Here is a 51,101-nt window from a genome sequence, read left to right as displayed (position 1 = left end):
ATGTATGTGACGTTTAATTATTATTGATAAAATATTGTTTTATAATAAAAAAAGTATTTGAGCATGTAATATAATATAAATATTTCTGTAATTTTTATTTAAAAATTCTGTAAACTAAAAAAATATTTTGAAAAAATTAATAATAGACATTTTGTTTAAATTTAATTTTAACAAAAAAATAAAGAAAATAAAATAAAATAATATATAAACAATAAAATTAAAATATTAATATATTTTTAAAAAATTTATAATAAAAAATATATAAAAATATATATAAATGAAATTAGCATAATTTAAATAATATATTTCTTTTATTTTTACATTATAAAATATATCATTAAAAAAGATTTCGATTGGATCGAACTTTAAAATAGTAAAAAAAACTAAAGATAATCTAAAACATATGCGCCATAGAAATTTTCAATAGAAATATTTTAAAAAAATGTTTATATTTATTAAATATAAACCATGTTTTTCAATATAAAAATAAATAAAATTACAATACAAATAAATATCTGATAAGGATATTTTATATGATAGAGAAATTATAATAATTCCAAAAGGATTAAGATATAAATTAATTAAAATAATATTGAAATTATTTTTAATAAATGATTAAATATAAAAAAAAAAATTGAAATAATAGAATTAATATTAAATTAAAATTTTTAAATATATAAATAAAAAAAAATATATAAATTGTTAAATTTAATATTAATAAAAAACTATTTGTATGTAAAATAGAAAAAATATATATTTATTAATATTAAAAAAAAAAATATTAATAGGATAAAAATTCTTTTACTTAATTTATAAGGATAATTAAAAAAAAAAAAATTAATATGATGAAAAATAAAAGAATCGTGGAATCGTGTAGAAAAAAAAAATTAATATAAATAAATGTATAAAATAAAAAAATATGGAAAAATATATAAAAATATATAATTTTTGTTTAAAAAAATAAAAATATTTAAAAAAAAATGTATAAAAAATTGAAAAAAAGTATTAAAGAATATATATTAATTAAAATATATTTATAATTCGAATGAAAATAAATATATAAATAATTAATATAAATTGATATAAAAATAAAAATTAATTTATAAAAAAATATTTATAAAAATAATTAAAATTATATATATATATAAATAATATATATATTATATTTATTTATTTATATAGATATATATTTATATATTTATAAATAAATTTATATATAAATTTATTAAAAATATACAATTATTTTGTACAAATATATTTAATTTTATATAATTAATTTTTTTTTTTTTATTATTTAAATACATTTATATAAAATTTATTTATTTTTATTCTTAAAATATGTATAAACATCTAATTTAAGTTTTTTTTATATATTTAATTTAATTTTTTTTTTATATTATTATTTTATTTTTTAAAAAACAAAGATATTCTTAAAATATTTTTTCTAAAATTAATATTAATTTGATTTCAGGTAATTTTTTAATTTAAAATTAATATTTTTAATAAAAATTAAATTCATATAAAATTAAATTTATTTTTCAAAAATATTTTATCAATTTTTTGTTTAAAATTAATTATTTTTAAACAACTAAGTTAAATATTCTATTAAGTTAAAAATACTATATTTTATTAACAATATACTTATTTTATATTTAATTTTAAATATAATAAATTAATAAATCTAATATTATTTTTTTAACAGCTTTTTTCTTAGCCTAAAATATATATAAACATACCTCATCTTTCATTTATTGAAGAACAAAGAACCATATTTATATTTACTTTACCTGATATATAAATATATTAGGATTACATAGTCAATTCTATAAGATTTTTCATTTTTTTTATGTATTTTTATAATAAAATTAATATTAAAATTATAACTAAAAGAAAAATACTACTTCATATATTTATTAGTATGACGTATATTATTATAAGGAGAAATTATTATGATACCATAAATATAAAAATACAAAATTCTTTCATTAAAATTAAAAATTCTTTTTAAATTAAAATTTTAATCATTAAAATATATAGGTTTTTAGTTAGTAAGATTTAATGAATTTTTAATTAAACGTTAAGATTTGACTCAAATACATTATTATATAGAAATGGCTATATTTTTAATCGAAGAAATTAACATTTTGAATAAAAATTTAAACTTAAAAACCCGAAAATTCTTAAATTTAATAAAGTGTAAGAATATCGTGAGCTCAATTGTTATTGAAATTGCTTTAAAATACTAAAATAAAGAATATTATTAATGAAAAATATATATTTAAATTGAATTTAATGATATATTATTAGAAAATGATTTGGATTAAGATTGATATATATAAAAATTAATAATATATTTGTACAGAGTCCTCCCAATTTTCAATTTTTACGTGCTTTTAATATTTATTAACTTTAATATAAAGGCGGGCTTTTATTTTATTTTATTTTTTCAAAAAAAAAAAAAAAAAAAAAAAAAATCAATAAATGTATAATCTACTTATAGTTTAAAATAAATTATTTGTATTTTTAAATATTATTCATTTATTAATTTTTTAAATATAAAAATAGAATTTAATAATAAAGCTAGATAATATATTATAATTAAAAAGAAAAAAAAGTAAGAATAAATAATATATAATTAAATTTTTTTTTTTAAAAAGAAAAATATTTAGATTTAAATTAAACTCAAAGTAAATATTTGTCATGTTTATTTACTAAATTAATAAATTAATATATATATATATATATATATATATATATATATATATATATATATATTTATATATAAAAAAAAAATTAAAAACTAGAACAAATACAATAAATATTATAATAAAAAAAAAACAAGCTTAAAATGAAAAATAAAAATACTAAAAATATTTCTGTTTGATAAATAATAAAATGTAAATAAAAAAGTCAATAATTTTCTTCATTTTCGATATAAAATTATATTTGTTTTTCGAAACTTAAAGGATTAAAAATATACCCATCAGCTTTATAAAACTTGTTTTAAAATTCAACCCAATGTAATCTAAGTGCATGTAAAAAGCATTCCATGACATCCATAGCCATTAATACACCTAAAGTAATAATAGCAAATACAAAATAAGCTGGAACAAGCTTTTTTTACAGAAAAGTAATATATATATATATATATATATATATATATATATATATATATATATATATATATAAATATTTTTTTTTTTATAAATTTTTTTATTTTTTTTTATATTTTTTATTTTTTTTTATAAATTTTATTTATTTATTTTCATATGTTTTTTTTATATATTTTTTTATATATTTTTTATAAATTTTTTTATAAATTTTTTTTATATTTTTTTTTTATAATTTTTTTTTATGTATTTTTTTATATATAAATTTTTTATATATTTTTTTTATATTTTTTTTTATATTTTTTTTTATATTTTTTTTATATTTTTTTTTGTATTTTTTTATGTATTTTTTTATGTATTTTTTATATTTTTTTTTTATATTTTTTTTATATATTTTTATATAATTTTTTATATATATATGTTTTTTTTTATTTAAATGTTTTTTATATATATATTTGTTTTTTTATAAATTACAGCATAAATATTTCCTGATTCAAGGAAGCCTTATATACTTTTTTAGAAAAAAACATTTGCTAATTAAGAATGTGCGAGTGAAAGTGCCCAAAGACGTAAATATGAGGCTGTATTTGAAATAGAACCGAGTACAAATTCAATAGTTTCTATAATTTAATGTACGAATATTTCAGAAAATTCTTCATTATGATGTTATTTATTATCCATTTTTTCCTTTTGTGTATTTTCAAGATCTTTTACTAATTCAATGTCTTTAATTAAAGGTTATTAAGCTGAATTTTCAAATGAATTATTATTACTTACATTTTATTATTGTTTTCTCTTATTTTGAATATTCAATATTATAGGTTTTGGAAATAACATTAAAGGTACACATAATAAAGCGACAACTTTTTAATATTTTAATAAAAATAATAAAATATTTGTTTATTTATTACCTAAAGCTATTAATTAAAATGTTTCTTAGGCTGATTTTCCTTATCCTTTATCAAAAATAGCACCGTTTTTTTCTTTTACACCTCCTAAAGATAATGCCATATCTATAAGTGTAGTAATAATACTCGGCATTCTTTAATCTTCTATTTTTTTTCCGCTATTAACAACTGAATGATCTATATTCCATTTCGCGAAAATCAAATAATCCATATACCCAAACATAATACCCATAAACCCGATTTAAGGCAAAAATTCGAAGAAAAAATCTAGCCATTTTTTAAAGTAAATAGAGTTAAAAGCCTTCATAGTAATACCTAACATCATCTAAGATACCCCTAAAATGACTGCAAGCTTCATTTTAAATGAATTAGCCATAGTGAGATCATTTTCCGCTTTTCCCCATATCGGATCTAGTCCAAATATATAAGTACAATCTTTATTTATTTTCTCATATTCCCCCCACTAATTAGGACTATTCCTAAAACAAGAATTGAAAAGGTTCAATCGCAATGAAAGGAAGTCATTATAAATCAAACCGCAATAAAAAGCGAAGAAACCCATCAAAAGTACTAAATATCTGATTTATAAAGCACCTCTAAAGGAACTTTTTGGGTCCTTTAAGATTGAGTCATTAAAAATAACCAAATAAAGACCAAAAAGAAAGAGTAAAAAACCATGTCCGATATCACCAAACATCACTCCGAAAAGAAAAGGGAAAGAAATTAATGTAAAAAGACCAGGATTTACCTCCTAATATCTCGGGATTCCATATGTATTGACAATTTGTTAAAAGGCGGAAGTAAATTCATTCAGTTTAAAAAAAGTCGGAGGAGTTTGATCTTCTGAAAACGGAATTTCTTGTAGTGTAGATTTAGGTATATTAAAGTTTCTCAATTAAGAATAATCACCTTTTAAGGTCTCTTAAGCTTTTTCCAAGTAAATCACTAGGAATCCAACAAAAACCAACCAAAACAGCACCAGATTGCTTCAGATTGTTCATACAGCAGTATATATTTTTTTCTTTAGTTGTATATAGCTTTAAGAACTCGATATACGAACACCCTGCGTTATATTTCTCGTCTGTATAAATGCTTAGAAACCTAATTATGTTATTACTTGTCAAACAAAGAACCTATTAACTCTCTCTAATAGCTGAATCAAGCTCTAATAGGCGCTAGTTATAGAGATTTTAAGTCTCAGGGAAATTATATTTACTAGCAGAAAAGCATCGCACATTCTATTCACTTTAGAGTGTATAATACCACCTTATTATCCCTAAAATACAATGAAAAAAACTGTTCTTTTCTTTTATTATTTTTATAATTATTATTGTTTATTATTGATTCCTTTTAGAGATTATTCTGTATCTAAATCAGACATTTTCATTAATATATTACCCCTAGTAAGTCTAAATAGCATCTTTGAAAATCTTACTTAGTCATCAGAATTGATAACTCCGCAAATTTTATTTAATAATCCACCCTTTATTTAATCATTGGTAAATTATTATTGATTTTAGTTATCTAGATATCTATCAGAAGATTCGAAAAAACTATCACCTATTAATTCTATAGCTTTTAGAAGAACTAAATGATTTTCTTTTAAATATTTCTATTTCTCATATATATTATCTAAATTAGATATTTAATCATTTAATAAACTAAAATATAAATTATATTTTAAAGTGATATATATATATATAATAATAATTTATATATATATATATTTATTTATATATATTTTATTTTATATATATAAAAAAGTAAAATATCTAATCTATATTACTTATTATTTTAAAAAGTCTCAGATTCTAAATTTTCGAAAAAGGTATGACCTGCTCTATTCTATTATTATACAGCATTTTTAAAAGCATTGTTTATTATATTTTATATATCAGTAGGCTTTTTTATAATCCCTTGAAATCTTATTATCTAGTTCTAGATATTTTATAAAGAAAATAATACCTCATCACATCTTTTTACGTAATTAAAATAAGGACGGTGCATTGCAGATACTTCTGGTTCCTAATCTATTTAATGAAGAGCATTTATTTTACCCAGCTCATTTATAGTCTCCCAAGCACTTTCGGAAGGAACAACTAAGCGACAATATTTCATATCTTCTGAACGAAAAATACTCATAGTTTATTTTTTTAATTTTTTTATAAAATTTATTATAATATTTATTTATTTCTTAATTTTTTTATTTGTATATATAGATACATTTATAAACATATAAAAAAAAATATATATATATTTTTTATTTTTATTTTTTTTTAATTTATATTTAAAATATTTATAATATTTAAAAATAATTATTTATAAAATAAATATTCATATAATCATATATTTATATATTCATATATTGACAAATTCATATAAATATATAAATATATATTTTATTTTTTCTTTTATAAATATAATTATATAATAAATAAAGCATAGCATCTTTTATTTTATTTATAATTTAAAATTTATATTTATGTTAATTAAAATAATTATTAAATATATAAAAAAAGTTTATAAACTTTAAATTATTTAAATAATGTTTTATATAATTAAAATAATAAATTTTTTATAAATAAGCCAGAATTTTTCTATCAAATTATTCTTTAAAAAAATTAATATTTTTTATTTTCATTTTTTTCTAATAAAATAAAAACAATAAAAAAAAAAATTAATAAAATAATTTTTAATTAATAAAAAAAAAAAAAAAAATGGAAACATATAGTGATAAATATATCGTAAAAAAAAAAATTTATAAAATAAATAAAAAAAAAAAAAAAAGATTTAATATCATTAAACATATAAAACAGAAGATAATTATACAACAAAAAAACCGAAAACAGCAGATTTAATTTTAATATAAAGTTATTTTTTTAATTTATCTTAAAATCAATTACTAAAACCAAGATAAGACGAAGAAATATCTTCAGACATTGAGCCTTTACATTAAAATCCTCAATAAAAAATATATATAAAACCAACAAATTTTTAATAATTAAAATATAAAAATGATTTTTTTATTTATGAAAAGTATTTATATATAATTTTAGATATAAATATATATTTGTTTTTAGTACTATTGAAAATATTTAAATATATGACCCATATAAAGAAATGAAAATATAAAAACCAAATACAATTGAAAACTTATAAATTTATGATCCATATATAGAATATTTTTAAATTGTTAAAAATATGAAATTGACATTTAATATTATATAAGATTTATCTTATTAAATATCTACAAAAAATACAGTTAAAAAAAATTAATATATATATATTGTATTAAATGATAAAAAAAAAGGAGCTTTCATTAAATGATATAGATTTTAATATAGATGAATGCACAGTAGAAAAGATTGTATAATAATTAACTTAATAAACTAAATAAGAAAGGTATAATATACATATATGTATGTATATATATATATTCACAAAAATTAGAAAAAATAAGAATAACTTTTATATTTTAAATATACATAAGACACATAAAATCATAATTATTATAAAATTAACAAACAATGGTTATAATCTTATGTCAAATATCTGAATGATTCTTCAATTTTTTTTTCAATTAAAAGATAAATAATACTCAGAATTAAGATTTTATATTAATAAATTCTAAATTAGCTTAAATTTATCTTTTTTTGTACGGAAACAATGCAGAAATAAATATTCAAGATTTATAAAATGCCTAAAATAAGTCTTTTAATGGATATAATCAAATAATAGAGCCTAAAGGGCTCTTTAACTAGTCAAATTATTGTTATTTAAACTCCGTTTTTTAATGTTTATTTAGTATAAAAGAACTTAATAGGTATTTCCTAGAATAAAATTTCACCGAAAACAAATAAAAATGTATAGAATATTAAAAAGCTTTAAAAAAATATATAAAAACATCATAACAATAAATATGTGACTTAAACAATATAAAAAAGTCTATATAAAATGCCTTTTATTAACATAAATAATAAGATGCTTAGGAATTTTTAAGATATGTAATATTATATATATATATATATATATATATATATATATATATATATATATATATTATTATATATTTATTTAGTTATTAGGTGAAATATAAGATGAATTAAATCCTAAAAGATAAAAAATTGAAAAAATAATTTAATTTAAGAACTCCTATGAAGCTTTAGAATATTATTAATAATATTAAAATAGTATAATAGATTAAATATTTAGTGGATAATTAATAAATAAGGTAATTTGTGGATATTGTGGTGGTTTTTCATGGAGTTATGACCCTTTTTTAGACTTATCTTTAAGTTTAGATACAAAAAATAAGTCTGTATATGATTGTTTAAAGGAGTTTTTCAAACTGGAAGTCTTGGGTAAAGATGAGTATTTTTGTGAGAAATGTGAGAAGAAAAATCAAGGCATAAAATAAATTTTTATAGGAAAATTGCCTTTTTGTTTAGTTTTACATTTAAAGAGATTCAAAATTTTTCCTAAAAAATAAAAAATAAATGATTTAGTTAAATTTTAAATTAATGGATTAAATTTAAATGAATTTTTTTTATAAAAAAATAATAATAATTAATCTTAATATTATTAATTAAACGCAGTAATTGTACATATAGGAAATTAAAATTAAGGGCATTATATATCTTATATATAAAGAAATAATAAAGTAACATAAATATATATATATATATATATATAATTATTTAATTTATGTATAGTGGTATTGTTGTAATGATAGTAAAATAGAATAGGTTAATATAAGCAAAGTCTTAAGTTTATAAGTATATTTACTTTTTTATTCATAATAATAACAATAATAAGTAGATGAATGAGAGAAGCGAAATAAATATAATTTATTTTTTGTATAAATATTAAAATATATATTAATAAAATAAAATATATATATATATATATATATATATATATATATATATATATATATATATATATATTCACTCTAATGCATCGTTTAATTCAGTTAGACATTATTAAATTTTTTAGTCTTAAAATTATATTAGTTTTCCGGCGAAATCTACTTTTTATAAAACTTATTTACTAACGTTTTCATATTTAATAACGAAATTTCCAAAACTAATTAAAATCCTAAGAATATTATCGGGATTATTTTCAGTTTAGAAAACTTAGATTAATTCTTCTAAAAAGGCTAAAATATTCTCGTTTTTATAATTTTAATTAAACACGATTTCCGCCGAAACATTATAAAAAAAACAAACAAGGCAATTTCTCAAATTTTAATTTTATGAATTCCTTAAATACTTTATTCCTTCAATTAAAAATCTACAATGTTAAAACATCCCATATTTCCCGTTAGTCTATGAAAATAAATTACATAAAGTCTTCATAATCAAACCCTTTCCAATTTCATTTAAACTACCCAATCCGCCTATTAAAATCGTAAAATAATTTAAACCACTATCTACACCTGTAAATAGTGAGTCTGATTATGGATGTAGAGCAAAAATACGGAATAAATCTAATACAGGAAGTATATGTTCTTAAGGCCATTTTAATAATTTTAAAGTAAAAACTTCTAATTGAGGCTAAGAAAGCTTAGAATTATGATACATATTAGTCTTTTATAACATATCTAACATAAAGTTTAAAGAGAAAAGCTGTTTATCGTTTAAATAATGGTCTGTATCCTTTAAAATCAAGTTTATTTCGTTAAATTTTTTCTTCATTCCTTCTATATTCATTTGTTCGTAATAATTTAAATTTGAAACTGTAAAATATGTATATGTTTTATCTTTTTTTTAAACTTATTAGTTTTAGTAGTTTTAGTGTTGTTGTGATTATTATCCTTATTATTATTATTGATTCTACGTACAATTAGAATTAGCTATTAAAAATTTTCTAATTTATTCAACATTTCCCTTACTAATTTATTCCCTAACGCAATATTTTTCTGCGATTTCTAAAGGATTATCATTATTATTAAAAGGCAACTTTTTTTAAAATCCACTATCATCTTCTACCTAGAAAATATAATCGTAATTTCCTTTAGGAAAAACGCTATCTCCTTCATAAAGTTTTTTCTAAAAAGATCCATTTTATTAGTTTAAAACTTCCCCTATTTTTTCCCATATTCCTTTCTCCAAATCCCATTAAAAAGCCTCGGCGACATCTCCATTTCTAAAAAGTTTAATTTCCCCTTTTTTTTTCCCTTAAAAACTCTCTTTTTCCTCTACTTTTGGCAGTTTAGATATTTCATCGTTTGAAACGCCTTTCTAAACTGCTGCTTTTTTCTCGAAATCTTCAATTTCTTCCCTCCCGGCTGTCCTTTCTGCGTCATCTTTTACAAAAACTCTCACATTACCATCTGAACAGGCACTAATAATATCCATATTATATCTATTTATACATATATTCCATACTGTACCTGGATGTTTTAAACCTTATATACAAGTTTCTCCTTTCCAAATATTCATTAAGGCATCTTCTCCTCCCGAAACATAGTTTCCGAATGAAAAGCATACACAACTAAATACAAAGCCACTATGTCCTTCTAAAACGTTAACCTAATCTCCTTCTAAACTCCAAACTTTGAGCGTCATATCATTTGAGCAGCTCAATAAAAGTCCACTTTCTTCAATATATTGAATTTCCCTAATAATATCTTTATGAGCCTTAATTTTCCTGATTTCTTTAAAGCTAGAAAACTACCAGAAATGCATGATTCCGTCCTAAGAGCCAGTAATAATTAAATCTTAACTATTAATTCCCAAAACACATACAGCATAAGAATGACCTTCCAGTTTTTTTATTTCTTTTCCTTCCTGAAAATTCCATATGCGACTGCTTGCATCCCAACTTCCACTAATTAATGTATTATCATTATATTGGCATAAACTATTTACCTTAAATATATATTTATATTACTTATAAACGTGTTATTTTATAATTTTTCTGGCATTTTGGTTAAAAAAAAACAATCAAACAATAAAATAGGAAGATAATTAACTTTCCTTTTATTATAAATAAAATTAATTTTTTTATAAAAAAATAAGGAAAAAACAAAAAATAATAAAATTATATTTATATATATATATAAATATATATATATATATATATATATATATATATATATATATATATATATATATATAATACTGGTCCTTCATGTCCATTTAATACTTATATTGGGTTTCCACTTAAATCTAATATATATATATTTTTATCTTTACTTCCAATAATAAAACCTATATTTATATTATTTTAATTATATACATATTTTAGAATACCATTTCCATTTTGTAAGACTTTAACTGAGTATATATAATCGTCGAAAAAGTTAGCTTCATATAATAATTCGTATTTCTTTAATTCTTATACAAATTAGAATATTTTTACAGTTTTATCTGTAGATCCACTTATAAGGAAGTTTTTTTCTATATGGACACATCTAACACCTTATGTATGACAAGCAAATTATTGAGAAAGTTAATATTAATGTAATTATTCTATATCCATATTTTTTTTTACTTTAAAGATATTTATTTTAAAGATATATATATATATATATATATATATATATATATATATATATATATATTTATATATACATTAAAAAATATAAGATCAGATTATTTATATATTTTTATTTTTAATTATTATAAATAAAAAAAAAAAAACGTTCAATCATATATATATTTATATATATATATATATATATTTTAATAAAATGTCACGTAGAAATAAAATATATATTCCTTTTTTTTTTTAAGAAGAAACTAAATTATCTCCTCATTATCATTTTGATTTATAAAAATCAATACATACATTAAGTCCTATATAAAAAAAAAAAATCAATATACCTGAAAATCCTAATATTTCAGCTATTGACGCTATTTCTGAAAAAAATATTTCAGAAATTAATCGCGATGAAGAAGAAATGTCCGATGACGAATATTTAATAATGAAAAATCGTGTTTAAAAAAAAGATAAAAGGAAGGGTATATACGAACAATATTAAATAAAGGAAACAATTGAAAAAATATAAGACCTTAACCTAAAAAGTACACTAAAAATATACGACTAATAAGCTGAAATAGACAAAAAATTATAAAAAAGAAAAAGCAAATATGCTCATCATATGGTACCTATAAAATCTACTAAAAAAAGCGTGTTTTTTAATAAAAAAGAAAGTTCAAGTCCTAAAATGAATACTTCTAAATAAAAAATTGAAGATAAAGTTGAACTTTAAATAGATTATTTAAAATAAGAAAAAAAATAAAGAAAAGTACATTTTATACAAAATTTATAGAAAACTACATTTTAAAGTTTACAAATAAATACATTTGATATACCAATATATGAAAATAAAAATATAGATAAATTATAACTAATATAAGAATTTTAATAATGGAAAAAATATATATGTAGATTTCTAAGATTTGATAATAAAAATAATGAAAACAGTTTTAATGTATTTTTATCAACAGGAGAAAAAATAAAACATTTTAATCAAATTAAATAAAGCGATAATATATTATTTATATAAGGTATTAATATATTATATAAAAATAAATAAATATATTTATTTATATATTAATATATATATATATATTTTTTAAATAAATATTTTTATATATTTTTTTAATATATATATATATATATATTTATTTTCATAAATTTTATTTATCTTTGTACATTTATCTTATATAAATTTATATAAATATATATATTTTTAGATATTTCTATAGAAAATTTATAATTTTGGAAAGATTTTTAAAAATTCAATTAAGTTAAAATTAATTATTATGATTTAATAAAATTTTGTAAATACATTAATAATTTAAAAGATAAATAAAATATTTATGAAATATTAATAAATCCTAAAAAAAATAATTTTATTTTTTAAAAATTATAATTTAATAAATAAAATCTTCCTAAATTAAAATTAAGTAATAATATTATTAATATTAATAATAATAATAATAATAATAATAATAATAATAATAATTCCTAAAATTAATATTTAAATTTTGAATAAGTAAATAATAGTAAAATAAATTTAGTTAATCTTTATTAAAAATATAAAAATATTCTTTATTCAAGTATTACTTCTCCTAATCAACTTTAAAATTAATTTTCTTAAGGAAGACTTTTAAAATAATATAATGATGTTAAAATGTAAATTTATTAAAAAAGTCTTCCTCTTCTATTTTAATAAAAATAATGAAATTTTATAAGTATGATTTTTTTTTTATTTTTTTTTAAATAATTTTATTAATATAAAAAAATTAAGATAATTTAATTTTATAAATACATATATAACTTTTTTATATATATATATACTTATATTAATATTTTATTAAAATAATTATAATATTTATAATTTATATTTTTTATTTCATTAATTTGATTATTAAGATTAAGAAATAGTTTATTATGTTTATTATTCTTCTTGTTTTGCATTTTTTTTAGTTTTTTTCTTTTTACCTTATTATTTATCATTTTTATTATTTTATACTTATTATTATTATTATTATACTTACTATTATACTTGCAGTTATACTGATTAAGTTTATTATTTTTTACCTTTTTTAGGAGAAATATTAGTATTTGTATTATTTTATATATTACTAGTCGAATTTTCATTTATATTTTAATTATTAATATTACTTGAATCTTTTTTATTTTTTTTATTATTATTTATATGTCCATTATTATTTTATCCATTTAAATTAATTTACTATTATTATATAATTTAACTATTTTTTATATTATTTTAATTATTATTTATTTATTATTAAGTATTTTATAATTAATATTAAACCTATTATTATTAAGTATTTGGTGATTATCTTTACTGTGTATAAAATTATTATTATTAACCTTAACCTTAAAATTATTAATATTTTTTATCACTTTATTAAAAAGTAGACTATTATTACTATTATATTTACTATTACAATTACTATTATTATTACTATTACTATTATTATAATTATTACTATTATTATTACTATTAATATTACTATTGCTATTATTATTACTATGACTATTACTATTATTATTACTATGACTATTACTATTATTATTACTATGACTATTATTATTACAATTATTATTACTATTGCTATTACTGTTACTATGACTATTACTATAATTATTACAATTACTATGGCTATGATTATGATTACGATTATGACTATGACTATGACAATTACTATTACTATTACTATTACTATTAATATATTTTTGATTATTATATTTATTATTACAATTACAAATTAGCATTATTTCCACTCATATAGTTATTTTAGATTTAAATTTATTACTAGTTAAATCCTTATTATTACTATGAAACCTGCCTTTAAACAGGTATGCTTCCTTATTATTGCAATATAGGGAGTCCTTAAGGTCTCATTTATTATATTGGTTGTTAATTTCTATTAAATATAGGTTCTTATATTCCTTATTAAGCCATTTATTATTTATAATATTATAAAATAACCATTAATTAATTATTAAGTTCTACTACAATTTTTTTATTTTTTAACATTTATGGGCTTGTATTTTTTTCGTTATTTAAAATTTTAACATCTTCAGGTTTAACCATTTTACAATACTACGAATAATCAATAATTTTGCTACATTTTTCTTCTTCTTTTTGCTTAAAGTTCTCTTTTATATTTGCTACTTTGGCTCCCAATATGAAATCAAGAATGCTCTTTTTATGTTCATATATACTACCTACATCATTGAGTTTATTTTGTGAAAAATACTACTAGAAGCACCTATTCATATTTTTTTGAATTTAATTCGTATTTTTTTTCTTCCTATTTTATCTTTTTTTTACTTATTTTTCTAAATCATCTTGGTCATTAATTAATAAACTTAAAGAATTATTTTAAATTTCTTCCTCTTTTTCTTCCTCTTCTTTTTCTAAATAAAACTACTAGTTTAGAATCGAGTCTTCCCCTTTTAAATTATACATAGTAGGCAATATAGTTTCATAAAAATATAAAATCTTCTCTTTTTTCTTTATTTTTAAATTCCATATTAATTTCTCGACAATTTTATCATTAAAAGCATAGTCTTAAATATATAAATATATATATATATATATATATATATATATATATATATATTTATATATTTAATTAAGTATACATTTAGTTATAGGATTTGCATTTAAAGAATTCGCAATGAGGTTAGTTTTAGATCCCCATATAGATTAATAATATTCATAAAAGAAGAAATAAATAGCCTGCCGTGATATTTATTTTAAACTTTCATATTTAATAAGATCATGTAAAACAGGCTCTTCTATAATTCTTGCATTAAATTAATTATTTTAATTAACATCGAATTAATTATATAGAACATAAATGGTATTATCGTTTTTTAAAAAAGCATAACTTTTAAATAATTCTTCAATAGAAAGTACTTATTTTTCATTTTATATTTAAACATTAGTTATTTTAGCTAACTAATCAGGACTAAAACACAATTTTCTATATATAGATATATATTATTTATATATCAATGATTTTTTTATTTTATTTACAAATTCCTTTAAACTTTCCTCATAAATTTGTCAACATCAGCTACATGAGTATAACAAAAAGTATCAAAAATTAAGTCATAAGCATCTTAGCCTTTAAACTCGATTTCTTCATCATTTAAGTTTTATAATTTGGGTATTTATTCATAACTTTTAGGAAATTCATTATAATTTTAAATCTTTTTTTTTTTTTTATTATTATTAAAAAAAAATAATATAGAATATTAAAAAATATATATAAAAAAAAATACAGTTTTTTCAAACATTTTAACAAATTCAGTATTATCAAATAGTGATTTTTTATCATAATAAAAACTTGAAAGTTCATTGATATTATCATATTTCATTTTTTTGGGGTCTGTTTAAGGATTTAATGTTCTAACATGATTAATAAACTCTTCATTAAGAGTATCTTTTAAATTGTCATCTTTTTTTTTTCTCTTTTTATTAATTTCTATTTGCATAATATTACATTTAGACTAATCATAAATTAAGTATTCTTTTTAGATTTTTATGTTATCTTCATTTTAATATTATTATTATTATTATTATTATTATTATTATTATTATTATTTTCCATATTTTTTTATGGATATATACTTAAAAAAAGATTATCTATATTGTTTCTTTCTTTTCTTTTCCCACCAAATTTAATTATAATATCCTATATTTTATTATATATATATATATATATATATATATATATATATATATATATATATTATATTTAACTTTTAATTTATTTAATAAATCGTATTTTCTTTCATTGTCTCTATATATATTTTATAGAGCGTTCTAATTATTTTCTTAATTTAAAGAATTAAACTTCTTTATATATTTTTATATTTCTTTTTTTCTTTTTCTTAATCTTCATTTTCTATTTACATCTGTTATTCACCATTTTATTCTATATTTTCGTTATTTATATCAATTTTTTATACATCCTGATTTTCATTTATACTCTTAAAGATTATTTAGACATCCTAACATATTTAAATACCTATCAATTTATGAAAAAAGCTTAATTCATCTTAAATAAGGAACTTTTTATTCATTTATTTCTTCATTTTTTTTGCTAAATAAAAAGCCCTTGCCATTTTACTTTTTTTCTCTTCTTTAAAATCAATAGACCTCCAATACACTTCCTTTAAAACCTTATCCCATTAATTACTTTATATAAATAGAGGTTTATTAGTATTCTATTTAATATTAATAGATGAAGCATAATAAGTCCTTTAATTCTATAAACTATCAATAATCATTAATTTTCTCATATATAAGTCTATTAAACGATTACAGTCATTTTCTTGTTTTTCCTATAAATATATAATATACATATATTTACATTTATGTATTTATATATATTTATTATTTACAATTTAATCTGTGCTTTATTATTAGATTGAATGCTGTATTATTCCTATTTTTTATAGAAAAAATGACATATATATATAATAGTATTTATGCGTTTTTTTAAAAAAAAAATGGATAAAATATTTTCGGAATTTTTATTATTTTTTTTCCTTCTTAAATATATGATTTTCAGGATGTTTTTTATTTATATATATAAGTATATATAATTTTTTAGTATTTTAAAGTTATTTAAGAATTTATTACCATAACCGCGTTCTTGTATTTAGTTTTATTGATATAATCGATTTTAGTTGATCATATTTAAGATTTTTTCTTTTATTTTTATTTTTATTTTATTTTTTCAATTTTTATTAATTATTTTTTTATTTTAATATAAATATTTGTTTTTTTTTTTATTTATTTTATTTTTTTATATATATGTATATATTTAATTATTCAATTTTTTATTTTTTTTTTGAAAATAATTTATTATAAATTTATCGAATTATTATATTTCATTTTTTTTTTTTTTTTAAAAAAAAAAAAAAAAAAAAGTTAATATTTTTTTTTTATATATATAAATCTTTCTTTTAAATATAATTTATCAAAAAAAAAATATTTCAATTTTTCTTAATTATTATTTTACTTTAGAATATTTCTTAATTTCAATTTAGAATTCTTTATAACAACTATAATTAAATAAAATAAAAAATAAAAAAACTATTAAATGCATTTGTAATAAATATTTATAATATAAATATAACAATGCTTCATATTTTTAATTTAAATACTTTATAAAAAAATTCTTTTAATATATAAAATTACAAATTCTAATATCTTTTGAAATTATAATTCATGAATATATTTTTAAAAAACTAACAATCATATATTTAATTTATTTAAATTTAAATAAAAAAACATATAATCATATATTTAATTAAAAAAACATATAATCATATTATTAATATCTAAATTTAATTTAAAAATAATTAAAATAAAAAATTCTCAAACAGAGAATTGAACCCTAGTCTACAATAATAAATAGTTTCAATTTAACTAATTGATTATAAAAATTGAATATAAAAAAATTAATTTTAAATAGGTTAATGAAGAAGATATAAAAATAAAAATAATAAGATAATATTTTATATTAAATAAGATAATAAAAATATTTATAAATAAACACTACATATTAATTAATTAAAAAAAGTAAAAAATTATAATAGATATACTTATTTTAAATTTATATTATATGTTAAAAAATATATATATAATTATAGAAATATATATATATATAATAAATATATATATATATATATATATATATATATATATATATATATGTATTTCATTTTTAAACAGTTTATACATCAAAATTTTATAAAAAGCTTATAATATCTTTAATTTTATTATATTTATCGTATGATTTTTAATTGTTTTTAATTAAATTTGGTATTTCTGCTAAAAATAATTTCTTTTCTGTATTTTTTATTAAATTTTCAATTTTTTCAACTAATACTTCTTTTTATAAAACAATCTTATCCTTATTAAAAATTGCCACAATTTATTTTGCTATTATATCTTTACTTTCTAAATCATTATTAAATAAAAAAATATTAATTTATTTTTAATATATTTCATTCTTAATATCAGAACTATACATTCCGTTTTAATTATATTATTAAATTTATAAAATACAACAAATGACAATATTTTATTTATAAATTTTAGTTTTAAAAACATTATTATAATTTTTTATTATTTCTTCATAAAATAAATCTTATTTTAAAAAAATATAGACATATTTTATTAATATAATATAATATAATACATTAATCTATATTTTCGTCTAAATTTTAATAATTATAAGTAATTTATATAACTTTTAAATAACCATTATCAAAATTGCATAAATTGTTAATATTTTCTAATATTTATAAAGTACATCCTCTATCTTTATCTCCCATCATGATAATAGTATTCTTATATACGAAAAAAAAAAAAATATATATATATATATACATATATTTTTAATGTTACACTAGGCAAACCTAACATATTATTAGTATTATCTCTTTTTTTAACAATTTCAATATAAGAATTAAAAATATTAATTTATTCACACATTTCATTTTCTTAAGGAGAATTCCAATTAAACACAAAATTATATTCTAAGCTGTTAAAGCTTAATTTAGAATATATTTAATTTATATTTTTATAAATTGAGGATTTATTGAAAAGCTCAGTTTCATTTGATATTTTTTAGTTAGCATTTTAGAATAAAGGGTGTTAGTCATTATTTATAATTGAAAAAAATCTATTTTAGTTTACGTTTTTAAAAAAAAACTTTTCTAACTTTTTTAATTTGTATTTGTTAAACTTAATAAAAAAAATAAAATTATATATATGTATAAATATATATATATAAATATATATATATATATATATATATATATATATATATAATTATTAAAAGTTTACGTTGTTTGTTATTATTAGATTTTGAATTTTTCACTATAAAATAATTCAATTATTTTCTTATCTTTTATTTTAAAATATTATTCATAATCAAAGGCTTAATTAGTTTTCATTTATTTATTGATTATTATGCATAGTAGTTTGTTTTATTTTTTAAATTGAATTATCTATTCGTTCAAAATTTAAATTTATCTGTTTTATTTTATACAAGCATCTATTTTTTCTTTTTATTCTTTTTCAATTTTTTCTTTTATTTTATCGTTTCTATTTTATTATTATATTTTTGTATAAAATATATAAAAAAAATACTCATCCAATTCTTTTTAAGCAAATTAAATTTCATTTTAAAAAACTTAAAGTTTTTGTTAAATTTTTTCAATATTATTAATTAATTTATCTTCCTAAATAATTTAAAATAAATTAAAAAAAAAAATAAACTACTTCTTCTAATTAATTCTTAATTTCTTTATCTAATAATCTACATTCTTCCATATATTAATCGTTATTATGTCTAATTTAACTCATTTACCCTTACAATGATAAATTTCTAAGGTCATCCATAAAAATCTCACATTATCGTTAAAAATCATTTTTAAGTAAAACTCTTTAAGTAAAACCGTTTTAGGATTCATCACAGATTTTTTAAAGTTCGGAATTCGTTTTTTTAATGAAATAATAGATTAAAACTTTTAATCAACTTATCCTTTTATATTCATAAGTTAGATCATTAATTGTTTATTTAACTTTTAATCAATTTCTTATTCACTTTCTTATTTTATATTACTTTTTAAATCTTATTAAATACCTAATAATATAATAAATAATTATATAATAATATATATATATATATATATATATATATATATATATATATATAATAATTCACTAATATATAAATTATTAATATTTTAATGCTTTTATTATATAAATTAATCGATTCTTTTAATATAACTGCAAATTAGTTATAAAAACTTAAATTATTGTTTTTTTGTAATATATTAAATATCTAAAAACATAATATTTTTTAAGAATAATTACTAATATTATATTGCAAATTTTTTTTCATTTAAAAATAATTACTATAATAATTATTAATTAACTTATAAAAATAATATAGAAAAATGTGTTAATATGGTTATATATATTTAGTATTAAATATTTAATTAAATATCATATGTGCAATTTATTATATAATTAAATTGTAAGTTTAGTAAAAATATTAGAAACATAATTATAATTAGAATGATTTTAAATAATATTTATATTTCTAGTGAATATTAAGATTATAAATATATATGTTTATATGTATATATATATGATTATATATTTTTATTATTTTACATTTTTTCTTATTTTATTTTAAATTTAATATTTTTTGACTAAAATTCTAATTTTTATTATTTAGTTTGCATATTTATGTTTCGACCTTTTTAATAAAATATTTTATATATTTATATTTTGATTCTCCTCTAAAAAATTAATCCTTATTTTTCCATCATTGTAAAGTCTAGTATTTTAAAAAGGCACATTTTAATTATTTGAAAATGTGTTTTTTTATGAAAGTCCTTCAAATTATATTGGTTTTCTTTTAAATTCAGATTTTTTATTGTTAAATTAAAGAGTCATTTTTTTTGTATAAATATATATATATATATATTAATTATATTAATTTATAAAAAAAAAGAGGGAGAATATTTTTATTAATTTCAAATTTAAATAAAAAAATTAAAAGATATATATAATATATAAATATATAAATATATAATATATATATATATATATATATATATTTTATAAATAATATTATTTTTTTAGACTAAAATTAAACAAAAATATTAATTAAAAAGATGTTCAGAATATTAACTTTTGGTTTTGCCACTTAATTATATTTTAATACTCATAAAAATACAATAAAAAATGATTTAGAAAACTTTAAATAACCTAGAAATGCTATTTGTATTATATATCCATTAGAATCACATTTATTTTATGGTATTTTATCTTTTTAATAAGAAAGTATAACATAACCCACAAAATTTGTTATTCATTTACATAATATGCCTCCTAATTAGCAATACGAAGTATATTTACATTAATATGGCGATTTAAGCAATCCTCCGGAATCTTTTGGTTCATACTATACCCCAATGATAAATAATAAAGAAGCACTTAATCCTAAATTAGGTATATATAAAAAAGCTATTCTATATAAAACACATATTAATAATAAACAAACAAAAAAGTTAGTTTTTATTCAAACGATAGAGGGAAAGGATAATGTTCTGAACAATTAAAAAGCGTGAAACTTTTTGGAGAAAACAGTTTATTAGGTAAAGGAATTTCTATATAAAAAAATGGTAAAATAGAAGGGCTAGGAACAATTAGTTAATCATAAAAATTTTAAAATATACCTTTTAATTTATGAAATAAAATAAAAATAAAAAATCCGAATTCCCGGGTTCGAACCGGGGACCACCGGATAACTACAAATACTTTACAGTCCGATGCTCTTCCAACTGAGCTAAATTCGGTTTGTTAATAAATACATTATATATTATTATAATATTATTGTTATTTTAATAAATTTTAATATATATTTTTATCATTTTTTATATTATTTAAATTTAATAATTATTTTTTATATAATTTATTGTTATTTTAATTACTATATTTAATAGATTATATTTTTATGTTTATATTTTTTTTCTTAAAAAACAGAAATCGTTGGATATATATAATCTATTAGTGAAAATCATTTTTTTTTTTTTTTTTTCCTTTAATTATTAGTGTATTCGTTAAAGCAAAAAGGAATCAGTATATACTTTTTGTTAAAATATTATTTTATATACAAATATAAATAGTATTAATGTTTTAATATAAAAAAATTACTTGAAATTATTTTTAATTAAAACCTTTTTTAAGTTAAAATTTACATAAAAATTCTTATAATTATTTATATAAAAACTGTTTAATTCAAAGTTATAAATTTTTATTGTCAGTGTTTATTTATTTATAGAAAAATACTCAGTTTTTTTTAATTTTTGTATTATAATAAAATAATTATATTTTCTAATTAAAAATATATGAGGTTTTTTAATATTATAAATATCTATAAAAATTTAAATAAAAATCTTACTATTTTTATATATTTAATATTAGTATTAATTTTTTATTAAAAAAATAATGAAAATTGATATGACATAAAAAAAAATGAATAAAAAGATTATCAAAATTTAATAATCTAATTCCAATTATTTAAAATAAAAATTAAAATTTTTAAATAAAAAAATATAAGCTTTTATAAATAAAAATTATTTTATACTAAATATTTTCTTTTTTTAATAGAAAAAATAAAAATAATATTAAAAAAATGTAAATTATTTTTTAATTGCTAAAAATAAATATTTTATTAAATATATATATATATATATATAATATATTAATTTATATTTATTAAAATATTTTTTTTTGATTTATATATTTATTTATTATAATTATATAGATAAATACTTTATAAATATCAACAGCACTTTTTTTTATTTTCGTTTTTAATTTATTAAAATTCCTAATTTAATTTAATTTTTCTTTCACTATTTATACCATCTTTAAATTTTTCATATATTTTCTAAGATAAGTTTCTAAATAATTCTTATATATTAATATTCATAACAGCTGAAGTTTTAATATACTCCATTTCATATTCTTTACAATATTATTGTATAATTTCCTAATCAGGTTCATTATATTCTAAATCACATTTATTTCCTACTAAAATTTTAATAACATCTTTTCCACACTATATATAATTATATTTACATAAATTTAATTTAAAATTTACTTATATACGTAGTTCCCTTAGCCAATACTTTACATCAATAAGTGATTATATATCATTTAAATCGAATACTAAAATCGCTGCTTTTGCATTTTTATAGTATGTTTATATTATAGGTCTGAATTATTCTAAACCTGCAGTATCCCAAAGTTAAAGATTTATAATTTTATCATTTACTTATTCTGTCTTTTATTTAAAATCTACACTTACTATAAATTTTTTAATAATTTTTTTAATTTTAATAAATTAATTACTTGTAGTCTAAGGATATTTCATAGATAAAAAACCATTATTTATATAACTTAATAAAATTAGACTTTTTCCAACATTTGATTTTCCTATTAATAAAGTTTTGCATTTTATTTCGTTTAGTTGTTAATTCATATTTTTAATTTATATTTTTAAGTTTTATAATAAATATTTTTATATTTATAAATAAGTGTTTAAATATATTTATATAAATTATAACAAATATATTATTAGATTTAGATTTAAGAATATTTTTTATTAATTATAGATATAAAAATAAGTAGGAAAAATTAAAATTATATAAATTAATATGTTTATAAGAGATAAAAAATGAAATAAAAATAAATTATATATGAAAATAAATAAACAATTTAATAATATATAATATATAATATATAATATATAATATAACCTTTATTTATTATTTCTATATATATTTCATACTTTTAATGTATATAATTTTTACTTAATTACAAAAATAATAAAATTAATATTTATAAATTTTTAATTTATATTATTGTTTATTAAATTTTAGAATTTCAATTTTTACCTATTATTTGTATTAAATATTTATAATAAATGAATTTTCTAAATGTGTTTTTAATCTATATAAATTGTATTAATAAATATCAAAAATAGATTTAATATAATTGCTTGAAAATTAAATTAAAATATAATATTTTATATAAAAACACATTTATTTTCATTTAATAAAAAAATAAAAATAAAAATATATATAAATATTATAAAATTCTTTTATACCCATTATATTAAATAAAATATAATAATAAAATAATAATAACTTAATAAAAAAATATTCCCTCTAGAAATAAAAACAAATATTCTTACTTTTACCTTCTTCTTTTTAAAAAAAAAATATTAAAAATAATAAATAAAATAAGAATATATGGAATTCCTCGATATAATTACAGCCGTAATGGAAGTACATTAATTTCCCGAATAATACCAAGAAGAAATAAATAAACTATAAACAGCCTGCGAGACACTTCGTTCTGCCATATAGGGAATACAAAAAGAGCAAATGCCGAATGCTTTAGAGAATAATATAAGAAAAAACCTTTTAGAAGCCGAAGAATTAATAAAAAAAGTTCCTAAAACGGCGGGGCTATATGAGAGTATAAAAAGTCGTTTTCCTGGTTAAAATATATCTAAAATGAAAGACGCAACCGAAAACATAAACATGTGTGTAAATTATTTAAATACATGGATTAATAGTAAGATGTTTTAATCAAATAAAATGAAAATAAAAGACGACCATAATAGTGAATAAAAAAAGCCTTCTTCTCCCCAAAAATAAAAAGAAAAAGTCTTTTTAGAACCCACTTAAGTTGAAAATAGCGACGAAGAAGACGAATAAACTAAAAAAATTATCGAAATAAAAATTTAATTATAGGAAAATAATATTCCTTTATTTTAATAAAACAATATCCCTATAGAAGAAAAAATATAGGTAAATTTACCCATAAACAGTAATAATAAAATCGCGAAAAAATTCGAGAGATAAACATATGTAAATTTAGTCGAAAAATATAAAGATATCAATAAAATTTCAAGAGAACATGCATTTATAGAATTAATAGAAATATCAGAAAATCATTTACATTAACAAAATTATAATAATAGTACTTAAGATGAAGTATATGCGACTTGTAAAGACGAATTTGAAGATAGTTTTAATGAAAATAAGTCTTTATTATGCTTTATATAATGTAAAGGACCAAATGGGATTTGGGTTTTTAGAAATAAAAAACAATAAGTTGAAAATTATTAACATTTCGGTAGTAATTTTAAAAAAATTGATACTATTTAATAATGGATTAAAGTGAAAAAAGATGAAAAATGTCTACTTTTTGATGAGGATTAATTCGCTTTAGTTAAATCTGATAGTTTTTAGGTTATATATAAGTTTTATTTAAATTGAATAATATATATTTTATATTTTTGTGAATAAATATATATAAATATATATTTTTTTTTTTATGTAAATTAAAAAAAAAAAGATATATACTTTATTTATATATTTATTTAATAAAAAAAAAAATATATATTCCCCAACCGGGACTTGAACCCGGGTCTCAAGGGTGAAAACCTTGTATCCTAACCAGCTAGACTATTGGGGAATTTATGATATTATATAGGATTTAATTACAGATAATTAATACTTAAATAATAAAAAGATATTAGATTACATTATAATAATTGTAGATTTAATTTTTTATTGCAAAGAAAAAAAAATTCATTAAATAATTTATTTTTTTATATATATATTTTCAAGAAATGTTATTTTTAAAAAAATAAATATATTAAAAGATATATTATAAGAAAAATATATATAAATATGTATATAAATATATATATATATATATATATATATATATATATATATATATATTTATTATATATAATATTTTCATTATTTTCATTTTTTTCATTATTTTCATTATTTTTATTTTTATTTTTATATTTTATTTTACATATTTTAATAAAAAATTATTAAATAGAATATAAATTGAGTGAGGTGTTGTTGTTTTTATCTTAAAAAATAGATTTTTTCAGAAAAATTATTTTATAATGTTAAAAATTGGCATTTAATTTAGTATATTTTTTTTTTAATTTTATTTAAGACTTTAATTTTTAGTTTTTATAGATTTATGTTTTATAAAAATAAATTTTAAGTTTTTTTTTATAATTTTTTTTTTTTATTCAATTTATTCTATATAATCAATATATTTGGATTATTTTTTATAATTGTTTGTTATATATTATCCGAATAATTGGAATTATTTTTAATATTAAGAATATGTTTGAAATATTTAATCAAGGGAGTATTTTTATAAATATATATAAAAAAATATTAAAAATAATTTATTAATTTATGTTTAAGTATAATTAAATAATATATCTATATTCATATATATATAGATATTAATTATAAAAAAAATATAGAAATTTATAAAAATTAGTTTTAAATATTTAAAATAAATATAAAAAAGTTTATTAAATATAAAAAATAAAAGAAAAATATATATATAATTACAAATTATGTAGAGATATAAAGTATAAAATAAAGAAATTATATATATATATATTTATATATATATATATATATATATTATATATATATATATTTCTTTTTTTTTCAAATTATTGTTTTTATATCAAATATAATTTTTTAAGAAAAAAAATAAAAAAAATAATCTTATAAAAATATTATTAAAATAAAAAAAAGATCTATTAAACTATTAAAATAAATTTACTAATTTTTTGCTTTATTTAAATAAAAAAAAAAAGATATTATATGAATGCAACCACATTAATTGTAAATAATATACCAATAAATTTAAAGAACGAAGATATCTAAATAAGATTTAGAGATTTTAAAAATTTTTTAGGTACAAGGATATATTATAATGATAAGAATGAATCGTAAACCTATATATTTTATTTTATATAATAAAAAAATGAGAATATATATACAATATATAAATAAAGCGAATATGCAGAAGTAGATTTTAATACATTTGAATCTGCAGACTATGCCAAAAAAATTATGAGTGGCTTTTAATTTCCAAATACCCCTTTAAGAATGTGTAATATCAATAATTATAAATATATATAAATTTTATTAAAATAAAAAATAATTAAAGATATCGATATAAAATAAGAATAATATTATTAAAATGATTATATATAATAAGGAAATTATCATTAAACTAATAATCCATAAATACAAGTAAATATATAAACATAAATTATAATAATTATATTATATTTTATATTAGACACAATTAAATATATATATATTTTTATATAAATAAAATTTATTTTTATTAAAAAAACAAAAAAAGCCTCCAATTCCATTTTCATAATAACCTTAAATACATTAATAACATAATTAAACTTCCTTTATTCCAATTGAATATAATTAGTAATATTAATAACCTTAATATATGAATTAGGGTAATTTTTATTATATATATATATATATATAAAATTATTTTAAAATGTAAACATATAATAAGTAAATTAGTAATAAATTGCACAAAATTCTAGCTATATACCACCTATTTCTGCTACTTATTAAGCACCTGCATCTTAATAATCGTAAACAAAATGAAATATATATATATATAAATATATATATATATATAAATATAAATATATATATATATATATATAATATATATATATTTATATTTATAAAAGAAATTAATATAATTAATAAATTCCTTAATAAAATTATATGATTGGAAATTTAAATTAATAATAGTAAAAAATTATAATTTGCATAACATTATTGAATTATTTATTTATTTTTTTTAAAAAAAAGAAGATACACATAACCTTAATAATTGTTAAATTAAGGCACAAATTAAATATAAAATACTTCCTTTCAATAAACATTTAATGTAAATAAATAAATAACAGGAAATTATCATGACAATTAAACTAATTATATGTCAAGAGCTATTTAAAATATAGAAAATTAAATATTTAAATTAGAAAAAGAAGCAACTAATTCTTTATATGTAGATGGTAAAAAGTATAAATATTTATAATATTTATATATAAATATTAAAAATAATTATTATATTAAATAAATATTTATATTAAAAAAGGAATTCCTATAGATTCTGATGAACGAGAAGTTTCGCGTATATTTAATAAGAAAAAAAAAATAAAAAAAAAAAAAAAAATATATATATATATATATTTATATATTTATATATTTATATATTTATATATTTATATATATATATAATATTTATGTTTTTATATATAAAAGATATTTTTAGACCGTTTCCTGGATTTGTAGCAGTAAGATTAATTCGCAAAAGAACATAAACAGGAAGAGAATTTTATTTTTGTTTTGTTGATTTTGAAAATTCATTATAGTCTTCTATTGCTATGAAAACTTTATAAGTAATATTAAATTTATAATAAATATAATAATAATATTATATATATTAATTATTTAAAAAAATTTGAAGGGTTATAGATTTGAAAAAGATGATGAAGTTGGATTGAAAATTTCTTTCGGCGTAGAACCTCATTCGAATTAAAAAAAGATAATAATAATAGTAATAACAGTAATTATAATAATAAGAATAAAAAAAAGGTTAATAAATTTAGATGAATATTTTTTTTATTTATTTAAAAAAAAAATGTATTAAATTTTATATTTATTTTTATTTATAAAAAAAAATAAAAATATTTAAAAAAACAAACTTTTACAGTAAAATAAAGAATAATAAAAAATTATTTAATTTAATATTTTGTCTAATATAATAAAATATATAAAAATTATATATTTAAAAAAAAAAAATTTAAATAGAAAAAGAAAATTACAAATAAAATATATAAAAAAAATGTATTAATAATATTGATATTAAAATTAATAAAATTTCATAAAATGCCTATATTTAAATATTTATATATTTATATATTTATATATTTTTATATTTATATATATATTTTATGCTTTTTATAATTAAAAAAAAAAAAAATTAATTTTAATAATATTAAATTATGAATTTAATATTTAATTGACTATATAATAATTATTATTATCAAAAATTTAAAAATAATTTTAAATATTAATTAAAGTATAAAATAATAATAATTTAATTTATCATTCTTAATTAAATAAAATATATATTTAAAAATAAAATAATACTTTATTAAATATATATTAAATAAAAATAATATTTAACATAATAAATTTAATTTTCTAGCACATAATATTTTTTGTTTTTTATGTTAATTATAATCTATATAAATATTTAAAATATATAATAAAAAATATAAATTAAATAATTTTTATAGATAATTTAAATTTAAATTAAAAAAATCATATAATTATAAAACTTATTATAAAAATAATAATTGTAATAAATAATATTTCATAATTAATAATAATAAAAAAAAAAAATTAATAAAAAATGTAATAAAAAATATAAAATATAAATAAATATTTTTTTTTTAAATTATTTAATTTTAATAAAAAAAATAATATTATTATTAAAATATTTTTTTAAAAAATTAAAAATTATATTTTATAAAACTTTTATTAAAAAATATAAAAAAAAAAATAATATCATATATTATTTATATAATATATCAAATAATTATATATATGTATGAAGAATATTATATTAATTAATTTATATATATATATATATCTATATATTAAATATATATATATTTTTTATTAATATATATATTAGTATATAATTTATGTATAAATATATTAAATATTTATATAAATATATATTTAAAAAAAAACTAAATTTTTATAACTTTTTATATTCCTAAAAATTTTTTTTTTATTTTTACAAATATGAATAAATATGAAATTCTCGGTGTAAGTGGCGAAGGTGCATATGGCGTAGTATTAAAATGTAGAAATAAAGAAAACAAAGAAATAGGTTTTATAAATTTTTATCTACTAAATTAAATACATTACAATATATATATTTATTTATTATAATAGTTGCAATCAAAAAATTTAAAGAGACTGAAGATGACGAAATAGTTAGAAAAAATATATAAAGAGAAGTGAAAATGCTACGTTTATTAAGACATAAAAATATTGTAGATTTAAAGGAAGCCTTTAAAAGAAAAGGTCGTATATATTTAGTATTTGAATATGTTGAAAAAAATTTACTTGAAATTCTTGAGTAAAAACCTTCTGGACTTGAACCCGAAATAATCAGAATAATTATATATTAGCTCTTAAAATCACTTTATTAGTGCCATTAATAAGACGTAATTCATAGGGATGTCAAACTTGAAAATCTACTAGTAAATCCATACAATTACGAACTAAAATTATGTGATTTCGGTTTCGCTAGGGCATTACCTACAAAATAAAATGACGTTTTAACAGATTATGTGGCTACAAGATGGTATAGAGCGCCTGAGTTATTACTTTAATGCCCTAAATATGGAAAAGCTGTTGATGTATGGGCAGTAGCATGTATTATGGGCGAACTTATTGATGGTTAACCAATGTTTCCAGGCGAAAATGAAATAGATTAACTTTATTTAATCCAAAAATTGCTTGGAAACCTGACTATTGAACAAAAAGAGCTTTTTATAAAAAATCCAAGATTTGTTGGTATGAAATTTCCAGAAATAAACAAACCAGAAAGCATTGAAAGGAAATATTTGGGAAAATTAAGTAAAAAAGCATTAAATTTAATGAAATTAATGCTCAAAATGGACCCTTAAGACAGAATTTCAGTCGAAGAGGCTTTAAAACATTAATTTTTTGATGAAATAAGAGATTAATTTAAAGAAGAAAAAAAAGAAGTATAAATAGTTGAAAAAAAGAAGTCTTTTTAAAATGTTTAAGACGAGTAAATAAAATATATATATATATACATATATATATATATATATTTATATATATATATATAAATAAATATTTATTTTTCATTTGAGGAATAATAATCAGAATTTAATCGATAATTAAAATAAACTGTTTGGTTAAAAATCTATTCCTTCTTATTTATAATAATAATAAGGTTAAAAAATAATGTAGAACACAGTTTACAATTATAAGGTGAATGATAAAATTATAGATGATAGGTCATTTATTGAATAAATGAAAAAAAGCAAAGTTTATTATTTATAAAAATATATAAATATGTATATATATATATATATATATATATATATATATATATATTTTTATATTTATTATTTTTTAATTATAAAGGAAAATAAAAATACAAATAATAATGGCATATAAGTCAAGATTTAATAAGCGTAAAACAAAAATTCCCAATTTAAAAAAACTTGAGTTTGAATAAAATACATTAAACATTTTATTAATCTTTAGGTATTTTTATATGTTTATAAATATAATATCTAAAATTCAAATAAAAAAAGCTTAAAAAGATGAACATATGTAATAATTTAAATAGAAACAAATAAATAATTAAAATCAAATATTACCCTAAATAAACAAAAAAATTCATAATATAGTATAAAAATAAAAATAAAATTAACAAAATATATAATAATATATATATATATATTAAATTAATAAAAGAAAAACGAGGCATATTCTTTATCTCCTACGTCTAAAAATGGAAAATAATAATTTGGTTAATAATATAATAAAGTAAATATATATATATATATATATATATATATATATTTATATATTCATATATATATATATTTATTTATATTAAAGTAACATTAATAATAATAATAACAATAATAATAATAATAGTAATAGTAATAGTAATAATAATAGTAATAGTAATAGTAATAGTAATAATAACAACAGAGTAATATAAATTTCTAATAGAAATTAATGAATGATATTAATTTATAGAAATTTAATAATTTTAATGTCATTTATAATTACAAATACATATAATTATAATATGCCTTAAGGAGGTTATAAAGGTTAAAAAATAATTAAATAGAAATAAAAATATTAAATTTGATTTAATTTTATATTATATTTATATTTTAATTGATTTATAAAATTAATTTAATTTTTGTTTTATATATATATATATAAAAAAAAAACAAAACAAAACAAAAAAACATGGAATAAAAAGTTAAAAAAAATAAAAAAAAATTAAACTAAAAATTAAAATGTAGTTTGTAAAAAAAGATTTATTAAATTAATTTTAGAATATAAATAAATATTAACGTTAAAATTTATTTTTATTATTTATTATTTATTTGATTTAAAAAAATAGCACATAAAAAATATATATAAAGCTTCAAGCAATTAATAGTTTCAAATAAAATAAATTTTAGAAAATATGATCATTTATTTTAAGTATTATAATAATAAAATAATAAATAAAAATAAATAAAAAAGGAAATAAAAAATAAACTTAAAAGCATTTAATAAAGTGAATCAGAAAGGTTAAAATAAAATCCAAAAATTATATAAATACAATAATATATATATATATAATTATATATATATATATATATATATATACAATTATTTAAAAGAAATAATATGAAAATTTAAAATGAATAAATTACTAAAAATTATAAAAGATTTTCTTTAGAAATAGGTAAAGCAACAAAAGTATTTATTTAATTTTTATTAAAAAAAAATTTAATAATTATTTATATTTATATATAATTACAAATACTTTTAATTTTAAACATATTAATTTTTTATTATAATAACAATACAAATTTATCGATATTAAATTATAATATAATAATATATATATATATATATATATATATATATATTTATATATATATATATATATATATATATAAACACATCTATATATACATATATATATTTTTTATATCTATTTACCATTTTTATTAGTAATCAGAAATTGATAAAACTAATTAAAAGATATAAAAATTAAATGAAAAAATTTCTTTATAAAAACTTAGTTATAAAAATTATTAAGATTTAACGTTTAATTATGAAAGGAACTAAATATTTACTCCCATTAAGTAGAATATGGATCGAAATAAAAGTTTTTAATATTAAAAAGATCATATGATATCCTTATGTCAAAATTAATAATAAACAAGACCAAAGAACATTTCTTTATAAAAAAATTCTTAAAATAATAATAACTCTTTAAAAGAATTTTAAAAAGTTATTGAAAAAATAAACGTTTATTAGTAAAAAAAACCTAACTTAATATAATAAATTGAAGATATTGACAATGAAACATTTAAAATAAAGTAAGAAAATACTAATATATAGGAAGAATTAACCTAATACTTAAAAATACTGTAAAATAAATACTTAACTTATATATAAAACTAAAGCCAAAAAATAAAAAGTCTTTAAAAAAACCTAAATGAAAAAACTGAACAATTAGAAAAAATACAAATTCTATATAAATAATAAAACCTAGAAATATAATAATTAAAAAAAACAATAAATGATTATAAAAAATACTGACAAAAATATATATATATATATATATATTTATATATATATATAAAAAATATATATATCTTATACATATATATATATATATATATATATATATATATATATAGTTTAGTTTTATAAAAAATAATCATTAAAAAACTCCGAAAAATAAGCTTACGTTTTCACTCCATCCTCCTCCTATATTTATGCACTTTTTTTCCTAAATATTGACCTATATTGGCAAATTTTACTTGAAAATAACCGAATTACTTCCCCACCAAAATAGCATTCCTTCTAAATCTAAATATAGGCAACTTTTTTTACCACAAACTATTTTTTAGTTAAGATTTCTCATTTATATTTACTCAGGAAAAGCCTTATTTATATAATTACCATTTCCTAATTGACCAAACTAATTATTTCCCCAACAATAAACCTTTCCTTTTTCAGTTTTCCCTATACAAAATCTACTACCACATTAAATAAATGTAACTTTTTCTTTTATTTTTTCAATTTTAAAAGCCTATTTTTCTCTATTTTAAAAATCTCCTAGACCTAATTATCCACTTTCATTTTTTCCTTTAGAAAATAGACTTCCATTTTCACATAAAAAAATAGAAAAAAAACTACCACAACATACTTATTTAACCTTTTTTAAACCCAATATTTTACATAAAACACTATCCTTTTGCACACTATAAGCCTCCCCTTTTTCAGAAACAACTTCAAATAGTCCCGAAAGCTCTTATTATTATAAAATTCGCATTTTTTAAGGCATTTTAGTCCCAATATACTCTTAAAATTATTCAAAAAACCTTCCTTATAGTCCTTCTAGAGGCAGATTATACCCCCAAACATACTAAACACCCTAAAAATCTTCGACAAATAGGCAATTTTGGCATTTATTGACATATCTAACGTTTAAAAATTGTTTAATATATAATTTTTAATTGTAAATAATATAAAATTTATCACTGGAATCTTAAATAGTTATGAAATTTTCGCCCAAAAAAATATTTTTAAAAAAATGATTTTTCGCTTCGATTTTTTCTTAAATTTCGCTAAAATTCATTTCAAAATTTCCTCTAAAAAAAAAAGAAACTTCCGTTTCGAAATCCAATAAAAATCCAACTTTTTTTAAAAAAACATTTAGATTATATCCTTTATATACTAATTATTCGCATATATTATAGTTCTCAGATACCATTTAGGCCGTATTATTAGATATAGAGTAGTTATATATAAGATTTTAACTAAAAGAGGTCCCAATATGACTTCTTATAGGTTGTTTTTAACTAAAACATATATTATTTTATATATTTTATGTGTTATATAGTTATTAAAAATCCTTATTTTAAGTTAAATTAATTCCATATGGTATCTATGAGTACATTAAGAGTTTTTCAGATTGATTTTGATAGTTAAGACAAGGTTAAAAATTATAAAAAGTGCCTATTTTTGAGGAGTTTTTTTTATATAGATAATAACGATAATATTTTTGTATAAAAATAGTGTTTTTTTTCAATTTTTGGTATAGTTTTTACAAGAATTTTTTCCTAAAAAAAGCCTGAATTTTAAATATAGCATTTATTTTTTTTTAGTGTTTTTTTTTAAAAAAATTCTAAATTTTTTAAATGGCTTTAATTTTTTTGATTTTTTAATAAAAATTTTCCATTAAAATTTTTTTTTTTCTTTTTTTTTAAAAAAAAAAATAAAAAAAAAAAAAGAGAGAAATATATATATATATATATTTTTTTTTTTAAACAAAAAAAAAATATACATATTTATATATATAAATATATGGCAGAATAATTAAAAATAGCCTTCTCAGTATTATTAATAGGCCTAGAAAATAGTGGTAAAACGACCCTAATACGTAATTTAACAGGTTCTAAGGCAGAAATATACCCCACTGCAGGTTTCGAGATTCAATATGTTACTATAAACGAGATAAGTAGTCCAATTTTAGTCTATGATTGTTCCGGATAGGGTAGAAATAGGGATAATTGGCATACATTTTACGATATATGTGAGGGTATATTATTTGTAATAGATAGTACAGAGTTTACAAGAATTTCGCATATAAAAAGATAAATAAAATTAATTTTTTAGGACAATTTAGTGAAAGACAAAAAACCAATAATATTCGCTTTTAATAAATATGATGATGAAGAGGCTATAGAAAAGGAAGAATTTGTGAAAGAATTAGACATAAATGGACTAAAAAAATTATATAAAAATCCAATTTCTACTAAAATCATAACTGGAAAAACAGGAGAAGGGGTACATGAATGTTTTTAATGGATAAGAGATAATAAAAATATTAAAAATTGAATATATATATATATATATACATATATATATATATATATATATATATATATTTATATATATATATAAAAATATGTATTAATATATTTTTTAAAATATAAATATATAATTATTTAATTTATTTTTAATCAATTTTATAAAAAAAATTGAGATTTGAATTTAATTATTAAAATAAAAATAAAATAATATTAAAATTGTTAAATTATTTTAATAAATATTAAAAATTCTTATAAAGTAATTTATACAAATATATTTATTAAATAAATAAATATGATCAATAAAAAAAAAATATAAGAAAATTTAAAAAGAAAAAAGAAAATTAAAATTAAAATAAATAATAAATAAAAGTAGTAAAATATATATATATTTATTAATTTATATATATATATTAATATCTTTTAAATACATTTATATCTAAATTAATTTTAATATATATATACATATATATATATATAAATATAGAAATTTTTATAATAATATTAATATATATAAATAAATTTATATATATATATATTTTAATTTCTAATAATATATATATATAAATGTATATATATATATATATATTTATATATCAAATATATAAAATAAAAACATAATTATATTAATTGCTTATATAAAAAAATTTATAGACTTTATTTTGTATATTATAATTATTAATAGATAAAATTATAATTAATAAAAAAATATATATTAATATATAAATTAATAATATATATATATATAAATATTAATATATTTATATATATATATATTTATATTTATTCATATATTTAAATATATTCTTATATATATACATAAAAATATATTTTTTTAAATAATAATATAATATATTGAATTATTTATTACAGTAAAAAATAATTATAATAAGTAGTATTTTATTAAATTATATATAAATAATACATATATATGATAAAAATAACTTAATATACATTTTAAATTATAATATATATTTAATTTAATAATAATTTTAATTTATAATTTAAAATTACATATTTGTATATTTCATTAATAAAATATAAATAAATATATATATATAAATATATATTTATAAATATATTTTATATAAAAATTTACATTATATATATTACTTTTATATAATATAAAAATAAAATATTTTATTAATTTCTTTTAAATAAAAAATATATGTTATTTAATATCCTTAACCCTAAATCTCGTAAATCTACCTAACTATCCTAATAATAATTACAAATATAAAATAACTAGCCCGAAGATCTACTTGATATATATCCTTTAGTTTAAATTGACGATTTTCCTATATAAAAATTATCTAAAAAAGTTCTTTCTAAATTTCTAAATTTCCGAACTCTCTTATCTTAAAATAAGATAAATCTTACTGACCTTCGTCTTTTTTCGTTTTCTGGAATCCCTGACGATTGTCCTTCTTTACGTCCTATAATATGGAAATTACTTATTGGTTATTTACCTCTAAATAAATCAGAATGGGAAAAAAACACTTAAAATAATCTCCAAAACTACTCTTAATTTTTAAATGATTATATATATAATGCAATATCTCCATCCATTGAAATAATATAATTGCGTGAAAATGAATTATATATAGAAAAAAAAGACAGAAATCAACTTTCCAATCAAGAATTTGACGATTTTTTCTATGACAAAGACTTATATATACAAATAGAAAAAGATATATATAGAACGCGTTCATAAATGGACTTTTTTGGGAAATATTTAGAATTATAAACCTCATAAAGACCCGTTTTTTCAGATAAAAATGACCCAAAAATTACTCATTTTGACATTTTATGCCGTACTTTATTTATATATGCTAAATTAAACCCGACAGTCAAATATGTTTAAGGAATGAACGAAATTTGTGCCATATTATACTATGTTTTCATGCAAGAAAAACAAGATGATCCCTTAATAAACGAAGCAGACTGCTTCTTTTGCTTCTCTTTAATAATGACTGACCTTAAGGAGGCTTTTGTGAAGACCTTTGATGATGATAAAGGAGGTATAAAGGATAAAATGTAAATTTTTAACAATTTATTGGCAAAAATACACCCTAATATATATCAAAAATTCACCTAATTTAATCTATTGCCTCATTTTTATGCCTTAAGGTGGATTTTGTTAATGTTTACACAAGAATTTGAGATTTGGGACGTTTTAAGGCTATGGGATAGTGTTTTTAGTAAAGAAAATTGGAATGATTTTGTGTATTTTTTAGGGATGGCTGTAATTGAAATTTAAAAGGAGTTTTTAAACGAGGATTTTGCGGAATGTATGGAAAAACTATAAAAAATAGAAAATTTAGATGTAGTTTAAATTATAGAAATTGCAAATGGATTTTTTAACGAATTTTAGAATATTTTATAAATATGAAAAAAAATTAAAATTTTGACTGTTTTTTTTATAATAAATATTAATTTAAATTTCTTTTATAAATAATAAATTGTATAATAGTGAAAATTAAGGAAATATATAAAGATATATATATATATATATATATATATATTTATATATATACATATTTTTATTATATTTATTCTATATATAGTTATTTAATTTAGATTATTTTTAATATTAAATTATGTTACTTTTTGGTTTAAATGTCTATATATTTATTTTATATAAAAATTAATATTATATTTATATAAATTAAATTGTAATAATACATTTTTAGTAATATAATAAACATTAAATTTATAAATAATAGATAAATGTTACTATTTATAGAATCATTTTGAATATTTTATATATAAAAATTAAATTATATATATATATAAATATATATATTATATAAGATAAATAGATAAAATATAAAATAATATATTATATTTTATTTATGAAATAATTATATATAAATACAAAAATATAATGATAATATATTTAAATAAATTAGAATGTATAATTTTTATTACTAAAAATATATAAGTTTGTATATTTATTAATTAAATAGTAACAAAATTAATTTAAATTAAAAATTAAAAAAATAAATTTATATTTTTGTTTAAATTTAGAAAATATTTTTTTATTTATTTAGATAATATTTAAAATTTAAATAAAAAAAAATTAATTAATATTTAAAATAAATAAAATAATATAATTAAAAAAAAGAAATATATAAATAAATTTAAATGAATAGTAAATTTTAAAATCTAAATATAAATATAAATATAAATATAAATATATATATATATATAATATTTTAAAATATAAATTAAATTTTTAAATATATATTTCAATCCAAATTTTTTTTTATTATTTTTTTTAATAAAAAATCTTTATTTTTAATATTATTTTTCATAATTTTCTATTATTTATTTTTATATTTATTTATTATTATTTTATTAATTATTGTTTTTATTATATAAAATCTTTATATAATATAAATTATAATTATATTTATTATTATTAAATATATAAATATATAAATATATATATATATATATATATATATATATATATATATATATTTAATAATTTTTATTAAATTATTATTACATCCCTAATACAATTTATTTATTATAAGTTAATGTTATAAATATTTTCATATTCTAATTATAAAGACTAATTTTTTTTACAAATATACATTATTTATATATTACATAATTAGCAATATACTTTTATTATAATATATATATATATTTTTTAAAAAAAAATCTTTACATAAACATTTATATCAAATATATTTTTCAAAATAAATTATTCCATTTTTCTTTTTTTAATTTTTTTTATTCTTTTTCTTTTTTTCCTTTTATATAAATTTCAAAAGCTTCTTTTTGTGCATTTACAGTACTTAAATATCCTTTTGGCATTCCCATATCTTAAACTGGACAAATATACTCAACTGATATTATTCCTTTTGGATAATTGATTTATTCTCCCCAACACATACATTTTAATGTACTCCTTGGTGCAAAATATACTCCTGATTTTTTATTATGAGGTATTTATGCAAATATAGCTTCCTCTAATGTTTAATATACATAAAATCCTCCTTTGTGTCCTTATTAAGGTTTTTAATGGAGTGTTTAGCCTAATTTATACTCTGTTTTTCCATCGAAAATTGATAAATATTTGCCTAGTGTTTTAGCTACAATTTTATAAAAAAAATAGGCTTTTTATGTATTTCTTCTTGTATTATATTTTCTTTATTTTCCATATTTTTTTATAAAAATAAATAATTTATTTTTATATTTAAAAAAAAAAAAAAATGATAAAATTTTTAATAAAATATTTTTAATTCATTTTTTCGAAAATTTTCTAAAGAAAAAAATCAATTTTAAAAAAGTAAAAAAAATAAAATATAAAAAACTAAAAAATATACATTTTATATATAGAAAAAATACAAAATCTAATTCGATGAATGATTTTTAGATAATAAATTTAAAACTAAAACCTTTTAGAGAAATTCCGGAATTCATAAAAAATGAATTTTATTAGATAACTTAAGAAAATGCAGATATTTATATCAAAAAAGAAAATTATAAAAATAGAAAAAGTAGATCTTTATAATTAAATATATGATAATCATTTAATATAAAAAAAAAAAAAATTATAAAATTTTATATAAATATAATATATATTCGAAATTTTAGATTTTAATTCAAGTTTTTTTTGTTGATTTTACTAAATTTTAAATTTCGTCTAAAATCTATTATAAAAAAAAAAATATGTATATAAAAATATATATATAATAATAAAAAAAAATAAATAAATATATAATAATTAATATAACAATATAATAATAATTATATATATATATATATAAAGATTTAATTATACATATATATGTATATATATATCTATATTTTTATATAATAAAATATATTTTTTATTATTTAAAATTTTTATTTTTAATTATATATTTAATTAATTATCTCCTATTATTATAATTTTTTTTATTTAATATTCTTTGCATTTACAATAAAAATAATAAACTAATATTTTTTTAGTTTTATTTTTATATTTATTTATATTTTTTAAATCATTAATAATATTTAAAAAAAAAAAATATTTATATACAAATTTTATATAATTAAAATAATTAAATAATAAATATATATAATTATATATATATTTATAAAATACATATGTATATATTCATATATTTAAATAAAGTATATATATAATATACATATATATTTCATTTACAAAATTACTTTTAATTTATTTTTCGATATACTTTTATTTATATTATTATTTAAATTCTAAATATGTTATTTCTCTTATATATTTTATTTAATTTCATCTAACCTTTCTTTTTAATGAAGTCTTAATTTCTCATCTATCTATATATAAATAATAATAACCGAATTTAAAATATAATTAATAAATAAATATATATATATATATTACTTATTTTGTTTACATTTATAAATTTTTATTCGATAAATTTAATTTAATTATTTTATCATTCTATTCTTCAATTTCTTATTTTAAAATAATTTTTTCTTAGTGAACTTAAATAATTTCATTTTGATTTTTTTCTATTTTTTCATTCTTTTTTTATATAATATCTTCATATTCTTTATTTTTATTTTCAATAATCTTCTCATATTCCATCTTTTATTCTAATATCTTTAAAAATAAGCCATATATCTATGTATATATATATATATATATATATATTTATGAACTTCTTATTGGTGTTTTTCCTTTAAATTTTCTATTTCAAAAATTAATTTTTAATTTTCAATCTTTTAATTTTCATTATTTATTATATATTCATTTTTCTATTAAAAAAAAATATATAAAAAATACCAAAAAAAATAATACATCTTATTCTATATACATTATTTTTTATAATAATTCCTATTTTTATTCTATATTTTAATCATAAATAACCTATTATTCTTTATTTTTTTCATCTAAAATACCTATTTTATCTATTAAACATTAGTTTTTTTATGAATATTCACTATTTATATCTTCTAAACTAACAATTTAAGCTTTATAATGCTTAATTTTTTCTTTTATAACTTTATTTTCATCCTCTATAGCCTAAATATATATCAAAAGTTTATTTTTTTCTTCCTAAACTGCATTTTTTTCATCTAAAATATTTTTTTTTTCATTTTGAATTTTTTCATTTTCATTTTGAATTTTTTCATTTTTTTCTAAAATTTATTTTTTTTCCAAAAAAAATTAATTTTTTTCATTTTGAATTTTTTAGTTTTCCTTTTTTAATTTTTCCATTTTTTTTTAATTTTCCAAAAATTCATTTTTTAAATTTTTTTTTTTATTTTTTTTTCTTTCATTTTCTTCTCAAAAAATTCAATTTTTTCTTCCAATAAATACATTTTTTGCTGCGTTTTTTCTTAAAATTCACAAAATTCCTCTTTCAATTCTTAATTTTTCTTTGTTTTTTTTATAATCTTTCTTTTTAATTCAATATTAATTTCTTTTAGTTTTTTTTGCATTATTTTCTCCTCTAACATAAATACATTCTCTTCTTTTAAGCACCATATTATTATTTTTTACTCATTTTTATCATCTATATACCTTTAAGCATCTCCAAAATCCATATTAACCTAATCTGGTAGTCTTTCTATAGAAATTTTATACTTTTTTCCAATTTTTATTTACAAAATAAGCACAATCTTCTCATAAAAATTGCTTTCTTATATTTCCTAACTGATATTCTATATATTCTTCAAAGCCTAAACATATAATTGTTTAAAATTTTTTTTAGAACTGCATTTTTCCTTTTTATTATCCAAAAAATAGAATTTTTTTTCCTCAAAAATCCCCATAATTTTAATAACCAAATTTTCATAAAAAAGCTCTTCGAAAATTCGAAAAATTAAGCCTTTTTAATTTTTTTCGAAACCACTAAAAGTGAATGATTTTCCACTTCTTTTTATATATTTTAGAAAAATATTATTATATATATAAAATAGTACCTTCCTTATCCCATTATTAATATTTAAGTATTTTTATAATCATTATTTAATATTTTTTCTTATATAGCTTTTATATAAAATTATTCTTAATTATGATTTTATAAATAAATCTCAGGAGTTATATTATTTTAAGGATATATTTTTTATATTATATCAATTATATTTTATGAATTTTGACATTAAGAAGGTTTTATTCTATATATATATTGACAAAAACTTTATTATTGCATATATTATATATTTCAAATTTAATTTATTTTAAATTAAAAAAAAATAAAAAATAGAAAAATAATAATATAAAAATAAAAATAAAAAAATTAATTAATATATAAAAATATAGATATATAAATATATAAATATATAATATATATTAAATATATATTTTATATATATTTATAAATTTTACATTTGTATTTTTTATTTTTTATTTTTTAATATTATAAAATTATATCTTTTTATAACTATTTTTTTTATACAATTTGTTTATATATATAACTTATCTATAAAAATATTTTTGATTAAATAATATATGTTTAAGTTTTCTTTATGTTTTTTAATAAATTGTTTTTATTTCATTTATTATTATTAATTTATTAAATTTTTTTTTATTATTTCTTTTTTTATTAATATTTTATTATATATATATACATATATAATTTTCTATATTTATTTTATATCAAATTACTTGGATAACACATTCGATAATATATTTTATATAATTTTTGTATTTCTAGAACATTAATTTTATTGAATTATTTATAATCATATATTTATTCTAATATTTATATATTTAAACCTGACTTTAATTATAATTTCTTATAATAAATTACTTATCTTACATTCTTACATTAAAGCTTTATTTTCTATATATAAAAAAAAAAACAAATACTTATTATTTTATAATTTTAACTAATCACACTATTAATTGTTTTTTTATATTATCTATTTATAAAAATACTTTTTTTATTTTTTACTCTAAAAATTTTTTATGTTAAATATTTTTTTTTTTTATTAAATTATAAAATATTTTTTTTTTTTTTTTTCATTAAAAACATTTAAAAATAAAAAAACTAATTATATAATAAAATTACAATAAATTAAATTTAAAAATGAAAGTAAATGAATAACAAACCGAAAATTCATTTTAAAAAAAACAATAATAAATAAATAACGAGTAAGATAAGCCTCATATTAACACCATAAACAATCAAAAGAAAAGTTTTATATCTAATAATGGTAATTAAAAGTAACCTCATGCCCCCACAATCCTCCAAGCATCCAAAAACGGTAAAATAAAAGAGTAAATACTAGAAACCGAAAACAACTAAATGTTAAATACCCTTACACATTAAGAAAAAGAAACTTTTAAGACTATAATAGAAGATAATGACGATGGTTTTGATAAAAGTACAGGTTTTGAAGATGGTAGAAAGACTAAATCATATTTCGGTAGGTATTTACTTATAGACTAAGCCGTTTCTTCTTTTTCTTTTCTATCAGTTATTATTACTGTTATTAATTATGAACTAGAATATAATGAAACAAAGGAAACAATAGCCATATCTATGCTTTGGGCTACTACAGTATTAACAATAGGCATGTTAGTTTTAACATTTGTGAGATATTAAGCTAAATTAAGTAAATATATATATATGTACATATACCGAATTTAGCATATATGTTATTTTTTCTATGTTTTTAATATTATATATCGAAAGAACAATAGTCAATCAATTTTTTATTATGCCAACTTCTCTATAAATATATATATATATTTATATATAAATATATATATATATATATTTTATAAAAAAAATATATATTTATACTTATATATATATATAGCATGGTTAAAAACAAGAAAAGTAATATCAGAAAAATAAAATATAATAACATCGGGTTTTATTTTACCTTTAACAATTGAATTAATATTAAATGCTGTACACCCAATGCCTTGGACTTGGAATATAAGGATATATTTTGTAAATGAGCCTAGTGGAAATTAAATAGTATATAACTATATATACATAAAAATATATAAATATATATGTTTAATATAGTTTTATTATCATGTAAATGAAATACTAACCTTAATTATGCTTCTTCGTGTCATATTAATAATAAGGACATTACTAATGATGTCTGAATGGTATAATAATCGTACATAAAGAGTATGTAATATGTATGCATGCGAAGCTGACTATTTGTTTGTAATCAAATGCATAATGAAGACATATCCTTATTTTTTAATCATATCAGCAATGGCTATATCTATATTTGTATTTGCTTTTGCTATAAAAATATGCGAATCACCTATTGTAAGAGATACAGAACCCAAAATATTCTATAATTTTTTAAGTAGTATGTGGAATATAATTGTGACAATGACAACTGTTGGATATGGCGATATGTCAGCAAAAACTCATTTGGGAAGATTTGTAATATTCTTTGTATGTATATGGGGTGTTTTTATAGTTTCTATGATGGTTATTACACTTAATAATACATTATAAACAACTACTTTAGAAAATAAAGCAATAGCAGTCCTAGATAGACTATAATTAAAAGGAGAAATGAGAGAAAGTGCAGGAATGGTACTTACTTTATTAGCAAGAATAGGTATAACAAGACGAAAAAAAACATATTTCGGCTCATTAAAAAAATCGATTTAATTAAAACTAAGAAAAGCATTAAATGAATTCAAAAAAGCTTAAAGATAATATAGAAGTATATCTGATGAAAATATATCAGAAGAAATGGTAAAACAAATACCCATATATATATAAATTTATATTTAGGGCAGATAATTTGATTATATGAGAGAAGATTTAAAAAACCTATATGTAAAATAAGAATTATTACTAGTGAATAATATAAAGATTTTATAGCATTTAAATGCTGAATAAAATGAAATCAATTATTTTACTTAACAATTATAATAATCAACATTTAAATTATTATAAGAAGAAATAAAAACTAATAATAAATAATAATAAGAACCATAAGTTAATGAAGATTATAATAATATATTTCTTACTTGAAAAAAAATAAAAAAAAATACATAAATTATTCTATATATATATATATATATATATTTAATTACATACATATATATTAAAAAAAAAAAAAAAATTAATTTTTTTTTTTTAATTAAAAAAATGAATAAAAAATAAACCTTCAAACCAGACGAAAGAAATTTAGGAGGTCGTAAATTATTAGTTGATCATATGTATAATCACCGTACATCATTAGATAATATAAAATAACGAATAATAATATTTGAGGCAGGAAATAAAACGTCCCCAAGGGTATAATGTACAGGAAATAATATGCTATCTAATACATATTTTAGCAAAAATCGTATAAAAAAGATTGTTGATAATGAAACTCCATATACATATACAATATAAAGATCTAAAAAAAACAGTTAAAATTTTACAGTAGAGGAACATGAGAGAAATCTGAGTTCTTTTCGTAAACATTTAGATGAAATAGGAAATTTAACTTAAAGAAAAAAAAATAAAAACGACCCCTTTATTTATCCACCGAAGTTTTTTTTTAGAAAACAAAGTTAATAGACTAGTAGATCTTAATCAAAAGCAAATGAAAAAGCATAAGATTTATTATCCAATTAAATATAAAATGAATATTGCTTAATAAAAAAAATAAAAATATAAAAATAATTAATAAAATAATAATAATAATAATAATAATAATAATAATAATAATATTAATAATAATGGCTAAAAATTATAGAAGAAATACCACTATTACTTGATTTTAGTAAAGAGAGCCTTAATGCATTAAAAATTCATTTAAAAACTTTAATTTAATAGTTTAGATTAAATAAAAACGAAGATATAGAATATATATAATAAGTTTTTAAACATAAAATATAAATATGGACTAGAATCTTATTTCAAATATTTTAATGAACTTACACATATTAAAAATTTATGATAAAAACACATGTTATAAATATAAATATAAATATAATTATAAATATAAATATAAATATAAATATAAATATATAAATAAATATAAATATTATTATTATTTTCAAAATAAATAAATTATTAATTTATTTATTTAAATAAAAAAAAAGTTACAAAAATAAAAATTAAAACATATTTAATCATAACAAAATAAATTAAAACAAAAAAAAATTATTAAAATAAATATATATTATAAAGAAAAAAAATAAAATAATTTAAAATAAAACATAAAACATAAAAAATATGTCATAAGTCGCCAAAGCTAAATCTTAAGCCAAATCATAAATAAGCTAATAAAATTAATCTAAAGCATCTTAAAATAGTAAAGTAAAAAATACTGTAACGCGTGCCGAAGCAATCTAATAAAGAGAACAATTACGTTAAAAAGTCCTCTCTATATTTATAAAAGATTACGCCAAAAACAATAAAAACCTTCAAGCTGCTATAGAACATGAAGTAGATGATTTTTTCAAAAACTAAAAGGTAACTGAAGCCAACCTTAAGGATTTAAAAGACCGTGTATTGTCTATAATTAACAACAAGCAACCATCTTAAGCTTCCCGAAGTCAATAAGGTGACCCTAGCGAAAAGCATCATCATTAAAACAACTAACAAAGCTATTAAAAACAGTACTAAAACCCTCATCAAGACGAAGTAAGGTCCTAAGTCTCCCATAAACCTTCCTAAGCTGGCCATGATGACAACGTATCTTAGACTTCCTCGAAAGCCCCTCAAAGTGTTTATTACATGGAGGGCGATGAAGACGATGAGTGGGCTACTTTAGTTAAATTCGACTCTGAATTATACAAAAAGGAGCTTGAACTTTAAAAACATCGTGATTAAGAATTCAAGAAAAAGATGAAAAATGAACTAGATAAGTAACTAAACGAAAAAATCAATAGAAAATCAATGGAAAAGCAAGAAGAAAGTGCATATGTATAACTATAAGGACATCAACTTAAGGTATATGATGAAAGGGAAAAAGAAAAAGAACAAGAAAGACATAATAAAATAATGAATGAAAAAAGATAAAGAGACAAGCAAGTTTAGGACGAGAATCAAAGGAAAAAACACGAAAAAAAAAGGGAAAAAGAACTCGATTAAATGCTAGTTCAAAGAATTATTGAAGAAAAAGAAATAGAAGAAAAAGAACTTAAAAGTAAAAAAGAAAAAGAAAGAGCTAGGCTATTATAAATGATGAAAGAAAATGAAGAATATAGACTTAAAAGTTAATAAGAAGTATTATAAGAAAAATAAAATGATGTAGAATTATAAAAAGAATATACAAGATTAACTGAATAAATGGAATAATAAAGGGAAAACGAAAAAAAATAACGAGAAGATAAAATAAAAGCCATAATGAGTGCCTTTGCAGATTCTGTAGTGAAAGATTAAAAAGCAGTAATACGCGAAGAAGATGAAAAAATGATGAAACATATTTTAGATTAAAACGAAAAAGCCAGACTAGAAGAATTAAGGAGATTAGAATAAATAAAACATTAAAAGTAAGAAATGAGAGAATTTTTATCCAAATAAACTGATGAAAAAAAAAGAAAAATATACAAGAAGATGAGATTAATAAAAAATAAGCAGAAATCTGGAAAAAAGATAGAGAAAATTATCTTAGTCATGAATAATAAAAATTTGATTATATTAAAAATGTAAATAAAAAACACCAAGATATTCTAAAATAATAGATAGATGAAAAAATAAAACCAAAAAAAGGAAAAATGAATATCAATGAATTAAAACAAAACAAATAATTATTTGAAGAAATAGCTTAAAAAGACCCTTAAAAGTAATCAATACTTAAAAAAGCTTAACCAGAGGAACTTAACAGAAAGTATTGAATAAAGTAATATATATACTAAAATGTATAATAATATAATTATAAAAAAAAAAAATATAAAAGGAAAAAAAATATCATAAGATTAAGTTTTTTATAAGAAATTATTCTTTTTATTAGAAAAAATAAGTTTTATAAATAAATAAAAATATATATATAAATATATATAATATATATATTTATATTTATATTTATATTTATATTTATTTTAAAATATATTTTTTACTATTTAAAAATTTTATTTTATTAATATAAATTTTAATAAAATCTAAAACTAAAATATAAAATTAAAATAATATATATAAATAAAATATTACTTAGAAATATATTTTTTTTATTTTTTATCAATAATAATATTAAATTAGATACATTTTGTATTATATAAATTTATATAATATTAATCATATTTATACACACAAATTTAAAAAAATCAAATTATAAAATATATTTAAATTTTATTAATTTAAAAATAAAAAAAAATGTTATAATAATAACAAAAAAAATTAAAAAATAGTCTATTTTAATTTAACAATCATTTAATACATCAATATAAAGTCCCATAACTTAAATAAACTCTGAAAAAGTAATATACGATTTTAAGTAATATTTAAATGAGAATTTTAAGAAAAATAAGGCCAATTAACATGTAAATAAGATAATTCACTACCATTTACAACACACATTTCTACCTAGATATGCCGCTCCTTTATTACTTCCTTTTTATTAACAATTACTACACTAGAATTTAAGAATTTTTACTTAAAACAAGACTTAAGCTTTATAATAGACTATAAAATAAATAAATACAGAAATTTAAAACTCTGAAAATTCACCAAAACTAAAAAGTATAGAAGTCTTAAAAATTTATTTAAAAAATCTTTCGGAGAAAAATCTATTTGAATAATTTTTAGAAGTTTTAATATATATATTATTTCGCGAAACCCCCTATTAAATTCCAATTGAATTAAACGAAAAAAAAAGAATCTTTTTCATTATGTGTCTCCTATAATAGCTTTTCTAATTATATTTTATATACATGCAAATGAAAAACCAGTTACTTTAGATGATTTAGTCACTCGTTCAGGTTTAAAGTCATTATTTAAAAACTCTAAAATTTAAGACGACGATTTTTTAGAGGAAAATAAATTTAGTAGTTCTTAAGATGAAAAATACTTTCAATTTTATGATGAAGAATTATAAAGCTAATCTAATAATAAAGAAAATAATCTAAAATTTTAATAAAATCAATAATTTTTAGATATTTGAGAACTTTTTTTTTAAACTAAAAATAATTACTTTTATTAAAAAAAAAAGTTTTGAAAATATTATTATAAATTAATATCTTGTTTTAATATCTTAAAGCTTTTTTCTTAAAAACTAATACATAAATTTATATAAAAAAAATAAATATATACAAATCATTAATTTAAAATATTTATAATAAAAAAAAAAAAAAATATATATATATATATATATATATATATATATTATATATTATATATATTATATATATATATAATTATTTTATTTAATATAATTCTAAAAATATAATATAATTAATATTATTTATATTATTTTTATATTTTATTTTGTATATAAATTAAATAATATTTTTATTAATAAACATAAATTATTTTCAAAACTGTTCTTTTAAAATAAATTAATCTAATAAAAACTAATGAATATTTATTATTAACAATTATAATATATAATATATTAATTTTCTATAATATAAATATAATATATATATATTAATATAAAATCTATTTTATCTGATAATATAAAATAAAATACTATTATTAATAATCTATTTTTTAATTTTAAAAAAATAAATATAATAATATATAATTTTATATTTTTTTTATATTTAATATATATATATATATATATATATATATATATATATATAAATATTTAACAATTTATACAGTATAAATATATCTATTCAATTTTCTTCTTTTAATTTTTATTTTTTTAATTCAATTCTAAAAACAGTCTTATCATCTCCTAAAAGAGTATCACTTTTGACATAAACTTTAGCATTTAAATTAAGCTTTTATTTAAATATAAAAAAATAAAAAAATAAAAAAAATCATACAGTACTTAAAGCTCCCCTTATAACCCCGCAAATAATATTATTATATTAGAGTCCAATTTAATTTTCGGAAATTTCAACAAAATCTATTAATGGATTATCATTTAAAAAAATATTAAATTAAATATCTTTCGAACTATCAGTTTTATAGTCTTCAACTTCTCCTTTTACACCTAAAAACATTTCGAATCCTTCCTAATTATATATAGATATATATATATATATATACATAAATGTATAAATATTTATGTAACTTTGGCTATAGAATTTGCTATATCTTTAGTATCTGTGCATATTTTTTCTTATTTAGCTACAAATTCATCTATTAATCTTAATCCTATATCAAATCCACTTTATATGATATATTTTAACTTATAATATTATAAATAATGTATACAATTTTTCTAATTATTCATTTGCATCTTTAATATTATCAGTATCTTATATTATTTAATTAACAATTAAACCATAAGTAAGTTAAAGAAATTCGCAATTCTTTTTTATTATATATACTAAAAATAATATACATTTTTTACTATTTTTGAGGCTTTTTTTTATATAATTT

The 51,101-nt window shown here is 16.0% G+C and overlaps 9 protein-coding genes and 2 non-coding genes across 11 annotated transcripts, besides 146 other annotated features; 4 read left to right on the top strand and 7 right to left on the bottom strand. All coding sequences in view use genetic code 6, as the record gives it.

The window, feature by feature from the left end:
* Positions 1 to 239: 239 nt before the first annotated feature.
* Positions 240 to 278: a microsatellite.
* An 832-nt stretch (positions 279 to 1,110) lies between these two features.
* Positions 1,111 to 1,218: a microsatellite.
* Positions 1,134 to 1,218: a microsatellite.
* Positions 1,134 to 1,219: a microsatellite.
* Positions 1,220 to 1,263: 44 nt separating this feature from the next.
* Positions 1,264 to 1,339: a microsatellite.
* Positions 1,340 to 1,351: 12 nt separating this feature from the next.
* Positions 1,352 to 1,413: a microsatellite.
* Positions 1,361 to 1,413: a microsatellite.
* Positions 1,414 to 1,472: 59 nt separating this feature from the next.
* Positions 1,473 to 1,513: a microsatellite.
* Positions 1,514 to 1,973: 460 nt separating this feature from the next.
* Positions 1,974 to 2,015: a microsatellite.
* Positions 2,016 to 2,448: 433 nt separating this feature from the next.
* Positions 2,449 to 2,474: a microsatellite.
* A 253-nt stretch (positions 2,475 to 2,727) lies between these two features.
* Positions 2,728 to 2,784: a microsatellite.
* An 80-nt stretch (positions 2,785 to 2,864) lies between these two features.
* Positions 2,865 to 4,715, bottom strand: IMG5_168010 (v-type ATPase 116kda subunit family protein, putative; the record flags this gene model as incomplete). The annotated part of the gene is made up of 2 exons (XM_004030035.1): positions 2,865 to 3,114; positions 3,585 to 4,715. The coding sequence occupies 2 exons, from the start codon at positions 4,713 to 4,715 to the stop codon at positions 2,911 to 2,913; spliced, it is 1,335 nt and encodes a 444-aa protein (XP_004030083.1). The 3' UTR covers positions 2,865 to 2,910.
* Positions 3,134 to 3,193: a microsatellite.
* Positions 3,185 to 3,257: a microsatellite.
* Positions 3,194 to 3,520: a microsatellite.
* Positions 3,197 to 3,526: a microsatellite.
* Positions 3,198 to 3,526: a microsatellite.
* Positions 3,199 to 3,526: a microsatellite.
* Positions 3,250 to 3,538: a microsatellite.
* Positions 3,376 to 3,510: a microsatellite.
* Positions 3,515 to 3,578: a microsatellite.
* Positions 4,716 to 5,138: 423 nt separating the features above from the next.
* On the bottom strand, positions 5,139 to 6,160 carry IMG5_168000 (v-type ATPase 116kda subunit family protein, putative; the record flags this gene model as incomplete). Its single annotated transcript, XM_004030034.1, has 2 exons — positions 5,139 to 5,679; positions 5,805 to 6,160. The coding sequence occupies 2 exons, from the start codon at positions 6,158 to 6,160 to the stop codon at positions 5,139 to 5,141; spliced, it is 897 nt and encodes a 298-aa protein (XP_004030082.1).
* Positions 5,707 to 5,776: a microsatellite.
* A 156-nt stretch (positions 6,161 to 6,316) lies between the features above and the next one.
* Positions 6,317 to 6,373: a microsatellite.
* Positions 6,349 to 6,399: a microsatellite.
* A 69-nt stretch (positions 6,400 to 6,468) lies between these two features.
* Positions 6,469 to 6,514: a microsatellite.
* A 32-nt stretch (positions 6,515 to 6,546) lies between these two features.
* Positions 6,547 to 6,586: a microsatellite.
* A 1,439-nt stretch (positions 6,587 to 8,025) lies between these two features.
* Positions 8,026 to 8,088: a microsatellite.
* Positions 8,089 to 8,484: 396 nt separating this feature from the next.
* Positions 8,485 to 11,539, bottom strand: IMG5_167990 (phospholipase a2 activating, putative; the record flags this gene model as incomplete). Its single annotated transcript, XM_004030033.1, has 5 exons — positions 11,275 to 11,539; positions 11,144 to 11,232; positions 8,969 to 10,890; positions 8,610 to 8,655; positions 8,485 to 8,496 (listed from the first exon to the last, which is right to left on the bottom strand). The coding sequence occupies exons 1-5, from the start codon at positions 11,501 to 11,503 to the stop codon at positions 8,485 to 8,487; spliced, it is 2,298 nt and encodes a 765-aa protein (XP_004030081.1). The 5' UTR covers positions 11,504 to 11,539.
* Positions 8,880 to 8,960: a microsatellite.
* Positions 8,909 to 8,964: a microsatellite.
* Positions 11,064 to 11,139: a microsatellite.
* Positions 11,511 to 11,541: a microsatellite.
* Positions 11,538 to 11,594: a microsatellite.
* A 79-nt stretch (positions 11,595 to 11,673) lies between these two features.
* Positions 11,674 to 11,705: a microsatellite.
* Positions 11,706 to 12,540: 835 nt separating this feature from the next.
* Positions 12,541 to 12,651: a microsatellite.
* Positions 12,564 to 12,658: a microsatellite.
* Positions 12,564 to 12,665: a microsatellite.
* Positions 12,594 to 12,637: a microsatellite.
* Positions 12,666 to 12,937: 272 nt separating the features above from the next.
* Positions 12,938 to 12,995: a microsatellite.
* A 738-nt stretch (positions 12,996 to 13,733) lies between these two features.
* Positions 13,734 to 13,795: a microsatellite.
* A 128-nt stretch (positions 13,796 to 13,923) lies between these two features.
* Positions 13,924 to 14,228: a microsatellite.
* A 551-nt stretch (positions 14,229 to 14,779) lies between these two features.
* Positions 14,780 to 15,454, bottom strand: IMG5_167980 (hypothetical protein; the record flags this gene model as incomplete). The annotated part of the gene is made up of 2 exons (XM_004030032.1): positions 14,780 to 15,076; positions 15,152 to 15,454. The coding sequence occupies 2 exons, from the start codon at positions 15,452 to 15,454 to the stop codon at positions 14,780 to 14,782; spliced, it is 600 nt and encodes a 199-aa protein (XP_004030080.1).
* Positions 15,082 to 15,137: a microsatellite.
* Positions 15,455 to 16,076: 622 nt separating the features above from the next.
* Positions 16,077 to 16,119: a microsatellite.
* A 101-nt stretch (positions 16,120 to 16,220) lies between these two features.
* Positions 16,221 to 16,272: a microsatellite.
* Positions 16,273 to 17,226: 954 nt separating this feature from the next.
* Positions 17,227 to 17,282: a microsatellite.
* Positions 17,238 to 17,332: a microsatellite.
* Positions 17,333 to 17,801: 469 nt separating this feature from the next.
* Positions 17,802 to 17,857: a microsatellite.
* Positions 17,858 to 18,160: 303 nt separating this feature from the next.
* Positions 18,161 to 18,241: a microsatellite.
* Positions 18,242 to 19,290: 1,049 nt separating this feature from the next.
* Positions 19,291 to 19,368: a microsatellite.
* Positions 19,298 to 19,363: a microsatellite.
* Positions 19,369 to 20,183: 815 nt separating the features above from the next.
* Positions 20,184 to 20,247: a microsatellite.
* Positions 20,202 to 20,253: a microsatellite.
* An 855-nt stretch (positions 20,254 to 21,108) lies between these two features.
* Positions 21,109 to 21,166: a microsatellite.
* Positions 21,109 to 21,172: a microsatellite.
* A 649-nt stretch (positions 21,173 to 21,821) lies between these two features.
* Positions 21,822 to 21,907, bottom strand: IMG5_167970. Its single transcript has one exon. It is a non-coding gene; the product is annotated as a tRNA-Tyr (tRNA).
* A 712-nt stretch (positions 21,908 to 22,619) lies between these two features.
* Positions 22,620 to 22,663: a microsatellite.
* Positions 22,626 to 22,687: a microsatellite.
* Positions 22,688 to 22,896: 209 nt separating this feature from the next.
* Positions 22,897 to 24,226, bottom strand: IMG5_167960 (ras oncogene family protein, putative; the record flags this gene model as incomplete). The annotated part of the gene is made up of 4 exons (XM_004030031.1): positions 22,897 to 23,172; positions 23,215 to 23,420; positions 23,466 to 23,549; positions 24,223 to 24,226. The coding sequence occupies 4 exons, from the start codon at positions 24,224 to 24,226 to the stop codon at positions 22,897 to 22,899; spliced, it is 570 nt and encodes a 189-aa protein (XP_004030079.1).
* Positions 23,587 to 23,616: a microsatellite.
* Positions 23,597 to 23,637: a microsatellite.
* Positions 23,835 to 23,870: a microsatellite.
* Positions 24,227 to 25,528: 1,302 nt separating the features above from the next.
* IMG5_167950 lies at positions 25,529 to 25,601 on the bottom strand. The gene has a single exon. It is a non-coding gene; the product is annotated as a tRNA-Glu (tRNA).
* Positions 25,602 to 25,807: 206 nt separating this feature from the next.
* Positions 25,808 to 25,889: a microsatellite.
* Positions 25,887 to 25,928: a microsatellite.
* Positions 25,922 to 25,953: a microsatellite.
* Positions 25,922 to 25,963: a microsatellite.
* Positions 25,964 to 26,555: 592 nt separating this feature from the next.
* Positions 26,556 to 26,609: a microsatellite.
* Positions 26,610 to 27,599: 990 nt separating this feature from the next.
* Positions 27,600 to 27,683: a microsatellite.
* A 342-nt stretch (positions 27,684 to 28,025) lies between these two features.
* Positions 28,026 to 28,081: a microsatellite.
* Positions 28,039 to 28,092: a microsatellite.
* Positions 28,061 to 28,096: a microsatellite.
* Positions 28,097 to 28,144: 48 nt separating this feature from the next.
* Positions 28,145 to 28,178: a microsatellite.
* Positions 28,178 to 28,246: a microsatellite.
* Positions 28,181 to 28,262: a microsatellite.
* A 637-nt stretch (positions 28,263 to 28,899) lies between these two features.
* Positions 28,900 to 28,952: a microsatellite.
* A 178-nt stretch (positions 28,953 to 29,130) lies between these two features.
* Positions 29,131 to 29,193: a microsatellite.
* Positions 29,164 to 29,204: a microsatellite.
* A 203-nt stretch (positions 29,205 to 29,407) lies between these two features.
* Positions 29,408 to 29,437: a microsatellite.
* A 49-nt stretch (positions 29,438 to 29,486) lies between these two features.
* Positions 29,487 to 29,567: a microsatellite.
* Positions 29,502 to 29,545: a microsatellite.
* Positions 29,568 to 29,628: 61 nt separating the features above from the next.
* Positions 29,629 to 29,756: a microsatellite.
* Positions 29,640 to 29,755: a microsatellite.
* Positions 29,647 to 29,755: a microsatellite.
* Positions 29,647 to 29,756: a microsatellite.
* Positions 29,757 to 29,821: 65 nt separating this feature from the next.
* On the top strand, positions 29,822 to 31,056 carry IMG5_167940 (hypothetical protein; the record flags this gene model as incomplete). The annotated part of the gene is made up of 3 exons (XM_004030030.1): positions 29,822 to 29,909; positions 29,975 to 30,842; positions 31,011 to 31,056. 3 exons carry the CDS (start codon positions 29,822 to 29,824, stop codon positions 31,054 to 31,056), a joined length of 1,002 nt encoding a protein of 333 aa, XP_004030078.1.
* Positions 30,852 to 30,902: a microsatellite.
* A 59-nt stretch (positions 31,057 to 31,115) lies between the features above and the next one.
* Positions 31,116 to 31,174: a microsatellite.
* Positions 31,123 to 31,174: a microsatellite.
* Positions 31,142 to 31,195: a microsatellite.
* Positions 31,196 to 31,616: 421 nt separating this feature from the next.
* Positions 31,617 to 31,682: a microsatellite.
* Positions 31,683 to 31,693: 11 nt separating this feature from the next.
* Positions 31,694 to 31,773: a microsatellite.
* Positions 31,694 to 31,777: a microsatellite.
* Positions 31,697 to 31,777: a microsatellite.
* Positions 31,710 to 31,773: a microsatellite.
* A 165-nt stretch (positions 31,778 to 31,942) lies between the features above and the next one.
* Positions 31,943 to 31,985: a microsatellite.
* A 72-nt stretch (positions 31,986 to 32,057) lies between these two features.
* Positions 32,058 to 32,101: a microsatellite.
* A 199-nt stretch (positions 32,102 to 32,300) lies between these two features.
* Positions 32,301 to 32,347: a microsatellite.
* Positions 32,348 to 32,415: 68 nt separating this feature from the next.
* Positions 32,416 to 32,458: a microsatellite.
* A 222-nt stretch (positions 32,459 to 32,680) lies between these two features.
* Positions 32,681 to 32,780: a microsatellite.
* A 577-nt stretch (positions 32,781 to 33,357) lies between these two features.
* Positions 33,358 to 33,397: a microsatellite.
* An 11-nt stretch (positions 33,398 to 33,408) lies between these two features.
* Positions 33,409 to 33,503: a microsatellite.
* A 2,207-nt stretch (positions 33,504 to 35,710) lies between these two features.
* Positions 35,711 to 35,775: a microsatellite.
* A 214-nt stretch (positions 35,776 to 35,989) lies between these two features.
* Positions 35,990 to 36,032: a microsatellite.
* A 103-nt stretch (positions 36,033 to 36,135) lies between these two features.
* Positions 36,136 to 36,289: a microsatellite.
* Positions 36,290 to 36,359: 70 nt separating this feature from the next.
* Positions 36,360 to 36,439: a microsatellite.
* Positions 36,391 to 36,500: a microsatellite.
* Positions 36,393 to 36,511: a microsatellite.
* Positions 36,455 to 36,500: a microsatellite.
* Positions 36,512 to 36,628: 117 nt separating the features above from the next.
* Positions 36,629 to 36,686: a microsatellite.
* Positions 36,637 to 36,686: a microsatellite.
* Positions 36,687 to 36,720: 34 nt separating this feature from the next.
* Positions 36,721 to 36,774: a microsatellite.
* A 775-nt stretch (positions 36,775 to 37,549) lies between these two features.
* On the top strand, positions 37,550 to 38,439 carry IMG5_167930 (hypothetical protein; the record flags this gene model as incomplete). Its single annotated transcript, XM_004030029.1, has 2 exons — positions 37,550 to 37,719; positions 38,409 to 38,439. The coding sequence occupies 2 exons, from the start codon at positions 37,550 to 37,552 to the stop codon at positions 38,437 to 38,439; spliced, it is 201 nt and encodes a 66-aa protein (XP_004030077.1).
* Positions 38,170 to 38,223: a microsatellite.
* Positions 38,314 to 38,354: a microsatellite.
* A 202-nt stretch (positions 38,440 to 38,641) lies between the features above and the next one.
* Positions 38,642 to 38,693: a microsatellite.
* Positions 38,694 to 38,695: 2 nt separating this feature from the next.
* Positions 38,696 to 38,744: a microsatellite.
* Positions 38,745 to 38,756: 12 nt separating this feature from the next.
* Positions 38,757 to 38,796: a microsatellite.
* Positions 38,797 to 38,809: 13 nt separating this feature from the next.
* Positions 38,810 to 38,931: a microsatellite.
* Positions 38,847 to 38,918: a microsatellite.
* Positions 38,932 to 38,940: 9 nt separating the features above from the next.
* Positions 38,941 to 39,001: a microsatellite.
* Positions 38,982 to 39,041: a microsatellite.
* Positions 39,002 to 39,044: a microsatellite.
* Positions 39,045 to 39,110: 66 nt separating this feature from the next.
* Positions 39,111 to 39,168: a microsatellite.
* A 796-nt stretch (positions 39,169 to 39,964) lies between these two features.
* Positions 39,965 to 40,017: a microsatellite.
* A 339-nt stretch (positions 40,018 to 40,356) lies between these two features.
* Positions 40,357 to 40,437: a microsatellite.
* Positions 40,366 to 40,459: a microsatellite.
* Positions 40,381 to 40,500: a microsatellite.
* Positions 40,409 to 40,463: a microsatellite.
* Positions 40,448 to 40,506: a microsatellite.
* Positions 40,507 to 41,290: 784 nt separating this feature from the next.
* Positions 41,291 to 41,326: a microsatellite.
* Positions 41,327 to 41,741: 415 nt separating this feature from the next.
* Positions 41,742 to 41,899: a microsatellite.
* Positions 41,759 to 41,811: a microsatellite.
* Positions 41,900 to 41,954: 55 nt separating the features above from the next.
* Positions 41,955 to 42,002: a microsatellite.
* An 865-nt stretch (positions 42,003 to 42,867) lies between these two features.
* Positions 42,868 to 42,918: a microsatellite.
* Positions 42,877 to 42,937: a microsatellite.
* Positions 42,924 to 42,981: a microsatellite.
* Positions 42,925 to 42,998: a microsatellite.
* Positions 42,999 to 43,189: 191 nt separating this feature from the next.
* Positions 43,190 to 43,233: a microsatellite.
* A 360-nt stretch (positions 43,234 to 43,593) lies between these two features.
* Positions 43,594 to 43,657: a microsatellite.
* A 52-nt stretch (positions 43,658 to 43,709) lies between these two features.
* IMG5_167920 (small-conductance calcium-activated potassium channel protein, putative) lies at positions 43,710 to 45,641 on the top strand (the record flags this gene model as incomplete). The annotated part of the gene is made up of 4 exons (XM_004030028.1): positions 43,710 to 44,238; positions 44,446 to 44,609; positions 44,661 to 45,219; positions 45,598 to 45,641. The coding sequence occupies 4 exons, from the start codon at positions 43,710 to 43,712 to the stop codon at positions 45,639 to 45,641; spliced, it is 1,296 nt and encodes a 431-aa protein (XP_004030076.1).
* Positions 44,357 to 44,444: a microsatellite.
* Positions 44,362 to 44,444: a microsatellite.
* A 613-nt stretch (positions 45,642 to 46,254) lies between the features above and the next one.
* Positions 46,255 to 46,341: a microsatellite.
* A 232-nt stretch (positions 46,342 to 46,573) lies between these two features.
* Positions 46,574 to 46,648: a microsatellite.
* Positions 46,632 to 46,698: a microsatellite.
* A 73-nt stretch (positions 46,699 to 46,771) lies between these two features.
* Positions 46,772 to 46,828: a microsatellite.
* On the top strand, positions 46,791 to 48,213 carry IMG5_167910 (hypothetical protein; the record flags this gene model as incomplete). Its single annotated transcript, XM_004030027.1, has 1 exon — positions 46,791 to 48,213. A coding segment is annotated over one exon (1,423 nt), but the record flags the coding sequence as incomplete, so codon positions are not given.
* Positions 48,214 to 48,484: 271 nt separating this feature from the next.
* Positions 48,485 to 48,519: a microsatellite.
* A 70-nt stretch (positions 48,520 to 48,589) lies between these two features.
* Positions 48,590 to 48,644: a microsatellite.
* Positions 48,611 to 48,652: a microsatellite.
* Positions 48,653 to 48,702: 50 nt separating this feature from the next.
* Positions 48,703 to 48,748: a microsatellite.
* Positions 48,711 to 48,754: a microsatellite.
* Positions 48,755 to 49,897: 1,143 nt separating this feature from the next.
* Positions 49,898 to 49,959: a microsatellite.
* Positions 49,960 to 50,311: 352 nt separating this feature from the next.
* Positions 50,312 to 50,355: a microsatellite.
* Positions 50,356 to 50,507: 152 nt separating this feature from the next.
* Positions 50,508 to 50,532: a microsatellite.
* Between the last annotated feature and the right edge of the window lie 569 nt (positions 50,533 to 51,101).

The sequence above is a fragment of the Ichthyophthirius multifiliis genome, assembly GCF_000220395.1.
Source record: "Ichthyophthirius multifiliis unplaced genomic scaffold scaff_1120509251246, whole genome shotgun sequence".
Lineage (NCBI taxonomy): Eukaryota > Ciliophora > Oligohymenophorea > Hymenostomatida > Ichthyophthirius > Ichthyophthirius multifiliis.
This window is presented reverse-complemented; position numbering and strand designations above follow the sequence as displayed.